Source organism: Arachis hypogaea, chromosome 13, assembly GCF_003086295.3.
Source record: "Arachis hypogaea cultivar Tifrunner chromosome 13, arahy.Tifrunner.gnm2.J5K5, whole genome shotgun sequence".
Lineage (NCBI taxonomy): Eukaryota > Viridiplantae > Streptophyta > Magnoliopsida > Fabales > Fabaceae > Arachis > Arachis hypogaea.
Window position 1 is genome coordinate 125,449,518 of NC_092048.1, and position 72,089 is coordinate 125,521,606.

Here is a 72,089-nt window from a genome sequence, read left to right on the forward strand (position 1 = left end):
AAATTCATAAACTTATGTCATTACAAAAGTTATTAGATCAATTAATATTTCTTAATAACATGGTGTACCGAAACACCATCGTTGAGTATTAGTTAGTGTGAAGAGAAACCAATAATAACTTTTGTTATTCAATATATAATTTATTCTATTGGAAAATAAATTAATATTTCCTAAATTTATAAATATATTTTTTTCTAATTTCTTACACCATTTTATTTGAAAATATTTACTATTAAAAAATAGCAAATGATCATACTATCCCACAATATATATATATATATATATATATATATATATATATATATATATATATGATGTGCAAAATAATTTCTTATCTTGAAATTAATTCTGGTTAGTGAGATAAAATTTAAAATATTTTTTATTTTCTTATTCAAATTTAAATTTAAATTTAGAATTGATTAATGACTCATTTTTTTAATTTCAATAAAAAAAATAAATTGGTTAGATGTAAAATATTTAGCATTTAATAATTTCAATCATTTAAATTTTAATTACCAAAAATTGGATTAAAAATTAATTATAAACTTAATAATCGATAATATATATATTATATTAGTACGTAAATAATAATATCTAATGTATTAATAATTTATTTTTTGATAGAATTAATGTATAATCTATTGATAATTGATTTATTATCTAACATTTTTTTCATATAAAAATAGTGATCTTATTTGTTATTATTATTTAAACAATTTTTTTATAAATTTTTAATTAGGTAATTAACTTAATTAATAACCTTTATTATTGATTTTATACTAAAAAAATATCAGTTTATACTATTTACATATTTTCACTACTAATAAATAAATAAAAAAATATTTATACTATTATATTTATTGTCCTAGATGATGACTTAAGTTACTTATTTTGTATGTTAAATAATGTTTTGTATATTAATTTATTAAATATTAAGATAAAAAAATTTGTTCAATAAATTATATAAATAGTCATTACAGAAAAAAATTATATATCATATATAATAATCCATGATATATATAGTGTCATGTATATATTAAAATTATCTATTTTAATGATGTGAGTTATTATTGTTATTATTACTTTTTCGTTACATTAAAAAATAATATTTAAAACTAAAAAAAGAGATAATTAATTTTTTTAATTTGAATTAAAAAATATCTTGTAAATATATTCAACTTTTACATATACTAAGTGTTATAATATTAAATAGTATAATATTTGCTATAACAATGACTCAAAATATTAATCCAAGATATATTTGGGCTTAGTAAAATCTCAATGCAAGCAAGATCAATTAAAATCTGTTGTTAGAGTCTCAAATCCAACTTAGGTTCATTACCTTAAAGGCCAAATGCAGATGAAGCCCACGTGTCCCCTCTTAAATCGACTCAGATTGGATCTCTATTGCTAGTTAGATATGGTAATGAGTACTCAGAGGAGCGTGAGAAGCCCCTTTCCATCCCTCACTCCTATTTAAAAAAAATGCCCCCGTTTCTTCTCCGTCATTGCAAGTTCTTGTTTAATTACCCCTTAGGAAATGCAGATCTCCTCTGTAAACTTTTGAAAAAAATTAACACAAAAAGACATAATATAATAATCATAAAATAATCAGTTCAATATAATTCAACACAATTTATAACATATTCGTTATGAAAAATAACATTTCAAAAGGAGAAAACATAAAAATATATTCTAACATAATAACATTACATAATTTTTTGGGACGATACTGAGCGACATAGTGACGGACTTGAGAGGCAGAGAAAGTGAGTTAGAGAGAGAGAGGATCGAGGCTGAGAATGAGTCTGAAAGAAAAAGGAAGAATTCGAATTGGAGGAAGAAATTAGGGTTACTAAATTCAAGAAATGAATTTATATATATATATATATATATATATAAATTAGGATAAATTAATAATTTTATTCCATGGGGTGGGTACTTATGTCTGTGTCCCATTAGGATTGGTAAAAAGGAAACCCGCCCTGTCTCGCCAAAAGCCCGCAATCTCGTGGGCTAGCCTACCCCGCCCCGCCTAGTAAGGCGGTCTTAAATTTCTCCCCCGCCCCGCCTAATGGTAGGCTGGCGGGTTGGCGGGCTCTCCTTTTTTTGTATAAATCATTAACTATTAAACAATATACATAATTTCACAATAATTTCAATAAATTTATAATTTCTAAAAATATAAAAAAATATAATTATAAATATGTAATAAACATCATTATAAACCAAATTTTTTGAAACAAAATAATAAAATCAATATTGTCCAAAGCAAAACAAATATTGTCCAACATATATAATTAAACATCTTCAAGTTTATAATCAATCAAATATAAAAACATAATCCAAAATATAACTTAGAACATTTTCAATTATCATTATCATCTTCATCTTCTTGTAGATTAATAACATCATAGAAATTTGTAAAAAAATGGTCTTGACAAAATAAAAGCTTAGCCCAACGGGAAAACCTGCACCGTTCCATCGAAGCCCGCCAAAGCTCATGGATTAGGCGGTGTAGGGTAGGCGGGCTTAAGTTTGGCAGTTTCAAATTTTCAGCCCAACCCTCCTTTTTTGTCGGGTTATGCAGGTTAGCCCGACGGATTTTGGTCTGTTTGCTACCCCAAGTCCCTATCCATTTTCGGGTGGCAGGTCATGAGAATTTAACGAGTTCCCATCTAGCCCTAAAATGCGAGTAATCTCTGCAAATACATTTTTTTGGCTATTTTTGTGATCATCCATATTGCTAGCATTCATTGGTTTGTGACGTGGAGATATTTTAGCCACTCAATAAATTCTCAGATAATCAAAGTTTAGGTTATATCATTTTTATACAGTCACATGTATCCTTGTTATAATAATATTAATAGAAGATAAATAGATAAACACTAAGCTATTGTTTGAATATAAGATAAAAAATAAGAGAAAATAAAATAGAAAGAAAGAAAATGAGAGGAAACAAAATGGAAAGAAAAGTATATTTTTTTGTGTGTATTTAGATGAAGAAAAAATGAATGGAAAGAAAATAAAGGAAGGCATTTTTTTGCTTGAATGGAAGGAAAAGTAAGAAGAGAAAAAATTATAATAGAGTAAAATTATATTAATGTTTTTATATATTATATATGAATTATAATTCAAATGGTAACTCTGTATTTTAACCCATGTTTGTACTTCTGCATAAGTTTTCTTCGCAACTTTGAAAAAAAAATTTTACATGAGCTCCACATACATTTTTATGTTTTTTATTCAATTTTTTTATTGATCCAAACAATGAAAAATTGATTTTGTCATCTATTTTCTTCTCCAACATTTTATTTCCCTACAAATTCTTTTAATCCAAACAATGCAGAAATATATATATAACAATAACTAATATCACATATTAGGTTAATTTATGTTGATAAACCAAAACCACCCCAAAATTACCTAAATCCCCAAACCCAAAAACATTACCTAGTTATCTTCATTTACATTTCTATATAATTCGAATTAGGGTAATAAGTAATAAATCGAATCTATAGGATTCGAATTACTTGTCATTGTGATTCGAAAGTAAATTGAATTCAATGAATTCGAATTATGTCATCCCTTACTAAATCGAATCTATAAATTTCGATTTATATGGTCCATGCTAAATCGAAGCAATAAGGTTCGATTTGTAGAACCTATGCACAATTACTCAAGAGGGGGGGTGAATTGAGTATTGCAACAACAATGTATCTTTTTGCGAAAGTTAAAGACAATATACAAAAGTGTTATTGTACTAGTATTTTTCCAAGAGCTTAACTCAATTGCTAAGCATTTATAAGGAGCTTTTACTTTCCAATAGACACCAACTCAAATAAATTGATCAAGCTTTTCACCAATCGGACTTAAGCTATTCCTTAAGTACTTACGAAGCTACTTTTCGATCACAATTTATTTGCTCAAAGGTAAAAGACAATAATATTGAAGAGATGAGTTTGGAGAGATGCAAACGCTATTTAGAGTGGTTCGGCACAATCCTTGTCCTACGTCCACTTTCTTTCTCAATCGCTATTGAGAAGTTCCACTATTGCCAAGCTTCAAGGTGCTCGCGCAAAACCTTTTACAATCCGAGTCCTTAGTTTCTAACACCTCACGGTATATGATCACCACTCGTATACTAACCCACTCCACTTAGAGATACCTCCTCTAAGATTTGCCTTGAGTACTTAGTATACTTCTTTGGTATCCTCACCGACTATAGTGTTTATAACTCTTGACTCAACCTTGGAGATCACACTCCAATTTACAAAGTGTTACAAGAAAACAATTCTCAAAGAATTGTTGAGATGAAATGAGTACTCTCTAGAAGAGTGTATGATTACAAGTTTAGCACTATTGAACCAATTGATATTGCTCTCTCAAATTGTGTATTATAACACCTTAAAAATGTGTAGAATGAAAGAATATGAACAAGATAGTTTGCAAATACTCACTTGTGTGAAATAAGGCTTCAATCCATCTATTTATAGACTTCCCAAACCTTAGAAACGTTGGGGAGTTAATGGGATGAAGCCGTTTTGTTAAAACTAGCCGTTTTTTATGTTTTTGAATCATTTGCATCGATGCATAACACTTTGCATCGATGCAAATGTGTCTTTGAAGCTGAAATTTGAATTTTCAGCTAGGTTGCATCGATGCAAACATCTTTGCATCGATGCAACAAGTCGTTGCATGTTTTGCATCGATGCAAGATGAGTGTGCATCGATGCAAACCTTAAAGAATGGCTTAAAATCACTTCAAAATACTTAGGATTGATCTCAAACTTGTTGGAGTCAATTCCTATGCTTTTGTACCTTTGAAAACAAGTTTTTAAACCATTTGGCTAGCATCGAATTGCAAGATGTGCATCAAAACATTTTGTGAGTGTGTGTTGAGAGATTTAGCAATTAGTTCTTAACAAGAAGTTACCTAAGTCCTAAGACACTATACTTGTCTTCAAATGTTGTGGACTTGAGTTTCTTGTTGTTGTTGTGTTGCTTTCAACTCTTCATTCCTCAACGTTGAATGTTGGTTGATCTTTCAACATGCTAGTTCATTCAAGTTGTTTGTTGGTTTGTCTTTCATGTCGTTTGTTGGTTTGTCATTCATCAAAACCTACGAATACAAACTTCGCATACAAGCAACATGTTTTACACGATTTATACTCACTTAATAGCAATACAGCTCATTGTAAATCGAATCTCCTTAATTCGATTTAGTAGCACAGATAGCATCCAAGTAATTCAAATCTTATAGATTCGATTTACTACGAAAACACATAATTCGAACTCCATAAATTTGATTTACATAGATATGTAAATTGAGACATGTGCGTAATTTTTTTTACTTTGGCAAATATACATAAAATTGGTTTGCAAATGGTTTATAAAGGTGATTTACTCCACATATTATAACTTGCGAAATCATAGTATTTTGAGAAGTGATGTATAGACAACTTAGATGTTGATAAGTCTGAAAAATTTTAGAAAAAATAAAAATATAAAAAAATTACATGTTGATCCATAAATTTTTTTTTTAAAAATTTGTCCATAGTCTATGATTAATAACTTTAAAATTATATATATATAGAGAGAGAGAGACTTATAATTTTGTTATCGACGATGTTAGTGGTTATAGAGAGATTTTTACCTTTAAATAAATTATAGAGAAATTAAAAACAAAATTGGTTGCTATTTTTTTGACAATTTATTTAGTTTTTAGTTTAAATTAAAATAAAATTATATATTCAATTTATATTTATTTGTTTATCCTAATGATTGTATATATAATAGATAATATATTTAAGCATGTTTTGAAAGAAACTATTGAATTTTATATAATTGAAAGTTAACTATGAAATTGAAACTAAGATGAAGTGAAATACAATAAACATATGAGGAGTGAAATTAAAATAAATAATTAAAAAAAGTAAAAAAAAAAGCAAAAAAAATAATGCATGTAGCTGATAAAATAAAATACACTGTAAAAAAAATTAGTATAATCAATGAATATAAAAGATGAAAGACAAAAATTAAGATATATTTTTGTTAAAAAATTCAAGAAAAATATTGTGAAAAAGAACCTATTAATTAATCAAGTTTTATGAAAATATTATAAAAAACTTAAAATATTAATAAATAAAATAGTAACTCTGATGAGCGGGTAATTTATACACTTTTTGGCATTGTTTTTAGTATGTTTTAGTTAGTTTTTATTATATTTTTATTAGTTTTTAATTAAAATTCATTTTTCTGGGCTTTACTATGAGTTTGGGTGTTTTTCTGTGATTTCAGGTATTTTCTGGCTGAAATTGAGGGACCTGAGCAAAAATCTGATTCAGAGGCTGAAAAAGGATTGCAAATACTGTTGGATTCTGACCTCCCTGCACTCGAAGTGGATTTTCTGGAGCTACAGAAGCCCAATTGGCGCGCTCTCAATTGCATTGGAAAGTAGACATCCTGGGCTTTCCAGCAATGTATAATAATTCATACTTTGCCCAAGATTTGATGGCTCAAACCAGCGTTCCAAGTCAGCATAAAAATTCTAGCGTCAAAACGCCAGAACTGGCATAAAAGCTGGAGTTAAACGCCCAAACTGGCACAAAAGCTGGCGTTTAACTCCAAGAAAAGTCTCTACATGTGAAAGCTTCAATGCTCAGCCCAAGCACACACCAAGTGGGCCCAGAAGTGGATTTTGCATCATTTACTCATTTCTGTAAACCCTAGGCTACTAGTTTTCTATAAATAGGACCTTTTGCTATTGTATTTACACACCTCATGACACTTTACACGTTTCATATTGTATCTTCTACGGCATGAGTCTCTGAACCCCATTGTTGGGGGTGAGGAGCTCTGCTGTGTTTCGATGAATTAATGCCATTACTACTATTTTCCATTCTATCACGCTTGCTTCTATTCTAAGATATTCATTCGTACTTCAACCTGATGAATGTGATGATCCGTGACATTCATCATCATTCTCACCTATGAACGCGTGCCTGACAACCACTTCCGTTCTACATGCAATCAAGCTTGAATGTGTATCTCTTGGGTTTCTAATCTAAGATTAGAACCTTCGTGGTATAGGCCAGAATTATTGGCGGCCATTCCTGAGGTCCGTAAAGTCTAAACCTTGTCTGTGGTATTTCGAATAGGATCTGGGAAGGGATGACTGTGACGAGCTTCAAACTCGCGAGTGTTGGGCGTGTGACAGACGCAAAAGGATCAATGGATCCTATTCCAACATGATCGAGAACCGACAGATGATTAGCCGTGCGGTGACAGCACATTTGGAACATTTTCACTGAGAGGACGGGAAGTAGCCATTGACAACGGTGATACCCAACATAGAGCTTGCCATGGAAGGAGCCTTGCGTGTGTGAAGAAGAAGATAGTAGAAAAGTAGAGATTCAGGGGACAGAGCATCTCCAAAACCTCAACCTATTCTCCATTACTGCATAACAAGTATTTATTTCATGTTCTTTTACTTTTTACAATCAAATCTGAGAATTATTGATATCCTGACTAAGAGTTATAAGATAACCATAGCTTGCTTCAAGCCGACAATCTCCGTGGGATCGATCCTTACTCACGTAAGGTATTACTTGGACGACCCAGTGCACTTGCTGGTTAGTTGTGCGGAGTTGCAAAAGTGTGATTGTAATTTCGTGCACCAAACTCCTTTAAGAATTATTAATTCAAAATACATAAAAGTACATTCTGATTTCTAGATATAAAAAATAATAAGAAAATAATTTAAATTTAATTTATTTATTTTATTTATTTGTTTATTATTTATTAAATAATTTAATATTTATTTAATTTTGGTCAAATCAGATAATATAATTAATTAGTTATAATTAATGTCACCATAATGGTTTAATTGAAACATATTGAAACTCTAAAAGTAAAATTAAAACTAAATGTTAAGGATAAAATAAAAATAAAATTGCATTTACTATATCTTGCAATTATTTTTTAATAAAAATTTTATTTATACATCTTTAAAATGCATCACTTTAATACAATGATATTTTTATTAAAAATAAAAATTATGATAAATATCTTATATATTTGTTAGTAAATTATATACAAATATTTTTTGAAGTATATCATTTTTATTATATAAAAATAACTTAAATACTTTTAAATGTGATTATGATAATTCGTTAAGTATTATATTTTTTTACTAATTTATGTTTAATAATTTACCTCTAACTTTTAATTATAGTAAAAATGTAAGATATGATGCCAAAAAAAAGCTAAAGCGACATAAATTTTTTACTAACAAAAAAAAATATTTTTTAATTTTTTAGACACATATCTATTTTTTTAAGTTATACATTTTAATTTATATAAATTAATGACAATTAAATGTATAAAAAAAATACTAATTAATAAAAAAATAAAATTTAAGATAAACATGTCTTGAACAAATTGAAATAAAATAAAGGCTTTTAATTATGATCATTAATTATAATCACATATATTTACTTCAAGATTTATACTTCAAAAACTCAGTATATTAATATTTTGTATTTTTATTTTTTAATTTTAGACTATCACAAACATTAGTTACTCTCCAATAATGACAATGTTTTTAAAAAAATAAACATAATTAAATAATCTTAAAATTATATAATAATTTTTAAAATAACAATAAAATATACAATTACTTAAAATATAATATTTATGTAGTAATTGAAATTTAATTGCCAATGTAAAAGTAACATATAATATCATTTTGTAATCAAATAAGTGTTTAATCAAAGAATTTAATATTTATATATATAATAATATGACAAAATAAATAAAAGTTTGAGTTTAACCATAATATAAATTGTAACTGATTTGATTTAATAATTTTAAAAAAAATTGAATAACCTTTTTTAGAAATATGCCAATCTAAATAAAATAAATTGAAGATAAAAAAATATAACTAAATTATATAATACAACATAATATTCTTAAAAATTTGTTTTATAGCAAATCTAATATCAAGATATTTATTATCATCTATGGTATAATCTAATTTTATAATTATTTAAACGTTATTTTTATGAAAAATCGCATTATTTATTTTGAAAAAAAAATATTTACTCATTATTATAATTTAAATAGAATATAAAATAGATATTAAACCAATTATTTCTTTTAATAATTACTCAGTCACAAATATCCATCAAAGACATGAGATTTAAGAGCATACAAAGTAAATATAATACTTAGAACTTTTACATTACTACGAAAAGATGATTATCACAAGTCTTTTTTATCATAAATTAAATAGAACAACATATAATAATAAAGAAACAATCAAATCCAAAAAAAATTATAGAATACCTGTCATACACTACGACAGTTAGTATTGAAAAAGTTTTAACCATTTATTTTTTTATTGAATAAATTATCGTTTGTACCATAAAAGATACAGATGCTGACAAATGTACCCATATAAGAATAAAACGACAATTATAACCACGGAAGATGGCTTTCGTGTGCCAAGAGTACCTGGACGTTGGTTACACAATTGGTTCGTTAGGGTATTCTTGGCACACGGAAGCTATCTTCCGTGGGTACAATTGTCGTTTTATTCTTATATGGATACATTTATCAGCGTTTGTATCTTTCATGGATACAAATGATAATTTATTCTTTTTTATTAGTTATCTTTTTATCTACTCTGTATTTTATCTACGAATATGTTAAGGACTAAACCTATGCTTCAACCTTTCAAAATTCCATATATTTTTGCCAAACACAATATTATTATGCCTTTTTTTCTAGAAATCATTAAATGGAAGAACCGTTAGTAAAAAGATGAGGTTTTCTTATAATATGTATGATTTTTTATGATAATAAAAAAAATAAAAAGCATAAAATAATATTGTGTATATTTAAGTTAATTTTAATCTTTTTTAATAATCAGATTTGTCATAATGTAACTGATAAACAATGACAGTTAATACGGATTTGATATGTTTTGAGTATGCTATACATTTTATGATTTTGTACGAAACAATATTAATTTTAATTTATATCTTTATTATATGGTATTAAAAATAAAAAGTATTTGTATTGTTAGCATTTTTCAAACCTTCCTCAACTCTGATCGTGATTAGGCCTAAAAGATCACCTACCTCGTTGGACATAAATATAATCCAATCAATTTTCATCTGATAGTGCTATACATTCGCATAATCATAGGAGAATCACATTCGCATAATCATAGGAGAATCACATTCACATAATCTAGGAGAATTAACTTTAGCGAGATAACAATATGGTATTTAGTTACCACGTAAGTATTTTTATATATAGAATTATCAATCAATTATGTATGGCTTCTGATGAAAATAATATATTTAACATGGATATTGTTTGTTAGGTAAAAGATAACAGATTGACAAAGAAAATTAATTACAATGGGTATATTTATTTTAAAAAATATTTTTTTTATATAATGCTATAAAAAATATCATGGTCACCCTAAATTACTACAGGTTCAACTTCCATCAACAGCGGTAGAATACCTAAATTGAGACATTTTCAGACTATAATATTTGTCAAACAAACAATTAGTGAAACACTTATCCATACCTTCTCATTTTGAGTATATTTATACATAAAAAAAGAGTTGAAATAACAAAAGTGATAAAAATGATTTTTATAATTTTGTGTGGCTATCTATATATAGAAAACAAAAAGACTATGATTATCTAACAAAATTAATTTTATTTATTGCATTCAATTTGAATAAGTAAAAAATCATCTTATTTTATTTCAGTCCTTAATTCACATGATTTAAATTTAGCTCAATATATATGATTTGATTTGATTTAATTATTAGTGAAAAATATATTAAGAACCTATTTTATGCATAGATTTGTTATTTTAATGATTAATTAATACAGATAATTAGTATAATTGATTTAATTTAATAAATTAAAAAAATAAATTAAAAAATACTAACAAAACACTAAAAGAAATAAATTAAAAAATACTACCAAATCAATTTGATATAAATTATAATAAATTATGTGATATTTAAATATCTAATCAAATCAATTAGTTGATATAGTTCATTTATCATAATAAATTGTATTTAATGAGTTAAAAGAAACAAATCGCTAAACACTCTCATAAGCATGCATGTCACGTCAACTCCATCATTAAGTGTAAAAACTTGATTTTTATATAATAGAATAGATAATAAATAGAATATATAAGAATATGATATGTGACATATTTTAATTATGAAACTGGTATTATATAATAGATTTTTTCTAAATTCTTATTGCTTGTTCGTTGCTAATTTTTACATAATTACTTAATAATTTCTGCCTATGAAACTATCAAATTCCTAATATTATGATTTAATTAATAAGAATGATGACATTAATATTTTTTCATAAGTCTTGTTATTATTTATAATTAGAAAATAGCCATAAATAAATTTATTTCCTTAATGAGTGTTAAATTTGTTGTCAAATTTTATATTACCTTTAAAATTTTAGCGTAATTGAGTCTAATTTCTACATTTTAAAATAAATTTACTCAAAAAAATTAATATGAAAATCACATTATTATTATTACAAATTACTTTTTTAACATAATTAGTGGTGCTTGTTTGAACCATTAAATTTAGCTTCTAATGATATTAAAGTCAACCTATTTTATTATCTTGTACCTCCAAAGAATTTACACAACTAACATAAAAATATAACAATTGAAAAAAATTCATTACAATGGGTATATTTATTTTAACAAATATTCTTCTATCTAGTACTATAAAAAAATACATTGACCACTTTAAATTGCTACAGGTCAACTTCCATCCACATTAGTAGAATGTCTAAATTGAGATATATTCATCTAACAAACAATCAATAAAACACTCATCTGTACTTTCTCATTTTGGGTACATTTATACATAAAAGAAATTATACATAAAGAAAAAAAAAGAAGAAGAAAAGAAGAGTTGAAATAGCAAGAGTAATAAAAATTATGATTTTTATAATTTTGTGTGGCCATATATATATAGTAGACCAGACAACTATAATTATCTAACAAAATTAATTTGTATTTATTGCACTCAACTTGAATAAGTAAGAAATGATCTTATTTTAATTTAGTCTTTAATGCACATGATTTGAATTTAGCTTAATATATATTATTTGATTTGATTTGATTTAATTATTAGTTAAAAATATCTCAGTTATCTATTTTATTCATAAATTTATTATTTAATGACTAATAAATTAATCAAATTAATTAATTAGTACATACAATAAATTTGGTTTAATAAATTAAAAGAATTAAATTAAAAAATACTAACATAATATTAAAATAAATGAATTAAAAAATATTACCAAATCAAATTGATATAAATTATAATAAATTATATGATATTTAAATATCTAATCAAATCACTTAGTTGATATAGTTAGTTTATCGTAATAATTTGTATTTAATTAGTTAAAAAAAATAAATTGGGAAACACTCTCAGAAGCATGCCACGTCAGCTCCATCATTAAATGGAGAAATCTAATTTTTATATAATAGAATAGATAGATGGTCATCAACATTAAAATTATTTTTAAAATTATTCTTTTGACAATTTTACCTTTATCTCACTAAGTCTACTCTCTCATCTCCATTACTCCAATTCTATTTTTATCTTCGTCAACCTAATTAAATTAGTTATCATACTCTTCTTCTCACTTATACGTACACATTCAAATGAAAAAAAAAAAAGAGAGAGAGGCGCAAAGAAGGTGAACAAGAATTTGATAGAAGAAGAAAAATAAGAGAGGAAGAGAGGAGGAGAAGGAACAGCATCGGCGAAGTTAAGTGTCGTCGTCACCGTCAACGCAACAAATAGAGAGAGGGAGCAGCATTGACGGTGGTTTCATATCTTCTTTTTCTGGCGGCAATTTCAAAGAGGAGTCGTAGTGGCAGTTTCAGTGGTGGTGGTAGAGTGTGTGCATATATCGTCTTCTTTCCCTTTTCGGTAAGGGTGAACACAGATCGGATTTGATTGGATATGGTCAAAATCTCGATTCTATCCGTATTAGATCTAATATCCGCAGTTTTTAAGCTTGGATCCGATCTACACATTTGCAGATCAAATAGGATCGGATATCAAACATATCTGCAAAACATAAAAATATTTTTAAAATCTTATTTTTATTAAAAAATATCAATAAAATTCATTTTTTCTACTCTTTTAAATATGTTACTCTTAAAATAATATTAAACATATTTTTCTAAAATAAAAAATTAAAATAATACAACATATATGATAATTAATAGTTGAAATAAAATATAAAAATAATATTACTTATTTATTTATTTATTTATTTTTGCGGATCCGCGGATATACGGATCAGATCTAATCAGATCCAATAGCTTTGCAGATTGGATTCGGATAAATACCGCGGATATGCAGATCGAATTCGATCGATGAACGCCCCCTACTTTTTTACTCCCTCCCTCCCTCCCTCCCTTTCACCCCCCGCGCGCGCGTTTTCCCTCTCTTTTCAGTCCTTTTCTTCGGCAACCCACCCAACGGCAACAAATTTTCTCACCGTCACTGTCCAACTCTCTTCTTCTTCTTCTTCTCCTCTCTCACTGAGCTCACTACATCTCTTTCGTCTCTCTGTCCTAATTTTTTTCTTTCTTTCTTACTTTACAAAAAAAATATGCATGATTGTGATGTTGCTTCTTCTTCTTCTCCTCTTTCACGATGCTTATTGCATCTCTCTTCTCTCTCTTACTTAATTTTTTTTCTTATTTTAAAAAAAAATGAATTACTGTGATGTTAAGTTTGAATGATTGGATTGCAATGAAAGATGTTATTAGTGGTGTTCTTGAATTTAATTGTTGTGTTGTTTCTCTGTCCTAATTTTTTTTTCTTTTTTACTTAAAAAAATATGAATTACGGTGATGTTGTTAACTTTGAATGATTGAATTGGAATGGATGATGTTGTTGGTGAAGTTGTTCTTGAATCTGAATGTCGTATGGTTGCTACTGATGATGAATTCTTGAATTTCAATATTGTGTTGTTGTTGATGATGGAAGAAATGGATAGTTGTGGGAAGAAAAATGACTAATAGTTGGTAGGAGTAAGTGGGTAGTGATGGCGGATGGTAGGGTTAGAATAAGAACAAATATAAGAATATTTTTGTTCAAAAATTTTGAAAGGACAATTTTAATTTAAAATGAAACGTTGAAGACTATTTTAAATAGGAAAAAAAAGTTAAAGATGAGATCAAAACAGTACTTATCCTTTAATTTAATCAAATATATCTGTTTTGCTTGATTTTGATTTAACTTCGACAGGGAATATCAATCAAACTTGTATCACTAATCACAATTTGAAAAACAAATATGACCTTTCTTTATGTTAATCAGTCTAGGGCTTTGCTTAAATGCAAAAAATAGTTAGTTTCTTTTGATGGTTAGAAAAGGTTTTGAGAAGAACAAAAAACAACAACCATAAAGAACCTAGTAACGTTATTAGGAATGATAATACTATTCGAATTAGTAGATACTTATTCCGCCTCTATCAGTTTGGGGTGGGTATTTAGCAAGACAAGGTTAGGTTCGTTTAGGTAATATACGTCTCTATTCGTTCCAGTATATATATAATTTTAATATATTAAATTATTAATAATATTGTATCATATTTAAATTTTTATTTTAATTTATGTTATGTATGTGATGATATACTTATATAAAATTTGAAATTTAATTTTATTTGTTGGATTTTAATAATTATAGGGACAAATACCAACAGAGACGAATTACGATTCAACTTTTTACTATTCACGGATAAGAAAGTGATAAATTTTATGCGAATTATTTTAAAACGAAGTGGGATCGGATAGAGCAAAACTCGCTCCTATCCGTCTTATTGCCACCCTAAAAATTATAAGATTACACAATGTGTTTGAAATGAAACTTTTGAATGCTAGAAAAATAAATATAAAATAAAAATTGGAAAGAGAAAAAGAAATAAGAACATGAACAAAACATAAGAAATGAAGAAAAGAAAAAAAAAGAAAAATGAAAATAGCTTTTAATACTCACTTGCTTTTTTTTTGTTTTTTCTTTGTTAATGTGATTGAAAAATCTTTTAAAATTTAAAAGTACTCGTAAATTTCATAATTGAAGTCTTCTTCAGATTTAGGATCATCCTTTATTTATAATCGAGCTTCTTAGTTTAAAATAATTTTTTTCGGTGATCAAATATATCTTTCCACATTTTGATTCTTTTTGGAGGTCAAGCAATTTTATTCACATTTTGACCGTTTTTAACTTCTCACTTATTTTATTATTGCTTTGAGTTCAAATTTAAAATTAAGCACGATTTAATTATATATGATCCTCTTTCTTAGATTCGATTTCATTGCTTTCATTTTATAATATTTGTAAACTTTAGCCAAGTCTTATTTCTTCATTTTTCTCTCTTAATAACATAATATTTACACTTCTTGACTTTTCTCCCTCTCGACTTACATTCATTTACTCGATTGGAGAAATGCTTTTCGCTTTTCCAAGAACATGAGAGAATCATGGGCTTTACTTCCTTAGTTTTCCAACTTTCTTAGAAGACTGTTTTTTTTTTTTTTTGGTTTTTCACGAGTCAATAACTAATTCGTCGCGGATCTAAACTTCATTTAAGGGTCTGTCGCTCTCAATAAGTTGTTACATGTACAAGGCAGGATTCGAATCTCCAACACTTACTTAAGCGGACAAGTGAGTTGACCACTCGACCAACTCAAATTGGTTGAAAAAGACTGTCTTTTTTAACCACTTGATTTTTGCACTAAAATTATATTTCACCTTTTATCTTTACTTTTCAGTCTTAGAGCAATATTCTTCTACTCATATTTTTACTTAAGTCGAAAATATTTTGCACCAATAATGTCAAATCATTTAACAATTTTTAACTATTAATTTTATCTAAAAACAAACAACAATAATTAAGTTTTTACCTATTTCTTTTAGAAAAAAAAGAATACATTTGTAAAGCGAAAGCATTCGAAATAGAGTCCCGCTAGGGAGACAATGGGATATGTATACAATAACTACAATTGACTGTTTATTGGGCCAGTTTTCATTAAAGAGTAATTAAACGCAAAATAATCCTAAATCCTAATTGTTGTTTACTTTATTCCACCACCAAATTAATCCTATTTTAAATTTGTCCCCAATTACCCAATCCTTTCGGTTCCCACGCTGTGTCTCCCCTATCCAAAACCCTCCAAGTCGCTGCAGAGATGCCTATGCCGCCTTCACCACCGAACATCCAACCTCATCGGAGTACAGCTTCCACTTCAGTCAACCCACCTCTCTTGCATGCATGTGTCTCCATCGCTGGTACCCACCTCTCTTCCCTCATGCCTGTATTTTTCCCGTCGCGAGTCTCCCTCTCATCCCCTGGCAGCCCTGGTCGAGGCCGGCCATCGTCGTTACGGTCGCGCGTTCTGGTGAGTGGCTCGCCTCTCTCTCCCGCGCCGGTACCCAGCCTGGTGGTCCTGTCCTCCCTCCGCCGTCATAGCCCCACAGATCATCACCGTTGTGTACGCTGAGCAAGTCGGCCCTCTTGCTGCCACGGCACCCACCCCCAACTGAATAGGTTGGTTGATAAATATGTTTAGTTGATGAATTTGGGTTTGATTGTAATTTGATGTTCATGCCAAGAATTTGTTGCTGAGTTTCTTGATGTTCTTTTCATAATTAAGAACACCTTGGTAGGGATTTGAATATTTTGGAATGTATTGACCAAGTTGATGCTGTTGATGGTTGCATTAGTGTTTATTTTAGTGCAGAAAATTTTGCATTAGTGCTTAATTATCTGATCTGGTTAAAATGATTCAAACTCTATGAAACTTTTTCCTTCTTCATTGTTTAGAAGATTTTCTTACCTATAAGCTGCTAAGTATGTTTCTAATTTCACACTGAGCTGGTTCGAAACTATGCTTATGGTTATAGTATGATAAAATTTCTGAAGATGATTGTTTTTAAATTTAATATGTATTTAAAATATCCTCTTAGAATACGTTTTCTCTTTTAGGCTGTAAATCTAGAGCTTTATTCCTTTTTTTTTCAGTCACAGAAAGTTTGTTCTTTCATATAATTAAGCAACAATTCATCAGTGGTTTACAATTGCCTATGTGTTTCTTACTTGAATTGGATCCTACGTTTACTTAATTGGAATTGTTCTGTGATTATGTTCTGGAGTTTTTGTTAAAAAAATAGATGGATAAATTTGAATAGTACAATTTTCTTTGCAACATTTTAGTTTATTGAATATAGGGATTTTTCTTTTGTAAGATGCAGGGTGATGTTTTGCTAGTCACAATTATGTATATGTTCTATTCTTTTTGTAAGACTCCATGATTCTGTTGCAAATCCTGATAAGTTTGAGAGAGTCCTAAGTCTAACAAAACAATCATCCACGTAGCATGTAAAATAACCATCCGGCTACTTAGAGGACTAAACATCCCACATTTGTTACTTGTTTATACGTAAACCGAATTTAATAAAATAACCATCCAATTACTAATTAAAACAACCATCTACACACCTAGTGAATTGAGCATTTAGTATATTTAACATGTGATTACGTGGATAGTTACCATTTTGTTGTACACATGCATTTTGATCCCATTGATGCAACTCAAGAAGGCACTGTTTGGTTGTTACATGGCTTTTTTCTCTTGTGACACCATCAAAAGCATGTCCAAGGAGATTCAATTCCCGTAAAAATTCCTTCTCTATCTGTGGCCAGGTTCCAGGATTTGCAGTGTCTAGGAGAAGATGATGATGAGACTTGCTCCATTTGCTTGGTGGAGTTTGAAGATGAAGATGCTGTTAGCAAGCTCAGAAGGTGTAACCACATATTCCATCTTAGTTGCATTCAGCAATGGATAGAGCGAAATCAATTCTCATGCCCACTTTGTAGGTCCTTTTTATTTTCTCATAATCTTCATACCAGGGAATTCAATGAATACTAGATCTTATTTTTCTAATTTGTAACTTAGTTTATGTTAGTGGATCGGATACCAGTTTATAGCTAGCTAGTTTCAACCTATGAAGCATGGACACTTCGCTGAGTTGTCGTGTCCGTGTATCGAACACATTTTGGACACGACACTCACCGACACTCGTCCGACACGCGTGTCTGCTGTGTCCAAACCGTGTCTTAATAAAAAATAAAAAATTCTTCACCGGACACGTTTGGACACACCTAAATACCATCACGTGTCAGCGTGTCCAATCTTATTCTTAACATATATTTTTGAAATAAATTTAGATATAGTATATATTATTATTTATTAAAACAAAAAATATTTTAAATACTTGATATAATTAAAATAAGATATTAAAAATAATTAAAAAATTAATTTATATTTTAGTGTCAATAAAATATCAAAATACCATTATGATTTATCTAAAAAATACTTTATATTTTATATATATGCGTGTCCTCGTGTCTTATAAGATTTTCAAATTTGCGTGTCGGCGTGTCCCGTATCGTGTCGTGTCCCGTGTCGTTGTCAGTGTCTGTGCATCATAGGTTTCAACATACATCATCTTTTAGATGATCATAATCATATATACATAGCAATTTAATTTGAGATTGGTTTTGTTTGATAGTAGTAGTTTTGGAATGTATCTCTACAAAAAATCAATATGAAGAACAATATTTTGCAGAGATTGATGAGTTTCATCAAATTGTTGATGTCAACATATGATTGAATTAACAGTAATAGCTCACATGGGTAGACAAAAATTATTGTAGCATCTGTCTTTTTTAAAAAAGACTTGGTTTATTATTTTTTTCCTCTAAATAATTTAGTTTTAACTATTTTACTTGTGAAAAAAAACTATTAAAATAGTCATTCGTATAAAAATATATTGAAATACTTAGTATAGACGAATAAATTTGAATAGTACAATTTACTTTGCGACATTTTATTTTATTGAATATAGAAATTTTTCTTTTGTAAGACGCAGGGTGATGTTTTGCTAGTCACAATTACGTATATGTTCTGTTCTTTTTGTAAAACCCCATGATTCTATTGCAAATCCTGATAAGTTTGAGAAAGTCCCAAGTCCAACAAAATAATCATCCACGTAGCATGTAAAATAACCATCCGGCTACTTAGAGAACTGAACATCCCACATTTGTATACCTATTTATACGTAAACCGAAATTAATAAAATAACCATCCAATTACTAATTAAAACAACCATCTGTACATCTAGTAAATTGAGCATTTAGTATATTTAACATGTGATTACGTAAATAACTATCCACGTATGAATAAAAATAACCATCTGTCAATATAGTGAAATGAACATCTTAAATATTCGTCATTGACCACAACTTAATTATAACACTTTTGGGTTAAATTTCTCCTTAATCACATATTCATGATACTAACAGCATATGTTTTATAATTGAAAAAATCTACACTTTGTGATAAATTTCCATTATGGAATATGACATAATTAAGTAGGATTTAGAAATGTAATAACATGTCTATTATAACTTAATAACTTATATCTAACTGCAACAACCCCAAGCATACGTGAATTCAGTGAATGGTAAACTAAATCCAATTTAACAATATGACCACGTTCTGTCTCATCAGTTTCTAGCTCAGTCATATCCGTCACTTCCACGACCTGCAATCGAACACAAACAAAAAAAAACCAACCAAAGAAATTAAGTGACATATAGTACTATCATATAAATATCAGCAATATAAACCACTATTTTATGGTTTATTTTGTGCTCAATTGAGTGAATTTTATCAACTCTTTACCCACTTATTCATACTATTTGCATGGTTTTACATTTGCCTTCCTAATTATGTGCTTTGATTGAAAACATGCTTCTTTGTCCTTAAGTTCCCTATGTTTAATCCTCTCTTATTACCATTAGATGCCTTGATATGTGTGTTAAGTGATTTCAGAGATTACAGGACAGGAATAACTCAGAGGATGGAAAAGAAGCATGCAAAAGTGGAAGGAATACAAGAAGTTGGAGAAATTGCTAAGCTGTCCAGCCTGACCTCTTCGCACTCAAACGGCTATAACTTTAGCTACAGAGGTCCAAACGATGCGATTCCAGTTGCGTTGGAAAGCTAATATCCGGAGCTTCGATTTGATATATAATTTGCCATAGTTTCCCTGACGCTAGGTGATGCGAACGCGTGCTCTACGCGGATGCATCGCAGTGACGAAAATCAGCGTGTTTGAATTCGCAACCAGCAAATTCTGGGCTGTTTCTGAACCAGTTCTCGGCCCAGAAAACACAGATTAGAGGCTATAAAGTAAGAGAATGCATCCATTTATCAGACATGGGCTCATAATACACAATTTTAGGATTTAGATGTAGTTTTTAGAGAGAGAGGTTCTCTCCTCTCTCTTAGGATTTAGGATTTTAGGATTTCTATTAGTTTAGTTCATTTCATCTTCAGTCACGGGTTCAATATTCCTTTCAGTTTATATTTCTCTTCTACTTTTAGATACTTTAATACTTTTATTTGTTAATTACTTATGTTGCCCATTTGATTCATAAATCTTTCCATGTTAGGACTTAAATTTATTTTTAAATGCAATTTGAGGTATTTCAGACTTACGATTGCTCTCTTTAATTTATTAATGCTCTCGATTTATCCAAATTATTTTCATTCAAGTAGAATTTCTTCCCTTTTGGCTTTGGTTAAGTAATTGATGACTCTTGAGTTATCAAACTCGAGGTGTTGATTGAAAATTGGAATTCTTCAAGAATTAATTCGAGATCCAATAACTCTAGCCTTTCCCAAGGAAAGACTAGGACTTGAGGATTCAAAAATTAATTCATCCACTTAACTTACCTTCATAGTTAGAGGTTAATAAGGCGGGAGAAAAATCTAATTCTCATCACAATCAATAAGGATAACTAGGATAGGACTTCCAAATCCTCATACCTTGCCAAGAGTTTATTTTATTATTATTATTTTATTTTTCTTATCATTTAACATACTGGTTTCTTACTTTCAAAACCCCCAATTTACAAGACTCCTAACCAATAATAAGAACACCTCCCTGCAATTCCTTGAGAAGACGACCCGAGGTTTAAATACTCGGTTATCAATTTTAAAGGGATTTGTTACTTATGACAACCAGAACTTTTATAAGAAAGGTTGATTGCTTGGTTTAGTAACTATACTTGCAACAAGAGTTTACTATAACTTCTAAATCATCAATCTTCAGTTCTTTAACCACCAAAAAAATGACTAACTTAAATTGGATTAAGCATGTTAGTAAAATTTCAGTTTATAATAAGCACTATACTCACTATTTTTTAATAAAGTCTTTTAATCAGGCAAAAAGTAAGCAACCATAGCGAAATAAAAGTAACTCACTAGTTCACTGACGTGATTATGGGATTTGAACTAAATATTGGACAGGACATGAATTTAAAGCAGACATGTGTGTAATCAAAAGCAAGCCTAATAATGGAGAATGCAACTGTTACCTTCACGTTGGCTAAATAGTATTCTGCCATTTGCCAACGGGTGCAATGAATGTAACTTTGAGAAATAAATTTTATCATGGATGCATATTACAATAGCTCCATAATTCCATGAATTGTGAATGAAGCAAAAGCTGTCATAGTATTTAGTTATCACTGGAAACAATGAGACCATAATTGACAAAGTCACTTGTGTTATGTTGGACAGTTGGAACCTGTCTTCATGGTGTATGAATTGAAATATTTACACTAGTGCAATCAAAAGGACTATCAATTAATTGAGAATTGAACCAAAAAGTGGTCCTTAAAATTCTCTTTTATGGAAAAAAAATTTCTTTTTAAGTTGAATTAAGAAAGTTTTAATTATTATTTTTTGAAAAAAAAATCCAAACAATCAAAAATAATATTTAATTACAGTCTCATTGGAGCATTTTAGAAATGGAAAATACTCCTCGTATATCCAAGAAATAAATTTGAGAAACCAAGAAGAAGTGAAAACAAGGAAGCATATCCTACTGTTGCTTTAATGCGTTCTTCCAATGTTGGGTGAGCGGTGGAGTTCCGGTGTCAGGCGAAGAAACTGCCACCAGCCACGGACGACGCGCGCAACGGAGACTGGGCGCTGCAGTTCGAGACGACGCTGATGGACGAAGCAGTTGCTGCCAGTGACGGTAGAGGCGCGCGAAGGAGACTGGGCGCTGCAATTCTGAAGGGCGCCGACGCAGGTTCCAGGTCAGGTGGAGATGACGGACGGGGGAGACTCTCGGATTAATCGAGAGAATGGAGGTCACACCGTCTTGATTTTATAACTGATGGTAACCCTAATTTGTTTCAAATTTCAAATTAGAAAGAATTCAAAATTAATTAATTACCCATAATTTAATTTTAATTTCAATTAAATCCCCATTGTATGCATTGTACAATAAGGCTATTATCTCCTCATACTTTTCCTTCAAAATGTGGAGGATGGTGCTTATTTGATTTCTTTACGTGCCATGAATCATAAAAGATCTTTCTAATGTTTTTTGGTCAGAATATGTAATTTAAGAAAGGGTATCATCAACATGTGAACGCATTCCGTCATTTCTAAATGAATATGTGTTAAGTATAAATAATAACTTTTGGTTTGGACTTAATTTAAGCTAGCTTCTTAAGTTTACAGTTTTGTTATTTAAATTAGTACATGCAATTTAGAGTGAGGTTTTGTATAGAATGTTTTTTTTTTTAGTCATACAAACACACTCACACACCTATTCACACACACTAACCTAGCCACCAACCGCTGCTAGGATTCGAACTTATGTGGCTTTGGTATAGAATGTTTTATTTAAGTAGAAATACAATCTGTACCCGAGGCTTGGGTCAGATGGCAACTTTGTTTGCCTCACATAGTGCTACACCGGTTTTTAAATTTTAAAAAGTACAAGCCAACTTTGAATATTTATGATTATACTATATGTACACCAAAATCAATCACTAAAGTCAGCCATCAGTATAAAGTACATGTTGAAATATAAATACACATTGAAAATAAATTAAATAGTCAAATACTTTTTTCGTCCTTAAATCTTGGGTCAAAATCAAAATCGTTCCTGACTTTTTTTGCTTATTAATATCATCCTTAACGTTAAAAATCGTTTTAAAAAAAGCCTCTCTTTCCTTCACCCTCATCCCACCCACACCCCTTTTTGGCTTTTTGCCCTAACTCACCCACACGAAGAAAACAAAAGACAGAGGGAGAATAGGGAACACGAGGGAGAGAAGGAGAGAAAAGAGGGGGAAGGGGGGACAACGACGCTGGCTTAGGTGGAGTCATCGCTGCCGCTGAGCTAACCGAGAAGAAGAGTGGTAGAGGAGAGAGAGGATACCGAATTAGAGAGAGATTTCGAAGAGAAAGAGTTCGTAGATAAGGAGATCTCGCTGGCGTAGGTGCAACGCTAGCCTTCATTCAGCCTCTTCGCAGTGTTGCGCCTCCAGTCTTCCTTCTCCTTATGTTGCACGGTGCCTCCTAGTTTTGCCTCCTATAGTGTCATGCCTCCATTATGCCTCCTCGTCGTGCTACGCCTCCTTTCTATCTCCATTCTGTTCTTTTCCTCTTTAGTTGAATTTCTGGTTTATTTGAAAAAAAAAATTGGTTTATTTTTGAAAAAAAATTGTCGCAGTTAGTTCTGTTATTGAATTTGTGTTGTTGTTTCATTGTAATTACTGATTTATAATTGTATAATTTCTATTGTTGTTGATTTTGGATTTGAAATTGTGGTTGATGATTGCTGAATTATTATTTAATCTGAAACTTTTGTTGATTTATTGTGGTTGTTATTGTTGCTAAATTGTTGCTATTGAGTTTTTTAAGTATCGAAAAAAAAAAGAGAGGATTCAGGTAAAATGAGAATGGTTGGGGGTAGTGGGTGGGCAGTAGTGATTTAGGATGATGAACTGGTAATTGAGAGAAAGAAAGTGTGATGGTTATGGTGACAATGGTGATGGCGATAAGAAAAGGAGGGAGAGAGGGAGACAGCAAATGCGTAGCAATGGTGTTGATGATGCAAAGGTTAGTGGTGAGGGTGGAGAATATTTTTTTATTTTTAAGGACAAAATTGTCCGAAAAATGTTGTTCATGGACAAAAAAAATAATTTTTATAACATTTTGTAACGTTGATGATGATTTTAATAAAAAAAAATGTCGGAGACGATTTTGATTTTAACTCAAAACCTTAAAAGTACTTAACCTTAAATTAAACTACATATGTATATATATAAAATACATTAATAACTAATTTTAGCAACTAATTTTAATATACGAATAACATTTTTGAATCACTTATAATAATGATGTCCAAAAGAAGACACATTTTATTTATCACAAGACCTCCTTCATAGAAGAAGAGAATGACCCCACCATAACAAATAATTGTTCAAACACAACCATATACCCTACATAAACAAGAAAATAAACGAAGTATGCAAATATAGAGAAAGAGATGATAATGAAATTAAATTCCAAGGCCTAAGTTCTTGTTTGGTCCATAGAGACTTGAAAGCTTCTCAAGATGATCAAGGCGGAATTCCAATGCAGAAAAGGACCTACGCAATGGACCAAGTTCGTTGCCTTCATTCCTATTCATGATATCGAAAGAGGCCTGTAAAAGAGTGTAATTTTTTATGTTCTTAAGAGCATTAGGATGGCCCTCTGTTTTTGGTGATTTTCTTTCCGTAGAAAGAAATATCGGGGACATTGATGTTGATGTATTCATGCTTTTTTCCTCTATCAACTGTAACGATGTGTTTATGCTACTTCCTTTTTCTTCAACTTGTATCTTCTGTTCCTTTGAAGATTGTTCAGCAGTTTGGTTCTTCTCTGATACATTTGTGCCAGTTGTCCTTGTTTTAGAAGATATTTGCCCTTTGTTATTGTGACCTTTGCGTCTATGCCATGAAATTAAAGCCAATAAAAGTAAACGTGATGAATCACAAGTTTCCTTTTGTTGAAAATGTAAAAGCATTTCATATATATATACCTTTTGCGTCTCTTATGTGAGCGTTCATCCTCTTCTTTGTAGATCACTGGTAAGGTTGAAGGGTCACAGGCTAATGGACTAGTTTTGAAGAACTGAAAAGTAGTAACCATATGCATTAATAGGTCAAATTGAACATACAAGAAAACAATTGTAGATGAATGTAATTAAGAGTGAAGAGCTCACTTCAGTTTCAAGAGCAGAGGCAGCACTGCCACGACATGCAGGGTCAAGATGAAGAAGTGTGGTCAAGAGATCCAATGAAGAGGAAGGAAAGCCTTGGAAGTAGTCCTCATAATTAGGTTTGTAATGTTGTGAGGGCAAGTAGCTTGATCTTAGCTTCATTTTTATCCAATAATCTTCTGGAGGAGACCCGCATAGTTTGAAAATCAGGTGAAGCTGCTCAACCTATATAACAAACATAAAATGCTTTATTATTGGATGATGGTGGATTAGATTATACAGGAAAATATTATGTTCAAAATACGTTATAAGAAAATAAATAAATTTTATAGGCAAATATTATAATTCTCCACAATAATGTAAATCATCATTTTGTATAGTATCATGAGATCTTGCACTATTTTATACAGTGAAATAACGTCTATATTTTATACAAACCACCATTCAATAAATGTACCTCTGTCCTTCCGGGCATGAATGGTCTTCCGACAAACATCTCAGCCAACAAGCATCCAGCACTCCATAGATCAATGTCATATCCATAGTCAGTCGAACCTAAGAGGAGTTCAGGAGCCCTATACCAAAGTGTCACCACTCGGTTTGTAAGAGGGCCTTGATGTTTAACATTTGCAAGACCAAAATCTGCTATTTTCAAAGAACCTCTTCTATCTATTAGCAAGTTGGAAGATTTGATATCTCGGTGAATAATTCCCCTCTCATGACAATGTTGGAGCCCAGCAAGCAGTTGTTGCATGTAACACTTGATCTGTCCAAAATACAACCAAAAAAAAGTATTGTACTCTCATTTATTATTGTACTCCCATTTATTATAGAATACTAAACAAAATAATTCAACAATATTTAGAAAGGAATCAAACATGAGGCTCAGTGAGTCTTTCATCAGGACGAGAGATAATTCTGGAAAGATCACATTGCATATAATCAAAGACGAGATAAAGACTATATTGCATCCTAGATGTTGCCAATCCTCTAAGCTTGATGACATTGGGATGATCCAGCTTCTGCAATATCATAATCTCTCTCGCCATGAATTTTATACTTTCAGAATCAGATGTATCGAAACGAACTTTTTTCAAGGCAACAATCTTTCCAGTATCCTTATCACGAGCTTTGTAGACATTGCTATATGTTCCACGTCCAATCTATAGCCAAAAATAAAATAAGATAGACATATTATATAAAAACTAATACTAGACAACACATAAACTACAGAATTAGAGAAATTACTTTGTCAAGTTTTTCATAAGAGTCAGCGCTCTTGGCAACCAAAGCAGACAAAACCTCTTTAGGGATATTATCAGCCAACCATTTGGGCCAACCTTCACCGACTTCATACCCTGCAATTTTATTTTTCTTTTTCATATTGTCTTCGGACAACTTAGATTCTTCCTCCATCAACTTACCAATGTCATTAGTAGCAACACTCTTTTCCGTTTTTTTTTCCTCTATTTTTTCCTTTTCCTTATCTGTATATCCATAGCCACCAGTCCTTAACTTACTGTAATTATCTTTGGGATGACTAACACTCACTTTTCTGTTAGAACTATGGTTACTGTAGCTTTTTAATTTCATGGTTGATGCAGAAGAAGATGAAGTTAGTTTGGGATTGGCATAAGCGTACTCCTTTTTCAATCTGTTTAAGTTGCGGCGTTTTTGAATGGGAGAATCTAGCTTACCATTAACGCAACCCATGAAGATTATCTCTATTTCTGTAACAACTATGCATGGAATGAAATGAATAATAAGATGAGATTAAGCTTGAGATAAGCACGTAATAGAAAGCGAGCAAAACAAAGCTTTACTGGAAAAATCGATGTTTTGTGCTCTTTTTTACCGGCATTTACGAATAACAGAACTATGTAATTAACGACGTTGCTGTCTTTAATTTTTCTTCCTTATTCTATAATATTTAATTTTCAGAAATACACTCTCTACCATATGACATCTATTCATGTTGATAATCTGCCCAAAAATATATTAAAATTTTAAATTTTACATATTTTTTTAATAAACACAAATTTAAAATTTTTATTATTATTCAATTAAATTTATTCATTTTTTTACTTATATACAATTGATTATAGTTATAAATTTTTTTTATATTTACAGAACATAAAAGTTAAATTCTATTCTTAAACACTCTCAAAAGGTATTGAAAATAATTTTTAATATTTTTAAAAAATAATTTTAAATATATTTTTTGTACATATTTATTGTTGCTTCTAGAATAAAAATAAATTTTTAAATTTTACCAAATAATTTTTTGTAAGAATAAATTATTTAGATAAATTAAATTTTAAAATTTTAAAATAACATATTTTGAAAGACAAATTTTAAAAAATAAATTAAAAATTTTTAAAATAAATAGTTGAATATTGTACTTTTATTATTGTCTAGAATAAAAGAGTATTGTACTCTATAATTTTTAAATAAATAAAGGTGATTGTTATTGATCTATTATACTTAAAAATGGTGTCTAGTTTGTTAAAAAAATTAAAATTAATATTTAATTTAAAAAGTAAAAAAGTAAATAAATTTTTTAAATTTAAATTTTACTATAAAAAATAAGTTAAATAAAAATTAGACACCAATTCATAAGCATCATATAATTAACCATAAATAAAAAATTAAAAGAAGATAAATAATACACCACCATGCAGCACCATCTTCTATTCTTACTTTAATAGTGTATTTTTTCTTATTTTATAAATAATCATATCATTATTTCAACTGTTAAATATTAATTATATTATAATTATTTTTAATTTTGTCAAAAAATATTTATGCAAGTCTAATTATTAAATTTTACATTTTTTTGGAATTTTATTTTTTTAATAACGGATTAATTTAAAACCCTTCTATCCAGTTCACCTTAATATATCCAAAAGATTTGGATAACAATAATATACAAATAAAATTTGCTAATTGTTAATCACTGTATATAAAAATATATTTTTTAATATCTCATAAAAAATTTATTATACTAATATCAATAAATTTGATTATTAATCTATTTCAAGTGTAATTATTAGTTTAAACTGAATTTTAAAGTTAAAATTGATTTTATTTTTATTATGCTAATATAAATAAATTATTTTTTGTATCTTTTTAAAGGATTGTTTAAATTTATTATCTCTTACTTAATTATGAGGTCCATAGAAGGCATAAAAAATTTGTTATCGGCATTTACAACAATAGAACTATGTAATTAACGGACAATCATTGTTGCTGATTTGTTGTCTCCATTTCTCTTCCTTATTCTTTAATATTTGGATCTTCAGGAATACATGGTTTACCTTGTGACATCTATTCATATTTTAAATCTGGCCCGGAAATGTATAGGATAAATACAATTTTGATTTTTAATCTTTCTATTTTAATAAATACATAATAAATATATTAAAAATTTATGTTTAACCTATTTTTTATTTAGTAATTTTCTTTAATTGGTAAGCTGCCAGATTTTTTAAATAAATAAAAATATAAAATTTTTACTATCATTTAATTAAATTTTTTTTAATGATTATATACGATTAATCATAGTTATAAACTTTTTTTTATATTTACAGAACATAAAAATTAAATAATTTCTTTAAACATTCTCAAAATATAATGAAAATTATTTTTAATATTTTAAAACATTAATTTTAAATATGTTTTCTTATACATATTTATTATTGTTTCTAGAATAAAAATAAAATTTTTAAATTTTATAAAATTAATTTTTTTAAAAATAAATTATTTGTATAAATTAAATTTAAAATTTTAAAATAACATATTTTCAATGACAATTTTCAAAAATAAAATAAAATTCTTTAAAACAAATAGTTGAATATTATATTTTTATTATTGTCTAAAAGTAAAAAATACCGTATTTCCTATTTTTCAAAGTTTAAACTAATTTAACATGGATAATCTATTAAATAAAGATTCAGAATAATAAAAATGTCAAAATCATGTCTTTCAAATTTATTCTAAAATTTCATCAGTTTCAACTCTATTAAATAATTTCACACAAATAAAATTACCAAATTAAATCATTTTATCAGGATCAAACTCTTGAAATAATAATGGATCTTTTAAAATTTTTCTTTTGAAATTAATTTTCACTCGTTTTAATCAAATCATATTATATAGAATTATATTATTAAAAAAAAGCACTTATGTGTTTGAAAGAGTATTATGTTCTTTATATGTAAGAATTTAAATGTGTTTAATATAAATAATCTATTAAATGAAATTCAATAATAAATAAAGTGTCAAATCACTGTTTAGAATTTATTCTAAACTTCTTTCACCTATTAAAATTTATTCTAAACTTTTATCACCTATGTCAACTCTATTCAATAATTTTACACAAATAAAATTGCCAAATGATTAAATATCTTATTAAGACAAAACTCTTGTAAGAATAATTTGTCTTTTTAAAAAAATTAATTTCACTTATATGTTCATCAAATCATATTATATAAAATCATATTTAAAAAAAATACTTGGTATCTGAAACACAATAGAATTAAAATTAATTTAATTTTAAAATTAATTTCTTTTATTTAGAATGAATACAAAAATATAACTTGAATTGACATGTAAGTATCTAAATTCAGAACCTTTTATTTTTTATAAAAGTTTGTTAAAATTAAAATTATTTGATGTGATAAAAATATAAAGGGTTATTTTTATCCTTTAAATATTAATATAAAAATAAAAAATAAGTGACAGAAGTGAGTGTAAGAGTGGTACACGGCACGGCCTTGGCCGCCACTTACTAGGTCGACCAGCAAAACAAACTGATTACGCATTAAATTTGGGCCACAAAAACTGCCATAGTAACTCGCATCCACGAATATTAGCAAGGTGAGATTGGGTGGGAGGCCGACTAGCGTCCACCATTAAAAGAAAAATAAAGTAAAATTTTACTCCAATTCTTAATTATTTCGCTAATTCTCAATCTGCCTGTCATCGATTGAAAAATAATATTACGGTCCTTAATGATTAATTCTACTAGATATTTTACCTTTTCGTTAATGTTCCTGTCTAAAACTAACAGATTTTGTCTCCGTATCATATTAGCTGATGATGTGTTAAAAAACAATTTTGAAGGACAAAATGTTTTTTGCCGTATTAGCAATAAGCTGTAGTAAAATAGGATGACTAAATCCTTGAAAAAAATTTAGGAGACATTTAAATATCTAACTAATTTAAATATAGACACATAAACCCATAATAAACTATAAAGTAAGACAAATATATCTAAATTTTAACAAGTTATTGTATTTGCTGCACTGGTTGCTTGGCTTTGGTTGGCGACAGTCCTTGCTCCTTCTTCTCTTTTTTCTGTAAAGTCCTTATATGAGTGCAGTAAAGCTATCTCATCAAATTCAATCCCTTTCAATCATTTTCTTCTTGATCTCTAATACAAATTTTATGTCCCTATCTTTACAATATTCATTTATTATTGTAAACATGAACTTGTTAGATTTTAAACCTCTCCCTCTCAACTCATTCACAAGTTTCATAACTTCTTTCAAATCGCAGATTTTGCAAAGGCCATTGATCAGCGCATTGTACATGATCAAGTCCAGCCCAATGCCTTGATTGATCATTACCTGAAAATTCTTCTAGGCCAAATCAATTTTTCATATTTGTATCGCCCAGAAGTCAAAGTGATAAAAGTAACATCATTCGTGACCAATCCTTTCTTGCACATGTCATCAAACAAGGCCAATAACCAGTGCAGCAGCAGGTACAATGACTTATTGAAATTTAGGGATACTTGTCCTACTTCATGGTTCATTATGGCTGCGTTTATTTTGTGTATCCTTTAATACATAGACACAGAGACATAGACTCTAAAGACATAGACACAATAAAACACAATTTTTTTAAACTTGTTTGGTATACAAGTACAAAACCGAAGACACAAATCACAATCTTGTTAAATTTCAATAGTACCTTTATTGCAAACTGTTAGTATCACCACTACACAGCCACTATCTCAACCAAACTACCACTATTTACAATCAGTTACCATCTCAACAAAAAATAATCACTAATAACAAATTTAATCCAACAAATATCAACAAAAATATTCAATCCAACAAAATTAATATAAAATTATTTTAACAAAAATTCAAACAAATAAAAAAATAAATTATACAAAAGATAAAAATAGTGTCATAAGAAAGAACGGATCTAGAACATGGTAACAGAATACGGATCTAGAAACACAGCGCGCAAGAGAACGGAGAATGGATCTAAAAATATGGTGACAGACAGAAAAATGATGCGCAAATCTGGATCGTCGACGAGAAGTGAAGCAGAGGCAACAACTACAAAAAGTGATGGCGGCAAAGAGACAACCGTAAAAAGAAAAAAAAAAGTGAGGGGGGAGAAAAGGGAAGAAGGGATGGGGTGGTAGCGGTGGTCTGGGTGGAAGAAAGAGAGGAGAGGCGGTGGTCTGGATGGAAGAAAGGCGGTGGAAGGAAAAGAGGAAGAGAGGCGGGGCAGACTGGTGGTATGACGAGAGGAAAGGCGGTGGTGGTTGGAGTGGCAAGAAGAGAAGATGAGAGGTTAAACTCTCTTCGTTTTGGAAGTGGAAGGGAAAATGGATGAAAGAAAACTGAGAAAGAAAAAGAATTTGAAGGATAATTTTAAAAATTAAATATTAAAAATATTGTGTTTATGTCTCAAGTTTAGTGTTCCACTCCTCTCTATTATACACAAATTTTGTGTCTTTATGTGCCTTTGTGTCTTCTTGTATCTATCAGAAGAATTCTGTGTCTTACTAACTAAACGAAGAACAGTACTTCCGTGTCTATGTCTTGGGTAGACACACCCTCTAACCAAATACATGCTATAAGGTTGTGTTTAAATTAGTTAGGAATTTAAGTGTCTATTCAAAAAAATTTTAGGCGTTTAATTGTCTTATTTTATTGTATCATATTGCTGACATGGCAAGGGATGTTTTGTCCTTTAGAATAGTTCATTGACATGTCATCAGCTAACGTGACACATAAACAAAACATGTTAGTTCTGGATAAAAACATTAACGAAAAGAGTAGAATGTCTGACGGGTTAATTGTTAGGGACCGCAATATCATTTTTCAATCGATTAGGAGTGAAATGAGAGTTAACAAAATAGTTAGAGATCGAAGTAAAATTTTACTTTAAAAAAAATGTAACACTAAATTATATATGTTATTTTGAATATTTTATAATTACGGGTTACTGAACTTTGCAAGAATGTCACTTTTTGTTTAAAATATTTTTTTACTGTTGAAATACAATACGTTGAACATTTGATTGTAGAGTGGTTAAAAAAGATTTGCTTCAACTCAGATTTCCAGTTTATAAATTCCAATCTAATTTTTTTTTTTTTAAAAAAAAAAATCTTTCTTGTAGATCAACCCACCAGCTGCGTGTGGGGTGCACTTTTTTTTTGTCATGGGCTATGAGCCCAACAAGACAACCTACGGGTACGGAGTACACTTTTTGAACAACACATTTAGGTGGATGGGTGAGTCCCATTTATGGGACGTACTTTTTAGCAGGATGGGTGGATATTCTATTTGCTATCCGTAATTGGTGATCTAAAAAATTATGATTAATAAAATAAGAGATAAAAATATAAATTCAAATCATTATCAATTTTTAAACAAGTCAATTCATATTTTACATAATTCCATATACAATTACTCATTTCAAATTTAATTCATTTTAAATAAAATCAAATTTAAAATTATTTTATTCCAAAAATACTTAGAGAAGCGTTTTTAGTTGTCAACAACGGTTCCAAAATATTCTACTTCTAACAAATATTACTGTTTTTTCAAATCTTGCAAGTATGGTTGGGATATACTTACCAATAAAACCTTAGAACACAGTATCACCTTTTACCTATTTCCAACTGGGAAATTCACGTACATCTGCTTTTGAAGAACTGTCATTTTCCTCTCCCTCAGGTTTGTTTGAATTTGCACCAGTATATCTTTTATTGACAACATAAAGCGTTTAACATACCATGAAATGATGGAATTACATTAAATATCAGTTCATTAGCATTTTGGGAAGTCAAAAAATATCAAAAACCAAACCAGGACAATGCTGAAAAGTGAAAAGAACTACTTCAAAACCGGATTCTAGTCCCCTGAATGTTTCTTTCCATTTCTTTTTCTCTTGTCTTCTCATCAAGTGTTTTCTATTATGTACAATTTTTTTCTTCTCCTTCCTTACCAAATTAACTTCAGAATGGAGCCATACATCTAAGATTTAACAAATTCATCCATGCTAAATCTGTCTCCGCTGATAATCTTCTTAGCTGGCACACCAAAATCAAAAGGTCCCAAGGATTCATTCTGTATTCAAATAGCATATTAAATGAATCAGTTATCAAGGAATGAGAAAACATAAACGCCAACAGCTTCAGTAAGAATATAAATTACCCATTTGATGCCAGATAGCCCAAGACTTCTTTCATCATCATTTGAACGTGCAAGTAACAAGTCTGTCCAACTCTTCTCCAATAGCAGATTTTGTGAAAGTCCATCTTGATTATTAACCTTTACAGCAGCATAAGAGACCATGAGTTAACGAGCAAAAATGTAGAAAACAAAGCTTCCATGCAATTAATAGAACTAGTGAACTACAATCTCAATCCACCATTATGTTGAATTTGATTTCAATGCCAGTGAATATATATAGAAGTACTTTATCAGCAAGGCATTTTTATGCAGTCATTCAAAATGAAACATAGGCCTTTTTGACTCTATACACTCATAGGCTGACTAAAATGATACCTAATTAAAACAGTCTTCTTATGATATGCACTATGCACCATCAACAATCTCATGATAGAGTCAACCCCCACTACCCCACCTCCCTTCAATTTTTTAAAAAATAAAATAAAATGAAATGAAACTGAAAGAGAACATGATACTATCTTAAATCTAAAGAATAAATCCACATTGAAGACCAAGAGTAACTACCTTATCTATATTTGGCAAATTTAATGAGTTGGCACTACCAGTAGTCTGCATGTCTACTGCTGTAGAAGCTAACTTTTGAACAGGAAAAGCATGACATGTTTCTTCAGCATCCAATATAGATGTTCGCAACCCTTCAGCAGATGGTCTTGAAACAGAAGGATGACTGTTTTGGGCAACAATAAAAGCATCCAACGAATCAGAAAATAACTGACTTGCACCACTTTGTTGCTTGCCAGCATTACTTTCCGTTGATTTACTGAACCTGCCCTGTAAAGATGCTTCAGACAGGAGGCCCCCGATACTTATGTTGGTTAGACTATCAGATATTATCTGACTTGCACCACTTTGTTGCTTGCCAGCATTGCTCTCATATGACTTTGGATCAAGAGTATCAAATCTACCCAGTAAGGATGCTTCAGCAAGGAGGCCCCCAATGCTTACGTTGGTTAGACTATCAATCCATGATAATGATGGCTGTTGAAGACTATTACTTACTCCTTCCTGGTTATCCTATTAGAACAAAACATGCGTATGTCTTATAAAACAAAGATATGGATCATATGTGCTGGAATTCAGTTTTGTATTAGAACATTCACTATATAAAATATAACTGTCACAGGACTGGAATTTGCATTTCAGTCTTGAAACAAGGCCAGCCACTACTAAATCCCTCAAATATGTAAAAAGAAACACTGTTAATCAATCAGAATTATATTTACATTATGAATTTTGATTGCTTTTATGCTTATGCTACCAAGTACCAAGATGACAAATAAGACTAAATAATGGAACTTAGTTTTTCTTGTACTCCACATAATATGTCTAAAAATCTCCACACACTCCTATAAGTCAAACAAAGCAAAAGATCTAAACAATTTACTGGAGGAGCAGCAGATGCATTGTCTATTTTCTGGGCTGTAACATCATCTGCTTCACCACCCATATCAGTTGCTTTGCATTCCTTAGTTGTGACCTCAACCTTGTCCCCTTCTTCATATGAAGCCTCTGTATTAACAATGCAACCTCTCTCTATTTCTCCAGACTCTACAACAGGCGCATTGGGTATTTGTCTGAAAGGTATACCCAAGGATCTAGGTTCATGCATGTAAAACCAACCATACCTAAAAAGAGAGAAAAGCCAAAGACAATTTAGGATACTCAATTTCTACATACAAAAGGAAAACTTTGAGAGTAATTAATCAAACATTATACCTCAAGCGAAAAAGTATAGGGCTTCCAACAGCAGCATATACATCTGCAGCAGTTGTGCCACTATCATTAATTGTCCACCTTCTGCAGTTAGAAAGATTTTCCATTATATTATATGGAAAAAGTATGGGATCCCCTTTGGCTACATTTGAGCTTCCCCACTTTTTTTCAAGGTGTTTCAGCACAGAAGAAATCTTCTTTTGACCTTTGAGTGTGAGTTCTAAATACGGATTATGTCCATCCTGAAAAAGAGAAGGTAATAGTTTAAGCTTCAAACTTACAGCAAGCATAAAAATAATAGATACATGCTCCATATTGGCCATATGACCTTTTGAAGTCCAACTCGAGTTTCTTTGTTTATGGGAAAAAGTTGCAACTTAATCTTTGAAGAAGCAAGTGTTTGTCCAGCGTGAAATACAGGGCTGTCTCTGTTTTCCATAAGGAATATATCTTTATCAGGAAGCTCTGGGCACTTGCCAACAGGTTCCTTAAATGAAAAATGCTCATTCTCCTTACCATCGAACAACTCTTCACATCCTGAAGAGGAAAGAAAGGTTTGACCAGGTTTTTCAAAATCTACAAGTTAGTGGCAAATAAATATTCTGTGCAAATTTTAAAACTAGAAACTCATCGAACAAAATATAATGATTCTACAAAGAAGAACCCAAACATTCTTTGGATGATATAGGCTAACATTCAATATACTAGTAAATAGGATAAAATAAATCAATACAAACAGTAGATTGGGGAAAACGAATTACCACTTGATTTGTGATTCCTTCTAGTAGTTTTCTTAGTGGAATTTTTCACACCCATGGATCCTGTCTTCATATTGCACTCTCCAGAAGCCTTTGCAGCTTTGCTGTCTGGTAACCTGCCCGTTTTCATTGTCGTCCAACCTTCCAAAAATCGATAATAAAAAAACTGTAGAGGCTCAGTAGCTGAGAAGTAACAAAAACCAAGTACTGGAAAATTTATTCAACAAAAATTAACCGGGTTTACTTTCCCTGCCATCTGCTACGCATTCGAAATCAAACAGGGAATCAGATTCTAAACTTGGAATTGTGGGGAAAATCTACCATAAGTAACCTTTATTTAAGAAAAATCATATAATTTCGCTGAAGTCAACAAAATTCATCAAAGATTGGCGTACGTCGAAACCCTAAATTGATCATTGTGAGAATGTAATTACCAAGAAAATAAAATTACTCCGATGAAACAGCAGGAGAAAAAGAAAATATTCACGGAAATGGTTGCTGTAGAATAAAGAAAGAGGTCTCCGAAACCAGAGAGAGCAACGGAAAGAAGGGAGAGTGAGCGGCGATTACCTTATCGGATGAAATTTGAAGCAGCAAATGAAAAGTGGATAAAAAATTATGAGCGAGTAAAAGGAAGAAGAAGAAGAAGAAGAAGAAGAAGAAGAAGAAAAACTCAAGTAGGGTGGATCGGGTTTTGGAAGGTTCGAGAAGGCCCAGAAGGGAAGGGAACAGGAGTAGCTGAACGGAATCGAAACGGTGATGGTGTGAGAAACAACACGAGAGAGAGAGAGAGAGAGAGAGAGAGAGGGCGGGAACGAAAGAATGTTGAATGTTGGTATTTCGCTGACGGAGGGAATGAAGTACACACAGCTAATTTTCAAGTCAGTTCCCAAACGAGTAAATACATTTTTCAGCCTCAGTCCTTTTTTAAATTTGACTACCGGCTTTTTAACCTTTATAAAATATCAGATCAATCTTGGTACAGTTAGCAAAATATCGTTATTTTAGCTCAAAGACTTTTCTGTGTTTTTGTGAAATCTCATTCTCCCTCTTTTTTGAACTCTAACATTTAGGGGTTCAAGTATGAACGATTTAGAGCAATTTTCAACCTCTCACACACGTCATGTCTGGAAGAAGACTATGATGAGTTCGAGTAGCAATACAAGTAAGGGGAAGAAGGCCAAATTTTAACACCCTAAATACAAGTGTGGAACGTATGCAATCAAACAAGAATATGAGACATCGAAGAACCTAAACAAAATCTTCCTCGGTTGTTTTTACTATCGCGTAAGTGTGCCTCTATCTTCCATTTATGTAATCAACTTCTTCTGTGGTTTAACAAGTTGTATTCACTATAATGACAATTGCAGATAGAACAACGTCACTGCAACTATTTTGTTTGGCTGGATGAACTGATTTCTAAACATTTTGGGCATGAAGATGGCAATAATGTTGAAGGAAGAATGATGATGCTGGAGAATAGATTGGAACAACTGGAATATAAGATTGAGCATGAATATGAAGGAAAATAAAAAAAAAATGTAGTAATCACTATGGTGTATTTGTTATGCTGGCAATGTTAATTCTGTTAACAGCAATTGTGTATGTAGTGTTTTAGGGTATACTGTGTTGCTGTAAGTGATGCATGGACAAGGTTAAGACATGAGTTAATTTGCTCTGTAATTACAGGTTCTATATGAATGGAATGTAATTTTTTTTTTTTGTAAGAATCCTAAGTTTGAAACCATGATAAGTCTGCATAATGTTGTATAAGTTAAAAGTATAATATTTATATTCATATTGCTAAGTACAAAGGCCTGATTTAGTTTGTTGATGTATCAGCTAAAAACATCAGCATATGTCTGAAGTCACAAAACAAAAAACATGTTTCAGTAGTCTACCAAACTCCACAATTGTAACCTTAAGTCTATTACGTATTGTAACTTGACAACCAAAAAACTTGACACCAAAATATTCACAGTCTCCATAACTATGACTACAAGTATGTCATTTCTGAAATTTTGGTGGCCTAATCCCATATGTTTGCTTGAATCTGTGGGGTACATTTAGGCCTGGTATGGGAATAAACTTGAAGGGAGTTGTGGCAGTCCCTGAGTTAGTTGCTCCATCAGTTGTGTGTTCCTGCTGACTTGGTGGTTGTGTGGTTGGGACTGTTGCCTGCTGGAGAGGGGCTGAAGTATTGAGGTTGTGGCCTGCTATAGAGGTTGCTGAGCTGTTGGGGCTGTGGCCTGCTGTTGAGGGTGGTGAAGTGTAGGTGCTGGTGGCCTGTTATTGCTTGCTTGAGTCTGAAATTTGGCTCTTGGTTGAGTGTAGTTGGGGTAGTAGGGGTTGAGTGCTCAGTGTTAAAACTCACACCCTAAAGCACGTGAAAACAACAGAATTCAGGATCTATGATCTTGGGCTAAAATATGTTATAGTGTATGGACATGAATCTGAAAAATAAAATGACCTCTATTGGTGGTGGGGCAGACTGTGAAGCTTGGATCTCAACTCTTGCCTCTTCTTGGACTGAAATAGGGGTGGATCTCTTTGGAACCTTTTTCTTTTGTTTTTTTTTTGTTTTTTTTGTTTTTTTGTTTTTTTTTTTTTTGCTTTAGTCTGTGAAGTACACAAGAGAAGTAAAGTTGTTCATCCAAATAAAAAAAAAAAACGAAGTAACTATAGAATGTAAGACAGTGAGCTACCACTGGATCCAGTGGTGTGGCAATAACATTCTGGGGGTTATTTGGTTGAACTCCTTTTTCGACCTGTGCAAATGAAAAATAACATCACAGCTACTTTCATGCATACGATAGTATAACTATTCTGCTCAATTAATGAAAATAACAATAACTAATGTAACAAAAACATGTAGAACTCCTTTAACATGTGCTTGCTACTGATCTGCAGGTGTCTGTGATGATTGATTTCTATTTTATTGTTACTTTGCCTTCTTTCGCTTTGGCTGCTAATTCGGATTTGCAGGTGCACCTTTGCAAGTTCTATGGTAGTGTTCTTTTTGCCCACATTTACTGTATGTTACTTAGAATGACTTCCTCACCCTGTGACTTTGTGGCAGCATTTGAGACTTAGTCACCACATCAACAACCCTTTTTTGGTTGGTCTCCCAGGGGGTCTCTTAATTATTGGTGCCTCTGGACGCAGCCTGTTGGTTTCCTCCCAAAACTCTTCAAAGTTTACTGGCTTTATTGAGTCCCCATAAGTAGCCCTTACGACTTTCATTGTAAGCCATTTGTGTGAAAAATCCTCTGGCCTCAGTTGTTGTTTCCTTAACATTGATATAGCAGATACTGCATGTTTGCATGGCAACCTTGGAAAGAAAGATACATGAATTAACATTTACTGAATCAACATTTACTGAATTACATTACTATAATGTAAGATACAATGCCAGACACTAAGTAGATGATTAAACCTGTTAGTTGCCAAACATTGCAAGCACATGTTTGTCTTTGTAAATTGACAGCCACTCTTGTTTGGTATCTCTGGACTTCAAATAATACTCTGCCTTCATCTCCAACCCATTCTGTCGTCCACTTGTTGCTCTCAGAGATGATGTACTCATCCAGCCTTAATTGTTGAACTAGAGCCAATTTACTATTGCACTTGCTTAACCTATGCTTGTGCCCTGCCATCTTTCGCATAATGTAGCTTCGAAACTCTTCGCACATAGTTAAAATTGGTTTGTCCCTGTACTCCACGATCTTGACATTCCAAACTTCGCACATTTTGTTAGTTATATTGTCACACTTGGGGCCGTGGCTAAAGTAAGCCTTGGTCCATGTATCACGATCAAATTTTCGTAGATACTCCCAAGCATCCTTATTCACCTTCTTTACAAGCTCCATTGAGTCCTTGAATTCTCTCATTGTTGTGCTCTTAGCAGCCTTCCAAACTAGTCCTTTTGTTTGCTTGTCCTTAAAGTTTTTGATGAAGTTTTTCCATATGTGTAGGACACAATTTCTATGATGAGCTTGTGGCATTACCTCATGCAAAGCCTTAGCCAACCCCTTCAATAACATGTCAACCGAATATTGAATTAACAAATCAAAACAACACACAAACTAACACAAAAACAAACACAACAAATGAATGCATGTTACCTTCTGCTGATCGGACATGAAGTTTCACCTGCAGCCACTGGACCAAGATCATCGTGCAGAATTGAAAGAAACTATTTTCAGGAATCAGTGTCAGCTTCAACTACAGCAAATGCTATTACAAAGAAACTGTTATTGGCATCCTGCCCCACAGTCGACAAAATGTGACCACCGAAGTACCCTTTTAGGAAGCATCCATCCAATCCGATCAGAGGGCGACAGCCAGCCTTGAAGCCCTTCTTGCAAGCATCCAGGAGAATGTACAACCTATTGAACAGTGGACGACCCTCCAGTTGAGGAGTTACGTCAATCATACCAGTGGAACCTGGATTGCTTCTATGAATTTCATTCAGGTAGTCATGGAGCTTTCCATATTGTTCTCGCTCATTTCTAATTGTTTGCTCTCTAGTAGCTTTCAAAGCTCTGTTAATCATCCTGTAATGTATATGGACATTATAGTCCTATTTCATGTGGTCGAGTGCCTCTTTGGGAGTCATTAGAGGTTGAGTTAGCACCCTTTTCACCAATTTACTTGTTACCCAAGCTCTATCAGCCATGTTACTGCTCAAATTTCTGCCACAATTTTGCTCTCCAATGAATGTCATGATTTGAAAACACAGACTCTGACTATTATGAGAGTATAACACCAGTCATGGACAACCCTCATCAGCACACCTTGCTCTAATCCTCTTCGGCTCATTCTTCAAATACATCAGCTCTTTACCCTCAAAGACAAAGTAGTCCTTAAGTGCTTGCTTGAACATTGCCATGGTCTCAAATTGTTGTCTCACCTGAAACTGAACCTCACCATATTCGGCCTCCTCATTGAAGTCAGGATATCTTACCTTATGCTCCTCATCTAAACTAGATATTGGAGAGTTAAATGCCTCAGACTCATATTGATATGGCTTGTCCAGTTCTGAGTCCAATTCCTCACCCACTAGATCTGAATTGGGCTTATCCCTTGCCTCATCAGTTGGGTCAACCTCACCTGGCCCATTACCTTGTTCTCCACTAGACCCACTGTTTAGCACATTGTCTCCTTCTTGTTGGGATAGGATATGTTTTCTTTTTCTTCCAACATACCTTTTTGCCTTCTTCTTCTTAGTCCTAGGAGACATGTCCTTATAATCACCTCTATCAGGTGGCACATTCTTCTTCTGCTTAGGTGTTTCTTGTCTAACACAACTCTTCTGCTTAACTTTTGTCCAGCATCCATTGCCTCTTTCATCCTCACACTAGGCTGCTTCTTCCTCACACTCTTCCTTTTTACATTAACTTTCTCATCACTACTACTTCTATCAGATTCGAATCCAGGTGGGGGGGAGGGTGGAGTTTGTAAGGTTCGTCTTTAGTGGTTTCATATCCATCATCGAAAGAAGAAGAATCAACCTCAACAACATCTGGACCATATACTGGTTGACTAACATCATACTCAAAATAAATAACCAACAAATCTGACTCCACATTTTCTGTCTTTTTATCGCACATTTCATTGATCTCCTTATCTCCCTTGAGAACACGTAACCCAGACTCTAAATCAGGGGTACTGCCATCATACCAATACATCTGTTTGTAGCTTGTATACTCTAAACCCTTGAACATTTCCTCCAAATCCTTGAAATTAATATAATCTATGTCTAATGGAGGAAATGTCTCAACACTTCCATCATGGTAGTATAAGACACCATCTTCATCCCGTTCAAACCAACCCCCATGGTGAAAAACAAGAACTATTTCATACGACATCTATTAGAACAACAATGTGTAACAATTAGAACTTAAATAACTACTTCCATCAGATTTCAATTGTAACACCCTAACTACCAAAGCTCGCACTTCCGGCTGCGCGACTATGATAGTTCGGTCATTACGACGACACTTATATTAATTAATACTAAAATATGAGCCTGTTTAAAACTTTAAACCGCAATACCGCTCCCAAAGATACTTTCGTTCGATAACGTACATCCATAAATACCATCCAACTTACAACAACTCAAAAAGAGTACATCCATATATATACATAAATATATATAAATAATATTACAAACATTAACCAATACAATTCCTATCCCTCTTACAGAATATATATCAAGATAAAGGCGAGGGTACAATAAACCATAACTAAAACAATACAGAGCATCACAACAACAATTAAATAAGCTCTTCATAACTTCAGCGCCCATATCCTGAAAGGGGAAAAATGTAGAGGGGTGAGAACATCATCCTCGAAAGGGTTCCCAGTAGAGGGTTTTTGGGAATTACTGTAATAGGATACATGAAGATAAACCGTGCCAGTGATTTATAACCGTCTTATGCCTCTTTTCAAAAACAACGGTTTACAATAAAAGTAAAGTCGAAAATCTTTTCTGAAAGAAGAACCGTTCAATTCTCAAAAACTCAAAAGCTTTTCAAAACGGTTTATCTATGCGGAACCAAAATAGCCTTTCATAATTTTATTCCAAACCAGAACACAGAACCGAAATCAACCATCAGTTCATCTCTTTCCAACCACGGCCCTAGGCCCAAACAATCCAACCAACAACCAATCACCACCATCCAACAGAGTCCCAGATGCAAACACAGATAGGAAGTTCAAGCACAAACAAACAGTTATTACAAGTAGAACAGTTAGCAATTAATCACATAGGCAAACCAAGTATAATATGCACACCCAACCAATATCACACAAATGCATATGATGCATGCCTGTCCCTAGTGGCTGATGATATCATCTGTCGGTTATAGAGCCAACCCGACAAGTCCCGGTAGCTAACCATTGGACTGTCCCTCTGTCGTGCATCCCCAACTCGAGTTATACTCATCATAAACTTGATCATAATCATGATCCATATCCATCACCCTCACTGGTGAATATTTATCCATCACCATCACTGGTGAATATTTATGGGGGCGAGCTCATCCGGGACTTTCACAGTGCCCGGCCACACTTACGACATAGGGTCAACGGAGTATCAAGTCTCAACCTGGAGCACGTGGTGGCTAGCCACTGCTACTACCCAGGGAAACTCGTATCTCAGATAGTGGAAGTGCAACATTCACATTTATCAATGATTCAGCATAAACATGCATTCAATCTCATCCATGGATCAACATCCATCTCAGCCATCCGGCTCACGGTTCAGTCCAGAACCAGCAAATATTCATATCATACACAGCCATTCTGGCTCACGGTTCAATCCAGAACCAACCAATATTTATAATCATACATAGCCATTCCGGCTCACAACAAAACAGCACTTCCACATTCAACATCATAAATTCATAAAATCGGCATTTAAGCCATAAATCACTTTTTCCCAAATCATTTCACCTGAAATAGAGTTTCAGCTCTTTTTAGCCTTGACTTTGAAGATCTCATTTTCAAATCATCTCAGGCTCATAAGCCAAATTTACTCAAAGTGAGTTTCTTTTTTTTAAGCAAAGCCACTTTCGGCATTCTCTTTCCAAAACTTCCAAAACCATGGAAAGTTAAAGATTCTTTTTGGGAACATTCAAAATCACCCATCCAACAATGGGATTTTATAACAAAAGTTTCTTGCCAGAGTCCCAAGTCTTTAGGGAAGGTCAACTTATATAAATTCCTTAAAATTCATTGAAACTTTTAAAATCATAGATTCCCGGTTCAAGTAAATAAAACTGAATTTATTATGAAACCGATCATACAAAATCACAAGTTTCAACCCGGTCCAAAAATCAACTCATTTGAAACGGAACCGGTTCATTTGAATCAAACCACTTTCAGGTTTCTTTTTGGAACCCATTTTTCTAACTCTTCCAAAATGCCTCAAACTTGATTACTCAATCAAAAGTCTAAATTCCTTTAAAATCACTAAAAGCTCCTTTTTATATTGAAATCAATATTAGAGCCTCATTCTTTCCTTCAGTGATTCAAACTGTACAAATAGTTCGTTTCTAAATAAGCTGAACTCAACGCATAAAGTTCATTAAATAAATTAAGCTTGAAAACATAAATATTCTCTTAATAAATCAATTAATACAATTTCTCAAATCCAACCCTTTTTAAATAACTTTACAAACAAGAGTAGGATTTTGTAGAAATTTCGGCAGCACCTCCCCTAAAACTTGGACTTTTGCCACCCGGTTCAGGTCCCAACTAAACCGATTCTCATTCCTTTTTAACAGCCCAAAACCAGAAATCAATTCAAAAACAAGCTAAATCCAACAGTCGCCTCAGTGGCATATCTCGAGGAAACTATTTCAGAAATCAACTCAATATCAATCAATTTAACTCATTTCCAAAGCTTTAAAGAATCGGTTCAGCAACAAATCATTTATCAAAACCAAATCAGTGAAAGCAAACCAGGCTGAATTTCAAAGAGTATTCTATCTTTTACATCATCAAAACAATTGACTCAATTCAAACCAATCCTCAACGGATTAAACTCATATCTCAAATCTTTAAAGAATCAACTTCAGACATTACATTTCACAAAGCCGCACAACAATTCAACCAAACCAACATCCATAGTCATTCGAGTCAATCAAATAATACATAAGGCAGATACAATCACTAAATACACAATATCTAGCACCAGTATCCATATGTAATAATTCCAATACACAAAATATAGTTTTTGGAAAGCGCCCCTACCTCAAAACGCAAATTCCATAACCCAAACGTCTCACAGAGTCCTTTACGCCTCAACCCGAACTGACGGCAACCAAGACCTCAGCTCCCAGCCACTTTCGCAATAACCATAGCAACACTAATCGCAACATACAATAATCAGGACTCGACCCCACGTTATCAAAACTCATATTCATTAACCAAGCACAACAAGGTACTAACGCAAGGCTTTCGAAATAGAGATACTCACTAGATTAACGAAACAAAATAGCCGCAACTCCAAATCGACTCGGCAGCGGCTCCATTAATAAATTCTGAATAACGGCGGCGGCCCAAATTTCTGATAATAGCAGCTGTACAACCACGCAGTGTCAATACTCTTTCCGAAATCCAAAAAGGACATAAACTGCAAATTAAAACCCTTACCCGCATACTTTTCCGGCGACGGCAGGAGTAGCCAGCAGCTCCGGCAGTGGTCCCTAACGTCACAGAACCACTCCTGGCGGTCGGAATCACAGAGATGCAGCTCCCTTCTCCGACAGCGACACCTGCGGCGGCCTGAACCCCTTTTGCCGGCGGCAGTTTGGGCTTACCATCATCAGCAGCAGCGAGCTCGGATGGTGGCAGCGGCGTCCGGGTCAGATTCCAGAACCCAGAAGTGGGAGCAGATTTGGCGGCGGGAGGAGGCACGAGCGACGGCGGCGCTTAAGAACTCCGGCGAGGACGTGTTCTGCCTCATCGCTCCTCTTCCTCTCGCGTGCAGCAGAAGAATCTTCGGCCAGGGTTTGGTCGTGGCGACACCCTCAGCCGCGGTGACACGCGTCGACAATGGCAGCTCGGCGGCGGTGGGAAGGAGCGGCGAGTCCCTCTCCGCGCGACGCCAACTCCACGCTTTCTCTCTCTCCCCCGGTCTCGCGCTCCCCTTTGGTCGCGATGAGGATGAGCAGCAACTGACGGCGAGGCACGGCGGTTGGACAGCGGCGCGAAGCTTCAGCGACAGCGACGCGGATGACATCCCGCAGTCCTGACGGCGACGACGCGACGGCGGCGGTGGAGCCCAGCACGCCGGCGCGAATCTCCTTCCTCTCCTCCTCTCTTCATCCGCAACTCATCCTCTCTCTCTGGTCCGTTTCTCTTGTTTCCTTCTCCTACTGTTGTTGCACATTGAATTGGAGAAAGGGGGGAAAATGTGTTGTTTGCTGCTAGGTGAGGAAAGCTATGCGTGTGTATCTGTTTGGGAAGGAGGGGTTGCAGCTGCTGAGGGGAGAAGAAAGATGGTGGCTGCTGGGTATAGGATTAGGGTTTCATTTTTGAAACTTAGGGTTAGGGGCATTTTAGTAATTTCACTTAAAATTGGGAATAATATAGTAATTGAAACCCAAATTAAATCCAACACTATTTGTACATAGAAAATACTATTTGCTCATCAATTTTACAAATTATTTTCAATAAAATGCCCAAATCCAATAACTGAAAATAATATAATTAAATCATTTATTTTCCAAAGCAGCAGTATTAATATTTAAAATATTAATTATTTAATCCAAACCATATAGAAATCTTTATTATTTCACAACTACCAATTTTATAATTTGAATATAGAAAATAATCCAATAATTGTAAAATTGGATAATAATCTCAATTTATTTCAAATTCAATAAATCAAAACTTGCTTTAATTTTCTTTAATAAAGAAATTTCCGAAATTAAGGCTACAGAAACACTGAATTTGAAATTAGCTAATGATAGCCCTTTTTCAAAGGTCTTGGGTCTTACATCAATCGTTAACACAATAATTTTTAGACCATGATGGGATGATCACTAAGCGAAATCATCATTAACAAAAACCACATTAAGCAAAAAAATTTAGAGCAACACCAACTAACAAAGCTGCAAAATCAGATAGCGACACTAACCTTAGTAGCACCGTCAGTTCCTCCGTCTGCAACACCGTCACCACCTCCCCGTTGGAAGTCTTTGTCAGCTTGCCTTGGAGGGAAACGTTTCGTTTTCTTAGGTTTTTTTCGTAACTTTGAGTTGAGAACGAGGGTGATGTATGGTTGCTGAAGTGTGCACAAGGGGGAGAATGGGATTTCACATAAACACGCAAAAAGAAATCCAAACAAAACGACGTCGCTTTGCTGATTGTACAGGGGCTTAATGGTCCCAATGAACACATACCATTCCACGTAGGATGTGCCAAGGCTATGTCACGGGCTGCACATTACACCTCAGCATTTTTCAACGACTATGAACGGAAAAACCAACGGAAGGACTTATTGGTCTCACGGAATATATAGACAGGGGCGGATCTAATATTTTATAAAGGTTAGGGAGCGTGTAGTCAAATTTAAAAAGGACAGGAGACGAAAAGGGTATTTATTCGTTTCCAAACCGAAGGCAGCAAGTAGCAACCACATCTTTTTCATAAAACTTCTTTATATTTTTCAACTGGGAAAGTAAAAAGGTAAAATGGTATGGATATTAAGATATTCTTTTTGATTAATCTTTAGAAAAAATTTCAAGTGTACCGAAAATACTAGTATTCTAATTATTTTAACCGTTAATTTTAATTAATATATATATTATATATTTTTTTTATAATTCAGATTAACGATTAAAATAACTGACCCAGTGTTTTCAGTATATTTACAACTCTTCTTAATCTTTATTGTGACAAATAGGTTTGTTATCTTTGTTGGAAGAACAGCTTGGCAGAACACATGTGGGTGAGCCACTGAACTATAAAAGTGTGCGTGCTACGGGAACTTAAAGTAATTGTCATATAGAAAATTATGGGTTCCGTTCTTTTATATATATATATATAACAAGCGTAATTATCCGTATCATGCACGTGATAAGATTGAATTTATAATTTTAAATTATTTTTTTAAAATTAATTTGAAGTATAATAATTTGATTAATAAAAAAGTAATATGTTATGTATTGTTTGTTTTTTTTAATCTAGTGTTAATTAGATTAACTCTAAAATAGTTATTAATCGATTTTAATAATTTACTTTTTTCAATAAATCAGACATATATACTGAATGCGATCATAAATAATATAATAATAGTTAAATCCACCAACAAATATATTGGCTATTATCACACTATAAAATAAATTAAATATAAAGGCTATTAGCACACACTTATAAATCTATAAAATCGCACTGTCTTTGATTCGTGCAAGGGTTTACTTATCAAATAAACTTAAAATATGAACAAAAAAATTTATAAAATGGACCTAGCATCACTTGAAAGAATCATGGAAAACAATCAACTTACCTTATCATCAATGAGAACCATTTCTATGTAAGTCGTCTTGTTCTTATCAAATTTGGATGTGACTTTCCATAACCTTATAATTCTTGTCTTTATTTTTCAAACTTTTTCATTACATAATCTACCATAGGTAATACTGTTGATAGAATCGTAATTAGTATCACTTAGGTATGAAAAATAATAAACAGAAGAAGTTCTATGTCTAAGGTACGAATTTTTTAGATGATAAATAATTGTAACAATTCACTATTAATCATTATATATACATATATTACTTGCTACAATTAGGTGAAATTTATGCCATTATATTTTATTAACCTTTATGATTAATTCAATAGAGATACTTATTCAATATATATGTTATCGACATTAATTATATGCCAATATTTTTAGAAAAGAGCTAAAAGAGGAGATATATAAATATATTTATATATAATATTATTGCTATATTGTTACATTTTTTATTATATTATACAACTTAAAATTATATTATCATGTTATTATTAATTCTAGATACTTGCTATAATTATGTCAAATTTAATTATGACTCTAAATAAATAAAATAGATAACATTCAATATTATTATTTTTACATTTAATATTTACTGTAAATATAAAAAGTAAAATAATTAATAAAAAAATGAGCAAAAAATAAAATATATTAATTAAAATTCAATTTGTTATCTAATTAATCTTGTGTCCATATGATATAACTTTACGAAAATGTTATGAATCACAACTTTTTTTTATTCTAAAAAAAAGACACTATATATAGTCTTTATAGTACAAAAAATAATTATAAGAATTAATTATTGATATTGATATTAATCACAATTGATTATTGATACCCTAAATTTTTTAAAATATATTTTACCTTTTTAAAATATAATGCATGTACCTGCAGACCTTATTATTATTATTATCCACTAATTGATATCAAATTAAATGGGTCACTATTAATATGTGCATCAACTATCTTCTAATAAAATTATTGCACTTGAATGAGAATTAGAACTATATCAATTGATATAATTAGAATGATTAAAAATATCGATAAATAATAAATAGTTTAATAACGCATTAAATATTGATTTGATATAATTATAATGAAGATATTTTCTTAAATTAATATAATCATGCATTATTCATGAGCTAATTGTAATATAATTAAAATAAATTTATTTGAGAAAAAAAAATTCATGTGTAATTTTCAGAAATTATAATTTTTTTTATTTATATATATGTATATATTAATTTTGTTAAATATATATATATTATGGTAGTTTTTCTTAATATATATACGTATACATAAATAATTATATACATATACATAAATAAAAGAAATATATAAATTATATTTTGTTAAACTTCATATTACTGGTTATTAAAAATATTTAAATCACATATATTAATTATTTTTTTGTTATAATTATTTCGTTATATATATATATATATATATATATATATATATATATATATATATATATATATATATATGATTATTTTTTATTCTACAATCGTGCAATAATTTTTTATTTTTTATATCCATATATATTTCTTAATCTCGACCCCATTCATACGCATATTAACAGGTTTTTTTTCTAATAATGATATTTTAATCTTTTATTTTTCTTTTTTTAACGTATCTTTTCTTTTTTTAAATAGTGATATTTTGATGTTTTAATATTTCTTTTTTTAATACATTTTTTAATAATTACATTACTAATCTGAAATATAAAATGAGAAAAAAAAAGGTGATACATATATCCAAGAAAAAAAAATAAACTTAAAAATCAGAAAAAAAATTTATATTAAAGATTGTAAAAATAATATATTCAAAAAGATTAGTCGTAATATATAAATTGAGTCAACAATTTAAATTTCTCTAAAACTAATTTAATCAAATACCAATATTAGAAATAAATTACTTAAATAATATTTAATCTATTCTAATCCTTAGACATGTATAGATTAGAGTCATTCTCGTAACGACAACCAGCTGAAACAACATTGTAAGTTCGAACATTTTAAAAATATATGTATTGCCCATAAATATATTACAAAATAATAATTTCGTAACAAAATAATCATTCAATTTGAATTGCAATTAATTGATTGATAGAAATTATAATAAATTGTATGATATTTAAATAATTAACTAAATCAATTAGTTGATATAATTAATTTATTATAATAAATTTAATTTAATGAGTTAAAAGAAATAAATTGAAAAACACCATCAGAAACATGCCACGACAGTTTTATCATTAAGTGCAGAAATTTAATTTTTATATAATAGAATAGATATTTACAGATTATTATATTACACAGACTAAAAAAAACACACTATCTATACAAAATAAACGCATCAATGATAAAATATAACCTAAAAAATTACTTAAATTCAAAAAGAACATGTGATGAATTACGATAAATCTATATATGAGAAGTAAAAGTAAAATAAATAATTAAAAATAATGTAAAAATAGCAATTAAAAAAAATAAAAGAAGATAGAAAAGATAATGTGTGGAGTAGATAAAAAATGTATTGCAATAGAATATTAATATCTACTTCTACTTAATATACTAAAATTAGGTTTTTCCCAGTTAATAAAGGTGACGTGTCGATCTCTCGTGACTCTATTTTCTCTCCAAAATGAATGCATTTTTCTCTATTCTAAATTATTTTATAAAAAATATCTTTATTATAATTATATCAAATCAATATTTAATGTATTATTAAACTACTTATCAATTATCAATTAAAAATATTTTTAATCATTTTAATAATAATAATAATAATAATAATAATATGATAATGGCACCGGTCGTGGTAATCATAATAAGAATATTTGATTCTAATCATAAAATATGATCAAATCTTATGATATTAATATCGCATATTGATTTTAAATATTTTTAGTCATTTTTATTATATTAATTTTAAAAATATTAATATAATTCTAATTCTTATTCATTATCTAATAATAATAATAATAATAATAATAATAATAATAATAATAACCCGTATATAATTATTATTATTATTATAATGATATGATAATATTCAAGTATAATTAGGTGATAATTATAATTCAAATTATTGCATATGAAGTCACATGAATTATTATTATAATTGATATAATTGCTATATATACTCTCAATCCTATGGATTATATTAATTTAACTATATCAATTATATTCAAATTATTAGTCAATCATTTTAATGAAAATTCTTGCTATAATTAGGTTATTCTTATATTATTATATTGTATTAATCGTTGTAATTAAATCAATAAAAATATTTATTTAGTATGTATGTTATCTATATTAATTATATGCCAATATTTTTAACAATGAATTAAAAAAAAGATATATAAATATATATAATATTATTGCTATATAAAAAATAGATATAAATATATATAGAATGTATTATAAAAAAAATAAAACCTATACATAGGAATAATGAAAAAATCAAGTAACTATTTATTGGTTTTTATGGTTTCTATTACGCTTAATGAAAATTGAGCGATCTAAAAAGTAAATAAGGAGGTGACATGCATGCGTATATTAATATAGGAAGATTATATATTTAGAAGCATTTTTCTATTATATCACTTATTTACTCACAACCTTAAAATCTTTAAAAATATACAATTATATTATCATTCAAAACACAAATTCTTCCTTTATTTTCATTAAATATTTAATTATAATTCAGTTAGATGAGTGTTTTAATAAAAGGATAGACTATTACTATTATTATTAAAATAAAAAAAATATTATTATAAAATAATTAGTTTAATAATATATTAAATATTGATTTGATATAATTATAATAAAAATATTTTCTTAAAATAATATAATCATACATTATTTATGAGCTAATTATAATGCAATTAAAGATATTATTATAACATAATATTTATTTACTGTATTTCTATTACACTTTGTATATATCATCAAAAGATGTATGCTTCATTATTTTTTCTAGTTGAAATCTGTTTTTATCGGCAAGGACATTGTGTGTATATTAGGTAAGCGATTTGCTATGTTTAGGTAGAGATTTTTTTCGAATATAATGTAAATACAAATAAAGATATAAAGATGATGATATATATCTCCAAAGAGAAAAATAAACTTAAATATATCTGACACAAAAAAAATTATATTAAAATTAATTAAAAATAACATATCCACGACAAATACTCATAATATATAAATTGAGACAATAATTTAAAATTCTCTAATATTAATTTAATCAAATACTAATATTAAAACCAAATTACTTAAACAATATTGAATCTATTCTAGTCTTTAGTCACGTATAGAATAGAGTCATTCTCGTAACGACAACCAATTGAAACAACATCGTAAGTTTGAACATCTAGAATTCGTGCAAATTTAGACCATCATCTTATAAAATAAGCTTCATCATCCGCTATCCATGCAATGCGGCAAGGTATAGAATTGTCACACCGAGAAACCAAACTAACCCTTTTTCCCCTCAATGGCATTGTATGCATGCAAAAGAAAGCCGGTCATTTTTGAAAAAAATCACAATATGTCATAAAATTATCCTAATAACGAAAAGTTTAAATAAAAAAATTTAAATATATTACAAATCGTTGAAATTGCATATTCGAGTTTGTCACGAATTTAGCAAAACTGAATTTAAACGGAGGGAATTTAATCTCATTATGTGCTCCACTTCAAAAATTTTCGGACAGACGTAAAAAGCATGGAGGGGATGGAACTTGAACTTGGCCTACAAAGTTCCATGAAACAGTTCCTCAATCAAAAATCGAGCTCCTCCCAATAAAGCTAACTTTAACAACATTCCATTAGGTTGGTCATAATAGGTGAGTAGATCCAAACATCCTTCGGTAAAGTAGAGATTATTGCCCCTTCTTTAAACGCTTACATCCATATAGTTGGAACCCGAATCAGTGAAGACAACTCGATGATGTATTTCATGGATATGATGTATTGTAAACGATTGTGGCAAAAGACAATCAAACTGAAACATTAGACGATAAGAATAACTTAGAGTAATAACAATTAATAAATTATCAAAAGAATAATATAATAGAATGAGTACATGAAAAATATTATAAAAAATTATAAATTGTACGTTAAAATGATCAACTTCGATAAAAAAACGAAGAATACATTCTTATTCTATGAAGTAGTAAAAAAATATAAAATTATGAGTTGACTCTCAAATTTAGATTCATGTACCATAGAAAAACACTATATATAGACTTTAGTAAAACAAAAATAAATATATAAATTACTTATTATTAAAGTAATTTTTTATTATATACAATAATTACACATAAAAATGATATACGTGAATAATTTCATCATATCACGGGTAACAAAGATTTTTTATTATTATTATTACTATTATTGTTATTAGTATTATTATTAAAATGATTAAAAATATTTTTAATTAATAATTGATAAATAATTAAATAATACATTAAATATTAATTTGATATAATTATAATGAAGATATGTTCCTAAATTAGTATAATTATATATTATTCATTAAATATTAATTATAATATAATTATAATAAAGATATTTTTTATAAAATAATCTAGACTAATTAATTGATATACGTGAATAATTTCATCATATCACAGGTAACAAAGATTTTTTATTATTATTATTACTATTATTGATATTAGTATTATTATTAAAATGATTAAAAATATTTTTTGATAAGTAATTTAATAATGCATTAAATATTGAGTTGATATAATGAAGATATGTTCTTAAATTAGTATAATTATATATTATCCATTAAATATTAATTATAATATAATTAAAGATATTTTTTATAAAATAATTTAGAATAGAGAAAATTGTATTCATTTTGGAGGGAAAACGGAGTCGCGAGAAATCGACACGTCACCTTTATTAGCTGGGAAAAAACCCAGTTTTAGTATATTAAGTAGATTGGGTTTAAATGTTTTAGTTTATTTTATTTGTAAAAGAACCACAAATGAAAATTTGTATTGATCTTAGACTTGGTTAAAATTTAAATTTGTGTTTCTTCACTTCATAAGTATCACCTTATTTTTAAAATTTTAATATTGTAAAAACATGTTATATTGTTATGTAAAAGGAAAACCAAATAAGTTAAGAAGTAGCTACAATTTAAATATTATATTATTTTTAGAGTAAATAGTTATTTTTAATTATAAAAAATTAAGACGTTAATAATATTGTCTATAATTAATTTAAATACACTTTGTAATATGAAAGATTAACTCTATCGAACAATTCTAACCAAACATTAATTTTTAGTGATGTCGTTTATTTAGTTTTCTACGTGGCTAGTAGCAATATCTAATTAAAAAAAAAAATCAGACATACAAGTTTATTTAAGAAAAAATTCAAAATTTTTATCATAAGCAATATCTCTGTTTAGATAATATCGAAAGTCAGTACACATAATTATAACTAAAAAATGGTTTAGCTTCCAGTTAGAACTCTAGGTCTTATATATTCTGACAAGTAATAAACTGAATAAATAAAATACATTATAATTGATTACCACTATATAACATTATGGTGGGATGACGCTATAAGATCAAGCTCATGAATGTAGAATCTGAAAGGGAAAAAAAAACTGAAGAAACTAAGACAGTAGAGAAAGCTGACTTCAACTTACTCAAATAATTCAAAAACAAAAGCTTGAACTCACTATCCAAACAATTCTTTAATTAGCAATCAACAACTTAATTAGCATTTTTTTTCTAATTTTAAATTCATTATTATTAAATTAAAAATGCAGCAAAATAGGGATTTTTTATTTAAATTAAAAAAATATAATATTTATCGATTTAAATAAACGTATAAGTATTTATCAAAATACATTTAGAGTCATATCTCAAATACAGTGAGAAAAACTTCAAAACAAACATATCTCGGGTGCACTGACCCTGTTTTGTGATACGGGACGCGCTGGTCACATCCCGGGTGTACTTGAGATATGAATAAGAGAGCATTTCGGATACATTGCATCCGAGATATGCTCATATTCTAACATAGACCAGTGCAACGGAGATACGTACAAGGAAGCAAGACAGGGACATTGCATCCGAGATATAATCAAGATCTGATATGCTTATAATATAAATAAAAATAGCATAACAAATAAAAAAATTACATAACTAATTAAATTTGTATTAACATAACTTTTTAAATAGTAAATTTAATTCTCCCGAAAAAATTTATTAAATATTTTAATATGGGAGTTCTTTTAAATACTGTTATATATAAAATTTAAGAGCATATCAGTACTTTTATATCCTATTTATGATTTATAATTTAAGAAGAGACAAACAAAAATGAAAAAAAGGGGAGGTATTTATTTCTATTAGAAGTTTGAAAATAAATTAATAAGCACATATAGATTAATATATTTGTTTCTATTATTATATTATCTTTGTTTTTGTTGAAATTTATGTTAAAAAAATTATATTATTAAATTTAACATGAAACAATATTTATCTTATTATAAGTATCAAAACTAAAAATAAATAAATAAACAAATTCAACATTAATAAATATTGATATATAATATATTTTTTAAAACTAACCAAGCTTAATTAATTACTAAGCCAAAATTTAATTGTCTAAACATAAGTAAAATTATTAGTTTTTTTTCAAAAATTGGTTAAGATAAAAAACAATATTATCTACCTATTAATATTCTTTAAATTGATAATATATCAAATTAATTTTAAAAACATATATAAAATAAAATATTTAATTATTTTAAAATAAAGAGAAGAAACTTTATAAGTATATCGAATCTTGACTATATTTCGAATGCAGTGCTCGCATCCTGCATCCTCGCACGTATCTCGAATGCACTGGTCCATAAAAGAATATAAGCATATCTCGGATGCAATGTATCCTAGATGCGCTCATGTTCATATCTCGGGTGCACTCGAAATATGACTCTCAGACTCTGTATCACAGAACGGGGTCAGTGTATCCGAATTATGTTTGTTTTTTGGCTCTTCCCACTGTATCCGAGATGTGACTAGAAATATATTTTGGTAAATATTTACATATTTATTTAAATCGATAAATATTATTTTTTAATTTAAATAAAAAAAACTCGCAAAATAACCAAATACCCTAAATCAAACATAGAACACATCAATGAAAAATACAGAGTAGAAGACTACACCAACTGAAACAGATGATGAACTGCTGCAAGTGAAAAATGATGAAAAAATAAAGACAATTACCGCGAAGAATGAGGAATGACAAACAAACGATGAATTACTGCAAAGAATATAATGGGAAAAAATGAAGAGCGTCGCTGTGACAGTGACTGCACTGGCCACACTTGCAAGCGATGAACGCGGCTGTAAAATGACAAACTCTGTTAGGTTAGCAGAGAATGGAGAACCTTCTTCTCTTCGGGCGAAAGAACCCTCAAGTCTCAAACTTTGTTTCAACTTTCAACCAAAGGAGTTATTTAAGGCTAAAGGATTGGGTTAATAGTCAAATTTGTTCCTGAAATACTCATTTTTAAAATTAGTCCTCAAATGATTTTTTTAGTCATATTAGTCCCTGAAAAATAAAACGTAAGTCAAATTAGTCCTTCTGTCAGTTGTATGATGACGTGTCACGTTAAGTGTCACATGGCATGATGATGTGGTGGGTTAATGCCACGTCACAAGATGATTTATTGACGTATCAAGTCAGTGACACCTAGCACACCACATGTCAAATGACATGTAAAAAAGTTATTTATAATAAAAATAGTCTTTGAAAGTTCAGACGTAAGTCATTTTCATCCCTAAAATTTTAAAATTAATCAAATTAGTCCTTATATATATATTTTTATTTTTTCATAATATTAAATTTAAAATATTTTTTTATACTACTAATTTAATATTTTTTTATACTACTAATTTTAATATTATTTTTTAAACATTAATAAAAAAAATTCTCTTTACATGAAATAATAAAAATAATTAAATTTTTACAATGTTATTTGTATTTTAAAAATTTACATTTTTAATTTGTAATTTTTTATAGTGAATTTTTTTTATTTAAATGTGTTTATCAAATTATTATTGATTATATATTTAAAATTTTAATATTTTAAATTTTACTAAATAATATAGTAATTATTTTAAAATTTAAATCTTTTAAATTTTTTAAAATTACAATTTTTTTATTATTTAATTTATATAGTAGAACTCAATAATTAAAAAACTTATTTGTGGGATCACTTTTTGAATCTAAGTATTCTAATATAATTTTTTTAAAATAACTACTATATTTATTTAGTAAGATCTAAAAGATTAAAATATTTAAAATAATTATTATATTTATTTTAATATTCTAATATAGTTTTTTTACATATTTCATTTAAAACCCAAGGAATTTTATTTTAATACAAAGCATATCTATTTATATAATGTACTAGCTAGTGCGGAGTAACCTGTGCTATGCATAGGTATAATGTTTTCTATTTCATTTTATCTCATTGATTTGTAAAATAAAAAAAAATTATATAATCTATCTCAAAAATATGAAATACACAAAAATTTATTATAATTTTTGCGCGTATTAGGCTTGAGAAGCAATTCGTTTAGGATATATAATAATAATAATAATAACTAAGCAACAAATTTTTAATATTTTATAAAATTTGGAATTGAAGCAACATCTATAGATTTTTTTTGAATTTTGACTCTAAGTATCACTATCATTGGATCTTATATATAAGTAATACTGTAATAAAAAAATATAGTAAAAAAAAATTAATAGTATAACTTTGTTTAGGTTAACATACATAAATTTTAATTTTAAGTATATAACTTTATTTAGGTTAACAAATACATACTTTTCAATTTTGAGCATATATATATAATAAGAAAAATAAGAGGAATTTTGAGAAGAATTAAAGGAGAAAGATAATTCTATTGAAAAAAATTTTAAGAAGAAAAGATATAATCACTACTTTTTTGTTTGTTAATTACATTTCTATTAAAATTAGTAGTATCAAAAAATATTTTAAATTTAATATTATGAAAAGAATAAAAATTTATATAAGGACTAATTTGATTAATTTTTAAAATTTTAAGGATGAAAATGACTTACGTCTAAACTTTTAGGGACTATTTTGATTATAAATAACTTTTTTGCATATCAAGTGATACGTGGTGTACTAGGAATCACTAACCTGACACGTCATCCAATCATCTTGTGACACATGGCATTAATCTGCCACATCATCATTCAACTGACAGAAAGACCAAGTTGACTTACGTTTTATCTTTTAAGAACTAACATGACTAAAAAAATTATTTGAGAACTAATTTAAAGAATGAGTAATCTTTATTTCAGGAACGAATTTGACTATTAACTCCAAAAAAATTCATAAATTACTATTTTATTTTTAAATTAAAATAAAGTATTTATATGTTGAAAGGCTACCAGCCATATAAAGAGCTAAACAAACAAGTTACTAAAAAATTAACGTTTTGTTAGAATTATCAGACATAATTAATCTTTCATGTTTACAAAATTTATTTAAATTAATTGTGGTCAAATTATCAACACAATTTTTTATGAATAGAAATGACTATTTATATTTATTTTTTATATTATATTTCTACTAAAATCATTTATTTCATGTACTCCATTTACTTTTAATTCTCCTATATTAATGAATATTAACACATTTTTTTTTGGTGATCTAAGTGGGGTTCAAACACCCTGGCAAAGAAAAAGAAAAACAAACAGAGAAAAAAAAGGCATTAAGTTCCCCTAAGTCTAAGGGTCCATATGCAGTCGCATAGCAGAGCATAGTTGATGTCCGGAGGGGTTCTGTAAAAAAGGTGTAGTCCAAGGGGGAGTTCTTGTCCCTTCTTGGCGAACTGATCAGCCACCATGTTTGCTTCACGAAGGACATGCGTCCACGAGATTTGTTGGAGGCGTGCAGCTAAATTTTAGATGTCCTGGACCAGAGGGGCACAATGATGGACTGGGGATCATCCATGCTTGATGAAGTTAATAGCAACCGTTGAGTCAGACTCAACCACCAGATTTTGGTAACCGTTTGTTGTAGCAATGATCAGCCCATGAATGACTACCCACAGTTCCGCGTGCATAATCGAGCAGTTACCTAGATTGCCTGAGAATCCTTTCAAGAATCTCCCAGCAGAGTCTCTGAACACTCCCCCATAAGCGGCGTTACCTCTTTGAGCATACCATGAACCGTCAACATTTAACTTGATGCAATCTCCATCCGGTCTCGACCAGCCAACAAGACACCCGCTAGTAGTTTGAGTATTTCTCGGATTCAGGTTGCTCTTCACCACCTTCAAGAATTCCTCGGCCTGCGCTCGAATTTGGTAGCTAACACTAGCAGCGCCAACATTCTCTCCATTAAAAACAAGTTATTTCTGAAGAACCATAAGGATGATATCGCAACTCCAAAAAGGCAAGACCAATTGTTATTCGCGGTAAGGTTTAGAGATAGCCAATCATTGAGGCTAGTGTTGAAAAAGGAATTGATGCCATTAGGTGGGATAAGCCTTCGCCACACGCTTCTAGCATAGAAACAGTCCCTAAGGAGATGGATGATTGACTCTTCATTGTGTCTACATCGAGGGCAAGCATCGTCCGTGGCTAAGTGTCTACGTCTTCTTTCCAAGTTGGTGAGGATAGCATTGTGTGCCACCATCCAAAGAAAGGTTCTCACACGCTCAGGGCCCTGCCATAACCAAACTAACCGAAAAATCTTGTTAGAAGTGACTTGGGTCTCCCTGAGGTTCTGATACGCTGATTTGATGCTGAATTGATCGTCTGAGGAGGATCCCCAGGCTATGTAGTCAGCTTCCTTCCATGGGGACAGTGGGGAGATACTTACGATCCTCTTGACAATATCCTCCAGTAGCATCTCCTGAAGCTTCCTAACATCCCACTGCCCTGAAACATCGAGGAAGTCTATTAGCATATCTGAATAGATGGCATTATTACTAACCTAGTTTGCAGTCGCACTTAAACTGCCTACACCCGAGATCCAGTAGTGTTCCTAGAAGCAAATTTGGGAACCATCCCCAACCCTCAAAATGCAGTTTTGTTGGACATTCTCCCAGGAAGAACAGATGCCCTTCCAAAGATTTGAGCTGTTTCGCCTCCTTTCCACCTGGGGCATGATATCCGTGCCGCTGCCATATTTTGATCTGAGTACTCTAGCCCAAAGAGCCTACTTTCTTTCAATAAGTCCCCATCCCGCCTTCATCATGAAGGCTTGATTCATTTGGCTTGCATGTCTAATACCCAGACCCCCACAACTTTTAGGTTCACAGACTCTCTTCCAACTAAGAAGATAGATTTTCTTTGATTGCTCTGTATTCCCCCAGAGAAAATTCATGCAGATACAGTCAGTATTACAAGTAGCAGAAGGTAAAATAGCAGATTGCATATTATATAAAGGCATAAATGAGAGGATAGATTTCACCAGAGTCACTCTTCCCGCAAGGGACAGGGATGAAGCTTTCCAAGAATTGAGCCTGCATGAAGCTTGTTGATAATGCCCTCAAAGGTATGCTTGGATACTTTCGAATGAAGAATAGGAACGCCTAAGTATTTACCCAAGTCATCCGTTCTGGCAAACTGCAAAGCATTACTCAACTCTGCTCGCACTGTGTGGCCCACATTTTTAGAGAAGAAGACCCTGGTTTTCTCTCTACTGACGCTTTGACCTGAGCTATCACAGAAGGCCTCGAGACACTTATTAATGACATTTTCTTGTTCGATATTAGCCTCTGCTAACAAAATAATATCATCTGCAAAGCACATGTGCGAAATTGGGGGACCGTCCTTCTTGAGTCGAATCGGTTTTCAAAAGCCATGGTCCACTTCTGTACTAATGAGTTGGGAGAGCCGCTCAATACAGAGCACAAAGATATATGGGGAAATGGGGTCCCCTTGTCTAATGCCTCTGGAAGGTGTAAATTCTTCCAATTCCTCCCCATTCCACAGGACCCTCATCCTGGGAGTCGAGATACAAGAGAGAATAAGGTTAACAAATTTTTGGGAAAGCCCAATATCTGCAAGGGTCTCCTTGATAAAACACCACTTTAATCTGTCATACGCCTTTTTCAAGTCAATATTGATAGCCATTCAGCCTTTCTTTCCTTTCTTCTGCCTCATATAGTGGATGACCTCTAGAGTGATGATGATGTTGTCGGAGCTTTGCCTACCGGGGGCAAAACTACACTGATTAGGCATAACTAATTTGTCCATCACTTTTCTCAACCGGTTTGCGAGAATTTTAGTAACCACCTTGTAGGAAACATTACAGAAGCTGATGGGCCTCAGCTGTTTTAAATGCGAGACAGGTTCCACTTTGGGGATGAGAGTGATTAGCGTCTCATTAACCTCTTTGATCTTGCTCGGGTCTTCGAAGAAATTCTTGGTCAGATCACAGACATCAGTGCCGACTTTATTCCACTGACTCTGGTAGAAGATGGCTTGAAGTCCATCCTTGCCAGGTGCCTTCCAACTGCCCATACCAAAAATAGCATCTCTTACTTCTTCGTTGGTCACATTTTGGCCCAGGGTGTTGTTGTCAGAGCTACTTAGAGCTGGAAAACTATTCTTTAGAATGAAGGGGGTATAGGTAAGGCTGTCAGAGTAAAGATTCCAAAAGAAAGTAGTAGCCATATTTTCCAGAGTAATCTTATCTGTTATCCAGTCACCGTTGTCATTTTGCAGTGAGGTAATCTTATTTCTATGCCTTCTAATCATTGTAGAGCCATGAAAGAATTTCGTATTGTTGTCTCCAAATTCGATCCATTTAGTTCTAGCTTTTTGGAACCATAAGATTTCTTCCTGAATGAGAATGTTTTCATATTCCAACCATAGATCTTTTTGCAATTTTTCCAGAAAGGAATTCGGAGAGTATCCGAAACTATTAGCAATACCTTGGAGCCTTCTAAGGATTCTGTGTTTCCGTTTGAAAATATTACAAAGACCGAGCTATTCCACAACTTGATTCTATTCCTAAAATCTAAAATGCCCTTATCCCAAGAGTTCTTGACATTCCATAAGGCATCAACAAAATTTCCGAAATTCGGGTGGGTAATCCATGCTGCAAGAAAACGAAACGGCCGTCTACCTCTATTTTGTGTCATAGCATTAGATAGTTGCAAACAGATAGGCGAGTGATATGATGTTAGCATAGGAAGGTGCTTCGCATAAGCCTTAGGGAAGGCAATTTACCACTCCAGGTTGCTCAGCCCCCTGTCCAGTCTCTCCGCAAGGTTCCCTCTCTTCCAAGTAAATGGCCAACCTGAGTAACCCAAATCAACTAGGCCGCACGTCGAGATACATTTTTGGAACTCCCTGCAGGCGCTTTAGTTATTGTTGATCGTCCCACCACACTTCTCATAATTATGCAACATGGAATTGAAATCCCCCAACAAGCACCAGGGGAGATTAACGTTACTGGCATACATTTCAAGAGAATTCCACAAGGCTCTTCTGGTCACCCTTTGGGGGCTACCGTAAACAGCAGTAAGGAGCCAGGGGCTCGAGTTATTACCAGAGACTTTAAGGTGGATATACTGCCTATCATGTTCCAAAACATCCACGTTCCAAACAGAGGAGTCCATGAGACACCATATTCCTCCAGAGTGACCTATAGCATCCACAACAAAAGATTTATCAAAGCCCATCTTGTCCCGAACCTGTTTGCCTCGAGTTCCACTTACATGAGTTTCTAACAGAAGGGAGAAGTTTGCCTCATACTCCTGTCGCAGGTCCCAGATAATCGATGAAAAAGCTTTACTGCCAGCACCCCTACAGTTCCAGCTGATGACATTCATTATCAAAGATGCAAGGGAGGGGGAGTTATCAACGGCCAGGATTACTTGCGGGTAGAAGCCCCTTGTTTCGGACCTATCAGAGCCCTGGAGGATGATTCCTCCTTACTGTCCCTGCTACCAGCCTCTATCATGAGAACATCTGATTGCTTCACTTGGTTGCCTCTGAGCTCGACAATCCCTAATCGTTCACCTGGTGAGTGTTGATTCGTCCCAGAATTAAACAGCATATTATCTCGGACCACATGCTGATCCAGGGTCATATGGGCATTCTTTGAGGAATTGAAGGCTTCCCATTTCTCTCGCTCCATCCATTTCATATACTCCTTGACAACAAGTTCCATACTTTCAAGCTCAGGATCATTATCTTTCCCTTTGACAGCTCTCGGTTGAATTTCCAGCCCTTTAGGGTTAGGGGAGGCAGTTACTGGGTTTTTCTCCTTATTATTGTTATGGTTTGGTTTCCCACCCGGTTCGGGTAATCCTTTTGGGGGAGGCATAGCTTTTTTTTTATTTTGCGGGTTTTTCCCAGCCCCCTGTCTCAGGATCCTTTTTTGGACAGGGGTCTTGCCCGTCGCATGTTGGGCTTGGGTTTGTTGCAGCCCGTTGACTTCTATTGCCTTTTGGACTTTCTCGACACGTTCCAAGCTTTCCTGAACGTCCTTCAAAATTTCCTCATTCAAGACCGTGAATCGAGATCCATTAGAATCTTTCCTTTTTGGAGACTCGTCCTTTTCCGAGTTATTTTTAGTAACCTGCTTCTGATTGCCATGAGATTTTTTTTGTCCTATTTGGATCTTCTTTTTATTGGCGTATCTTTTGACCATCATCCAAGGCCCAAATCAGGGTTAGTTTGACCGTTGCCATGAATGTCATTATTATGCTAATTTTGTGGAGCCCCAAACTTTCTATTTTGGTCATCACCATGTTCAGCCGTACCGTCCACCGGGGGATTCCTTCCGGCGCCGACATCATCCATAGGATTTTCAATAGTTGATAGGTTCTCTGTCCACTGCTCTGATCTATGTCCATACCTGCCACAAGAAAAACAAATTTGATACAGACCTTCATATTCAAGGTGTAGTTCACATCCAAGCACCGAGATACGTGGCACAAGTTGTTTTGCCAGATCGATCTCCACACATATACGGGCAAATTTTTCCCTCGAGTGGATAGACGTGGTTCGATCAATCTTTAGCATATGACCAATGGCCGAACCCACCCTCCAAAGAAATCGGTGATTATAAAGTTCAATAGGAAGAGGGGAGTATTATTATCCGATAATGACTGCATAATTCATATATTTAAATTTAGATGGCTTGATACAATTTTTTTTACTCATTTTAGGAATAGCTTTAATAAGTTAAAAGTAATTTTTACCCATATGAGAGTGATGAGAGAGAGAGAGTGTGTGTGAGAGCGAGGGGGGGGGGACACAGAGTGGGGTAGAACTAGAGATTTACAGAAAAATGATCCTAAGGTTTGGAATCGAGAAGAATTTTTACGTTTGGAAAATGATTCGTTCTCTGTTTTCTTATTATAAGTATCAAAAATAAAAATAAATAAATAAACAAATTCAACATTAATAAATATTGATATATAATATATTTTTTAAAACTAACCAAGCTTAATTAATTACTAAGCCAAAATTTAATTGTCTAAACATAAGTAAAATTATTAGTTTTTTTTCAAAAATTGGTTAAGATAAAAAACAATATTATCTACCTATTAATATTCTTTAAATTGATAATATATCAAATTAATTTTAAAAACATATATAAAATACAATATTTAATTATTTTAAAATAAATAGAAGAAACTTTATAAGTATATCGAATCTTGACTATATTTCGAATGCAGTGCTCGCATCCTGCATCCTCGCACGTATCTCGAATGCACTGGTCCATAAAAGAATATAAGCATATCTCGGATGCAATGTATCCTAGATGCGCTCATGTTCATATCTCGGGTGCACTCGAAATATGACTCTCAGACTCTGTATCACAGAACGGGGTCAGTGTATCCGAATTATGTTTGTTTTTTGGCTCTTCCCACTGTATCCGAGATGTGACTAGAAATATATTTTGGTAAATATTTACATATTTATTTAAATCGATAAATATTATTTTTTAATTTAAATAAAAAAAACTCGCAAAATAACCAAATACCCTAAATCAAACATAGAACACATCAATGAAAAATACAGAGTAGAAGACTACACCAACTGAAACAGATGATGAACTGCTGCAAGTGAAAAATGATGAAAAAATAAAGACAATTACCGCGAAGAATGAGGAATGACAAACAAACGATGAATTACTGCAAAGAATATAATGGGAAAAAATGAAGAGCGTCGCTGTGACAGTGACTGCACTGGCCACACTTGCAAGCGATGAACGCGGCTGTAAAATGACAAACTCTGTTAGGTTAGCAGAGAATGGAGAACCTTCTTCTCTTCGGGCGAAAGAACCCTCAAGTCTCAAACTTTGTTTCAACTTTCAACCAAAGGAGTTATTTAAGGCTAAAGGATTGGGTTAATAGTCAAATTTGTTCCTGAAATACTCATTTTTTAAATTAGTCCTCAAATGATTTTTTTAGTCATATTAGTCCCTGAAAAATAAAACGTAAGTCAAATTAGTCCTTCTGTCAGTTGTATGATGACGTGTCACGTTAAGTGTCACATGGCATGATGATGTGGTGGGTTAATGCCACGTCACAAGATGATTTATTGACGTATCAAGTCAGTGACACCTAGCACACCACATGTCAAATGACATGTAAAAAAGTTATTTATAATAAAAATAGTCTTTGAAAGTTCAGACGTAAGTCATTTTCATCCCTAAAATTTTAAAATTAATCAAATTAGTCCTTATATATATATATTTATTTTTTCATAATATTAAATTTAAAATATTTTTTTATACTACTAATTTAATATTTTTTTATACTACTAATTTTAATATTATTTTTTAAACATTAATAAAAAAAATTCTCTTTACATGAAATAATAAAAATAATTAAATTTTTACAATGTTATTTGTATTTTAAAAATTTACATTTTTAATTTGTAATTTTTTATAGTGAATTTTTTTTATTTAAATGTGTTTATCAAATTATTATTGATTATATATTTAAAATTTTAATATTTTAAATTTTACTAAATAATATAGTAATTATTTTAAAATTTAAATCTTTTAAATTTTTTAAAATTACAATTTTATTATTATTTAATTTATATAGTAGAACTCAATAATTAAAAAACTTATTTGTGGGATCACTTTTTGAATCTTAGTATTTTATATAATTTTTTTTAAATAATTACTATATTTATTTAGTAAGATCTAAAAGATTAAAATATTTAAAATAATTATTATATTTATTTTAATATTCTAATATAGTTTTTTTAAATATTTCATTTAAAACCCAAGGAATTTTATTTTAATACAAAGCATATCTATTTATATAATGTACTAGCTAGTGCGGAGTAACCTGTGCTATGTATAGGTATAATGTTTTCTATTTCATTTTATCTCATTGATTTGTAAAATAAAAAAAATTATATAATCTATCTCAAAAATATGAAACACACAAAAATTTATTATAATTTTTGCGCATATTAGGCTTGAGAAGCAATTCGTTTAGCATATATAATAATAATAATAATAATAATAATAATAATAATAATAATAATAATAATAATAATAATAATAATAATAATAATAATAATAATAACTAAGCAACAAATTTTTAATATTTTGTAAAATTTGGAATTGAAGCAACATCTATAGATTTTTTTTGAATTTTGACTCTAAGTATCACTATCATTGGATCTTATATATAAGTAATACTGTAATGAAAAAAATATAGTAAAAAAAAATAATAGTATAACTTTGTTTAGGTTAACATACATAAATTTTAATTTTAAGCATATAACTTTATTTAGGTTAACAAATACATACTTTTCAATTTTGAGCATATATATATATATAATAAGAAAAATAAGAGGAATTTTGAGAAGAATTAAAGGAGAAAGATAATTCTATTGAAAAAAATTTTAAGAAGAAAAGATATAATCACTACTTTTTTGTTTGTTAATTACATTTCTATTAAAATTAGTAGTATCAAAAAATATTTTAAATTTAATATTATGAAAAGAATAAAAATTTATATAAGTACTAATTTGATTAATTTTTAAAATTTTAAGGATGAAAATGACTTACGTCTAAACTTTTAGGGAACCTGACACGTCATCCAATCATCTTGTGACACATGGCATTAATCTGCCACATCATCATTCAACTGACAGAAAGACCAAGTTGACTTACGTTTTATCTTTTAAGAACTAACATGACTAAAAAAATTATTTGAGAACTAATTTAAAGAATGAATAATCTTTATTTCAGGAATGAATTTGACTATTAACTCCAAAAAAATTCATAAATTACTATTTTATTTTTAAATTAAAATAAAGTATTTTATACGTTGAAAGGCTACCAACCACATAAAGAGCTAAACAAACAAGTTATTAAAAAATTAACGTTTTGTTAGAATTATCAGACATAATTAATCTTTCATGTTTACAAAATTTATTTAAATTAATTATGGTCAAATTATCAACACAATTTTTTATGATTAGAAATGACTATTTATATTTATTTTTTATATTATATTTATACTAAAATCATTTATTTCATGTACTCCATTTACTTTTAATTCTCCTATATTAATGAATATTAACACTTTTTTTTTGGTGATCTAAGTGGGGTTCAAACACCCCGGCAAAGAAAAAAGGAAAACAAACAGAGAAGAAAAAGGCAATAAATTTTCCTAAGTCTAAGGGTCCATATGCAGTCGCATAGTAGAGCATAGTTGATGTCCGGAGGGGTTCTGTCAAAAAGGTGTAGTTCAAGGGGGAGTTCTTGTCCCTTCTTGGAGAACTGATCAGCCACCATGTTTGCTTCACGAAGGACATGTGTCCACGAGATTTGTTGGAGGCGTGCAGCTAAATTTCGAATGTCCTGGACCAGAGGGGCACAATGATGGGCTGGGGAGCATCCATGCTTGATGAAGTTAATAGCAGCCGCTGAGTCAGACTCAACCACCAGATTTTGGTAACCGTTTGTTGTAGCAATGGTCAGCCCATGAATGACTGCCCACAGTTCCGCGTGCATAATCGAGCAGTTACATAGATTGCCCGAGAATCCTTTCAAGAATCTCCCAGCAGAGTCTCTGAACACTCCCCCACAAGCGGCGTTACCTCTTTGAGCATACCATGAACCGTCAACATTTAACTTGATACAATCTCCATCCGGTCTCGACCAGCCAACAAGACACCCACTAGTAGCTTGAGTATTTCTCGGATTCAGGTTGCTCTTCACCACCTTCAAGAATTCCTCGGCCCGCGCTCGAATTTGGTAGCTAACACTAGCAGCGCCAACATTCTCTCCATTAAAAACAAGTTTATTTATGAAGAACCATAAGGATGATATCGCAACTCCAAAAAGGCGAGACCAATTGTTATTCGCGGTAAGGTTTAGAGATAGCCAATCATTGAGGCTAGTGTTGAAAAAGGAATTGATGCCATTAGGTGGGATAAGCCTTCGCCACACGCTTCTAGCATAGAAACAGTCCCTAAGGAGATGGATGATTGACTCTTCATTGCGTCTACATCGAGGGCAAGCGTCGTCCGTGGCTAAGTGTCTACGTCTTCTTTCCAAGTTGGTAAGGATAGCATTGTGTGCCACCATCCAAAGAAAGGTTCTCACACGCTCAGGGCCTTTCCATAACCAAACTATCCAAAAAATCTTGTTAGGAGTGACTTGGGTCTTCCTGAGGTTCTGATACGCTGATTTGATGCTGAATTGACCGTCTGAGGAGGATCCCTAGGCTATGTAGTCAGCTTCCTTCCATGGGGACAGTGGGGAGATACTTACGATCCTATTGACAATATCCTCCAGCAGCATCTCCTGAAGCTTCCTAACATCCCACTGCCCTGAAACATCGAGGAAGTCTATTAGCATATCTGAATAGATGGCATTATTACTAACCTAGTTTGCAGTCGCACTTAAACTGCCTACACCCGAGATCCAGTAGTGTTCCTAGAAGTGAATTTGGGAACCATCCCCAACCCTCCAAATGCAGTTTTGTTGGACATTCTCCCAGGAAGAACAGATGCCCTTCCAAAGATTTGAGCTGTTCCGCCTCCTTTCCACCTGGGGCATGATATCCGTGCCGCTGTCATATTTTGATATGAGTACTCTAGCCAAAAGAGCCTACTTTCTTTCAATAAGTCCCCATCCTGCCTTCATCATGAAGGCTTGATTCATTTGGCTTGCATGTCTAATACCCAGACCCCCCCCACAGCTTTTAGGTTCACAGACTCTCTTCCAACTAAGAAGATAGATTTTTTTTGATTGCTCTGTATTCTCCAGAGAAAATTCCTGCAGATACAGTCAACAGTATTACAAGTAGCAGAAGGTAAAATAGAAGATTGCATATTATATAAAGGCATAGATGAGAGGACAGATTTCACCAGAGTCACTCTTCCCGCAAGGGACAGGGATGAAGCTTTCCAAGAATTGAGCCTGGCATGAAGCTTGTTGATAATGCCCTCAAAGGTATGCTTGGATACTTTCGAATGAAGAATAGGAATACCTAAGTATTTACCCAAGTCATCCGTTCTGGCAAACTGTAAAGCATTACTCAACTCTGCTCGCACTGTGTGGCCCACATTTTTAGAGAAAAAGACCCTGTTTTCTCTCTACTGATGCTTTAACCCGAGCTATCACAGAAGGCCTCGAGACACTTATTAATGACATTTGATTGTTCAATATTAGCCTCTGCTAACAAAATAATATCATCTGCAAAACACAGGTGCGAAATTGGGGGACTGTCCTTCTTGAGTCGAATCGGTTTCCAAAAGCCATGGTCCACTGCTGTACTAATGAGTTGGGAGAGCTACTCAATACAGAGCACAAAGATATATGAAGAAATGGGATCCCCTTGTCTAATACCTCTGTAAGGTGTAAATTCTTCCAGTTTCTCCCCATTCCACAGGACCCTCATCCTGGGAGTCGAGATACAAGAGAGAATAAGGTTAACAAAAATTTGGAAAAGCCCAATATCTGCAAGGGTCTCCTTGATAAAACACCACTTTAATATGTCATACGACTTTTCCAAGTCAATCTTGATAGCCATCCAGCCTTTCTTTCCTTTCTTCTGCCTCATATAGTGGATGACCTCTAGAGTGATAATGATGTTGTCGGAGCTTTGCCTACCGGGGACAAAACTACACTGATTAGGCATAACTAATTTGTCCATCACTTTTCTCAACCAGTTTGCGAGAATTTTAGTAACCACCTTGTAGGAAACATTACAGAGGCTAATGAGCCTCAGTTGTTTTAAATGCGAGACAGGTTCCACTTTGGGGATGAGAGTGATTAGCGTCTCATTAACCTCTTTGATCTTGCTCGGGTCTTCGAAGAAATTCTTGGTCAGATCATAGACATCAGTGTCGACTTTATTCCACTGACTCTGGTAGAAGATGGATTGAAGCCCATCCTTGCCAGGTGCCTTCCAACTGCCCATACCAAAAATAACATCTCTTACTTCTTCGTTGGTCACATTTTGGCCCAGGGTATTGTTGTCAGAGCTACTCAGAGCTGGAAAACTATTCTTTAGAATGAAGGGGGTATAGGTAAGGCTGTCAGAGTAAAGATTCCAAAAGAAAATAGTAGCCATATTTTCCAGAGTAATCTTATCTGTTATCCAGTCACCGTTGTCATTTTACAGTGAGGTAATCTTGTTTCTACGCCTTCTAATCATTGTAGAGCCATGAAAGAATTTCGTATTGCTGTCTCCAAATTTGATCCATTTAGTTCTAGCTTTTTAGAACCATAAGATTTCTTCCTGAATGAGAATGTTTTCATATTCCAAACACAGATCTTTTTGTCAATTTTTCTAGAAAGGAATTCGGAGAGTATCCGAAACTATTAGCAATACCCTGGAGCCTTCTAAGGATTCTGTGTTTCTGTTTGAAAATATTACCAAAGACCGAGCTATTCCACTCCTTTATTCTATTCTTGAAATCTAAAATGCCCTTATCCCAAGAGTTCTTGACATTCTATGAGGCATCAACAAAATTTCCAAAATCCGGGTGGGTAATCCATGCTGCAAGAAAACGAAACGGCCGTCTACCTCTATTTTGTGTCATAGCATTAGATAGTTGCAAACAGATAGGCGAGTGATCTGATTTTAGCATAGGAAGGTGCTTCGCATAAGCCTTAGGGAAGGCAATTTACCATTCCAGGTTGCTCAGCCCCTGTCCAGTCTCTCCGCAAGGTTCCCTCTCTTCCAAGTGAATGGCCAACCTGAGTAACCCAAATCAACTAGGCCACACATCGAGATACATTCTTGGAACTCCCTGCAGGCGCTTTGGTTATTGTTGATCGTCCCACCACGCTTCTCATAATTATGCAACATGGAATTGAAATCCCCCAACAAGCACTAGGGAAGATTAACGTTACTGGCATACGTTTCAAGAGAATTTCACAAGGCTCTTCTGATCACCCTTTGGGGGCTACCATAAATAGCAGTAAGGAGCCAGGGGCTCGAGTTATTACCAGAGACTTTAAGGTGGATTTACTGCCTATCATGTTCCAAAACATCCACGTTCTAAATAAAGGAGTCCATGAGACACCATATTCCTCCAGAGTGACCCATAGCATCCACAACAAAAGATTTATCAAAGCCCATCTTGTCCCAAACCTGTTTTCCTTGAGTTCCACTTACATGAGTTTCTGACAGAAGGGAGAAGTTTGCCTCATACTCCTGTCGCAGGTCCCGGATAATAGATGGGAAAGCTTTACTGCCAGCACCCCTACAGTTCCAGCTGATGACATTCATTATCAGAGATGCAAGGGAGGGGGAGTTATCAACGGCCAGGATTACTTGCGGGCAGAAGCCC

At 31.5% G+C, this 72,089-nt stretch overlaps 3 protein-coding genes across 4 annotated transcripts; all 3 read right to left on the reverse strand.

Annotated features, from left to right (window-relative positions):
• Positions 1 to 24,369: 24,369 nt before the first annotated feature.
• Positions 24,370 to 27,193, reverse strand: LOC112733189 (probable serine/threonine-protein kinase At1g54610). 2 transcript variants are annotated; one of them, XM_025782057.2, is made up of 6 exons: positions 26,495 to 27,193; positions 26,125 to 26,409; positions 25,704 to 26,012; positions 25,250 to 25,471; positions 25,067 to 25,158; positions 24,370 to 24,974 (listed from the first exon to the last, which is right to left on the reverse strand). In XM_025782057.2, the coding sequence occupies exons 1-6, from the start codon at positions 26,957 to 26,959 to the stop codon at positions 24,542 to 24,544; spliced, it is 1,806 nt and encodes a 601-aa protein (XP_025637842.1). In that variant the 5' UTR covers positions 26,960 to 27,193; the 3' UTR covers positions 24,370 to 24,541. The 2 variants fall into 2 exon arrangements, with proteins under 2 accessions (XP_025637842.1, XP_072068542.1); XM_072212441.1 differs by having other exon boundaries at positions 26,335 to 26,409; positions 26,495 to 27,131.
• A 6,039-nt stretch (positions 27,194 to 33,232) lies between these two features.
• LOC112733190 (uncharacterized) lies at positions 33,233 to 37,270 on the reverse strand. The gene is made up of 8 exons (XM_025782058.3): positions 36,792 to 37,270; positions 36,225 to 36,362; positions 35,792 to 36,000; positions 35,467 to 35,705; positions 35,135 to 35,375; positions 34,255 to 34,764; positions 33,712 to 33,828; positions 33,233 to 33,624 (listed from the first exon to the last, which is right to left on the reverse strand). The coding sequence occupies exons 2-8, from the start codon at positions 36,349 to 36,351 to the stop codon at positions 33,532 to 33,534; spliced, it is 1,536 nt and encodes a 511-aa protein (XP_025637843.1). The 5' UTR covers positions 36,352 to 36,362; positions 36,792 to 37,270; the 3' UTR covers positions 33,233 to 33,531.
• Positions 37,271 to 39,314: 2,044 nt separating this feature from the next.
• LOC112735365 (uncharacterized) lies at positions 39,315 to 40,363 on the reverse strand. The gene is made up of 3 exons (XM_025784909.1): positions 40,346 to 40,363; positions 39,669 to 40,252; positions 39,315 to 39,552 (listed from the first exon to the last, which is right to left on the reverse strand). Exons 1-3 carry the CDS (start codon positions 40,361 to 40,363, stop codon positions 39,315 to 39,317), a joined length of 840 nt encoding a protein of 279 aa, XP_025640694.1.
• Positions 40,364 to 72,089: the final 31,726 nt, after the last annotated feature.

What these genes read in the sequence shown, in the direction of transcription:
- LOC112733189 (XM_025782057.2), bottom strand. Translation starts at nt 26,959, where the DNA reads ATGGGTTGCGTTAATGGTAAGCTAGATTCTCCCATTCAAAAACGCCGC. An exon ending in CTTATGAAAAACTTGACAAA is followed by an intron (nt 26,410 to 26,494) that starts GTAATTTCTCTA and finishes TTTTGGCTATAG; the next exon opens with ATTGGACGTGGAACATATAG. An exon ending in AAAGACTCACTGAGCCTCAT is followed by an intron (nt 26,013 to 26,124) that starts GTTTGATTCCTT and finishes TATTTTGGACAG; the next exon opens with ATCAAGTGTTACATGCAACA.
- LOC112733190 (XM_025782058.3), bottom strand. Translation starts at nt 36,351, where the DNA reads ATGAAAACGGGCAGGTTACCAGACAGCAAAGCTGCAAAGGCTTCTGGA. An exon ending in CTCGAGTTGGACTTCAAAAG is followed by an intron (nt 35,706 to 35,791) that starts GTCATATGGCCA and finishes TCTCTTTTTCAG; the next exon opens with GATGGACATAATCCGTATTT. An exon ending in CCTATACTTTTTCGCTTGAG is followed by an intron (nt 35,376 to 35,466) that starts GTATAATGTTTG and finishes CTCTCTTTTTAG; the next exon opens with GTATGGTTGGTTTTACATGC.
- LOC112735365 (XM_025784909.1), bottom strand. An exon ending in ACATGTGCTTGCAATGTTTG is followed by an intron (nt 39,553 to 39,668) that starts GCAACTAACAGG and finishes TTTCTTTCCAAG; the next exon opens with GTTGCCATGCAAACATGCAG.